The sequence below is a fragment of the Argiope bruennichi genome, chromosome X1 (assembly GCF_947563725.1).
Source record: "Argiope bruennichi chromosome X1, qqArgBrue1.1, whole genome shotgun sequence".
Taxonomy (NCBI): domain Eukaryota; kingdom Metazoa; phylum Arthropoda; class Arachnida; order Araneae; family Araneidae; genus Argiope; species Argiope bruennichi.
Window position 1 is genome coordinate 45,363,831 of NC_079162.1, and position 66,940 is coordinate 45,430,770.

The following is a 66,940-nucleotide window of genomic DNA, read 5'->3' on the forward strand; positions in this document are numbered from 1 at the left end:
CTATTATAAACGTTAGCTTCATGTCTGTTGATCTTAGTAGGTCTTAAAATATATTCGAGGTACGTCGCATTGCTAAACTGTTATCAAATTTACGACATTGCAGTCTTGTTCTAATGGTATTCCAATCCTCATTTTCTTTTTCTTCAGAAAAATAAACAAAGAAAAACAGCCTGGATAAACGTTGGTGGGAATAAGCCTTAATATGACATATGTGCAATACTTATTAACTATTCTGCTATTATAAACGTTAGCTTCATGTCTGTTGATCCTAGTAGGTCTTAAAATATATTCGAGGTACGTCGCATTGCTAAACTGTTATCAAATTTACGACATTGCAGTCTTGTTCTAATGGTATTCCAATCCTCATTTTCTTTTTCTTCAGAAAAATAAACAAAGAAAAACAGCCTGGATAAACGTTGGTGGGAATAAGCCTTAATATGACATATGTGCAATACTTATTAACTATTCTGCTGGTCGTACAGGGAATATATCTTCTACTCTGAACTAGATAAGCCAAGGCCATAATATTCCTTTGAAATCATAATATTATCTTCTTGAAACTAGTCTAAAGCGGCTAGGCCTTCAATTAAAAATTAAATATTAGTTGCTGAAAAATTTTCATGTAAGCCTCCTTACATCTTAAATATTTGTATACAAAATTTTAAGTACTTATACCATAATAAAGCCTACTGTTATAATATCAGCTCAGTTGTTGCTGGTTGGGTACTTATGTAGTACTTGGGTAATGTATTACACAAGAAAGTAAACATGTACTTAATTACAATACTTGACAGAATTCTAACACACACGCAAAAGAACTTACTTTTCAAAAATATATATAATATTTTTATATAAAAAAAATACCATTATAGAGAATAATAATAATAATTTTAAATAAAATTATATTTATGCTATATAAAATCATTTTATTGCATGCACTATTTTTAACTAAAATATCATTGTTATTTAGAGCAAATAATTTTTATATCTCATAGGATTTTTTTAAAAAATGACAGGCAGTACCAGATAATTTTTAAAACAGGATGAAGACTAATTTTTTTCATAGGTTATTGATAATATTTAAGAATTGATAGAAATTTAACTAAGCACTGGGAGTAAGATCGAGAAAACAAATAAATAAAATGATTTAAAATATCTACCGAACTGCCGGTTGAGAACTACTGTTCTATACAGGCGCAAAGACTGAAAGAAATTTCTATAACTTTATTCTTTTATATAATTTAAAAAATTTTTCATTGAAATAATAATATACGGCAGCAAAGATTTTATAATTTCTTATCTATTTGATAAATAAGTATTACATAATAAATGCATATTTTGTTATCTGTATTAATTTATTTTAAAAACTGATTCACTTTTCAAAAAATGGGAAATATATATAGATACATATATAAGATGAATATATATAGATACATATATAATGATATTAGAAAATAAGAATAGAAGTAAAACCAAAAAACAAATAAGTTTAATTTAAGCTAAAGTTTTAAAGTTTTAAAAATTCCTATTTATTATTTAATGAAGAAAAGATTTCTAGAACTTCCTGGAATTTTAATCAAATCTCATCCATTCTAATATGTTACGCGTAAAAATAATTTCGTTCCAAAGCTAGCAAATCGGATTTGTTTGTAGAATCGCTTATGCGCTTCTTGTCTGCTTTTTGTATTATTATTTTTAAAACGCAACATTGATTAACATTCTTAATGTCTAATTATTGTTTTAGTTTAATGATATTTTTCTCACAGTTTTCACATATGTTAAATCGTGATAACCTCTCGAAAAGAACGAAAATTGGCACTATTCGGCTCGCTTTAAAATTTCATAGCATAGTTTTGAAAGTACAGTAGACTCCCGAGTATCCGATTTCCGTACTATCTTGACTAGGTTTCTTTTACCGTAATTAAATATGGAAGAAAATAATCTATTCTATTAATCTATTAAATTAATCTATTAATGTGGAAGAAAATAATCTATTTTTAAAGCAGTAATTAAGCAGTAATCTATTAAGGACTTTTTTTAAAAACTAAAAACTAAGTTTTGACTCTTATCTTAGGGTTACATTTTCATATCTATGTAATCATTCATCAGTGAAAAATAATATCAGTTTGAATTAATTTTCTTAAGAACCAGGCCTATGATTTACTGTAATGTTTTGTTTCTGTTTCCTGCATTTAAGTTAGGCATTACAGAATTTATATTACAATGTGAACAATTTATATCTTTTAACATAATTTTTCTCTAATAAAATTCTTGAAACGTGCAGTGCTGTATATAAACATATAGAAGCTACCAAGACAGAGTTTTCTATTTTAACTCGTCACGTTACCGGCAACTGTTTCTATGATTCACCAGGCCGTGTTCACATTCTACATGGTCGGAGATAAATGGAGGGCTTAGTATCCATAAGAAGTGAGAAAATAACTTTGTCTTCTGGTATTGGTGAGCAAAGAAATGAGTTCATAGAACTCCGGCTTTTTGTTATCCGGTCTGCCCTTCCGCCACATTAGCCCGGATACTCGGGAGTGTACTATACTGATAGTATGCTATTTCTATATGGAAACTATCTCATGGATAAATATAAATTATATACACTTTTAGAAAACACTATTCTAAGTTAACAGAAAGCTTTGACCTTGAAAACTGATGATAATTAGAGTCATAATTTTAATGTGTGATAATTAGCTCCAGATTAACCAGCAGCTTTCAGATATTTTTTTTTTACCAACTATGCAAACTTAAAGGCGTAATTTTTATTTCATGTCGTCATAGCGAAATGAATGGGAGAAAAACGAAACGAGGAAAAAAATTTATAAAATCCATTTATGTCTCCTCCCGCATCGAGCTTAAAAAGTCGTAAAAAATGGCGAACATTAAAGGTTTTCCTTTAATTTTTAAAATTCATCGTTATTTGTTTCATATAATAACAGCTATTGAATTCTCAAATTCGTAATAAAATTTAATTTCTATCAAAATCGGCTCATAAATTGCAGTCGCACGTTCCTCTAAAGTAAATAAACAGATAAAACACATGAAATTACTTCGATATGTTATTTTTAGTTCATAAATATCATCATAATTTTCAATTCAATTTCAATAATTTTTTTCCAATTTCAAGTCATTTTTTAATGAATTACAATATTCCGATATACAAGCATAGCAAAAGATTATTTAGATCTAGAAAAAAAAGTGAACTTATATATTTGTCTAAGCTAACATAATACAAAACAAAGCTCTAAAATTAGAATATCATTTGTTACCGAAAAACGAATGCCAAGAATATCAAAAATAACAAAAAGTAAGAGCCTTTAAGAAAACATTCAATGGTTAAAAAAGATATTTATGTGTTAGAAACTTTTTACGTGGAATTTTACTCTTTCTTCTCACCAAATGATATTAAAAATTTGATTTACGGATGGATTCGTAAATCTGCGCATACCTAACTCACTATGCTGAGCAAAAAGTACTCAACAAGGAATTCTGTTTCTCTTCTGAATGTTTCAATTGTCATAAAGGTATACTGAATTGGCTATCCGCGACCCTGAAAAATTGTCACATTTTAGGCGATTAGTAATAGTAAACAAATGACACTAAAATGAAAAATTAAAAAAAAAGCTGTATTCAAATCGTCCCCCTCAAATGCCCGTGCCACAGTTGTTAAATATTAGAACTAGTATAGAGGCATAAATCACGTATTCGAAATCATTGATACGACTCATAATCTTTCTGCAAACTTGCTTAAAATTAATGAACCTGTAAATGAATATAATGCATTTTTCGACATGCTAAAAATATGTTGTTGATCACAGTTCTGTATACCTGAAAACAAATCAGATTTTTGCTAAATGGAAGACTGATACGCGATTTGATATTCCTACTTTTACTTCTTCATTGAGAAATTGCACTACAAAAAAGATAAAAATATTTTTGTTTCGGGAGGAGGAATCCGTTCTATATTTATACCCAGGGCCACAGAATCAAAGAGGCAGCATTCCTCAAAAGCATTGGTTAATAAGTGCACATAACTGAGCCCAGAATCGACACAATTGGTCCTAATGCCTGAGTTTTTCCACCATCAAACTTACAAGAAGCATCTGGTGTTAAGAAAGCGAGAAATGCCGAGCAAAAGATTTATACTAGGTTTAATTTAATAGCTAATAATTAAAACTAATACTTAATTCAATAGCTGAAATGTTTCCATAAAGGTATTAATTTTCGTTGTTGCTTGTATTTTTGCCATTCGTTCTTTGCTAAAGAATGATATGCTAGTTTTGGAGCTTAGTTTTGCGATGTATTACTATAAAAAAAGAAAATAAATTCAATTGATATTTTTCTCAATAACATAATAATCTTCTACTATTCAGGTATATTAAACTACTATAATTCATCTACAAGATAAAGTGTAAAAATTATAATGATAATTAAAAACTAAATGTCACATATTGTAGTCAGTTCAAGTATTTTTTTGTTCATTCATTTTGGAAAAATTGTAAATTGAATGAATCACGGATGTTTTTTTTTTCTACTTTGCAGAAATGTGCAACCGGAAGTTTTAGGCCGATTTCGATAAAATAAACTTAAAAAGCTGAGGTTTAACAGGTAATGCTATAGTAAAAAAATGGAGAGAAAAATTACATTTTTAGAATTTAATGAAAAAAGTCTATTTTCAAAACATTTTACAACTTTTGAGCGTCATGCGGGAGCTGAAGATATCAATAAGTTTTATTAATTTTTTTCCTCTTTGTATTCCACACTATCTTGCACCTTTTTCCCGATATAACAATATGAAAAAAAAATATTTTTTTCATTATATTTCGACTCATCTTAATGCAACAATCACTACAAGCGCTGGAAGGCTTTCTCAGATGGGATAGTTCATTCAAGTGACTGGCACGGCACTCGATTTCTCATACAAGGAATTTTTTCCTGTGGGTCATATAAAAAGCTTTATCTAAGATGCCTTTGATCCCGTCGATTCTGATGAGAATTTTTTCAGGATTTCATAGCACCAATTGCCATACGAAAAATGCACTTATCTTATTCATTGCGCACTGATGAGTATATTGACGGCACGAAGCTCATATGAATGCTGGCGGCCACACTTTTGGGTTGTTTCTGTGGCCGATTATTGACGCCATGAAGCTTATAATAATGTTAAAGGCTACACTACAAACTATGCCTTTTAAAGTTAGCAGTTTTTATTTCATTCCTTCTTTGCAGTAATTTTTGGATTTCATTATTTGAAATTATTGTACTATTGCCCTTAGTGCTTCACCATTTGAGCTACAACTTAATATGCAGTGATTCATTCTAGAATAGATAGTTCTAACACATTTTCAAGTTGTACCAAGAATTTTGAAGTAAACAATAAATAAGAGTACCAATTTACATAAGAACAAAGTTTTTGATTTTGATTTTAACTCGCTATGGTTTTTTTTCCCCCAACAATAACACTCAGTCTCCTGTTTAAACTTTTATAATAATTATTATATGTTTTCATATCCAAAATTCGTAAATTAAAGCAGAGAAAAAAATTCCAAGACTTATTGTCCACCTATAAGAGCAATGAAGATTCCCCCTCGGGAAGCCGAACGGTGAAGTTGTCGGTGAAGATCTCTCTTACGCCCTCGTCCTTTCGAGAAACTGACCGGAAAGGTTGCCGGCGAAAAGCTAGCTAGCTCCCTTACGTCCCCGTTCTTTTAGGTTTACATTTAAGGTTTACATCCAGAAATAACAACCTCTCTACTAGAGGCAGCCAACAGCATTCTGGATGTATTGGATATTAGAAAATCGAATAAAAAACCAGAAGCGGAAGCATCTGCTCAAATTGATAATGTTGAAACAGTTCACAGAAAACAGTTCCAATCGTACCAGTCAGTAAACAAACACCAAAAAGGTCCATCCTATGCAGAAATTGCAAGGAAAAGACCTAAAAGCACGGCGACAATTCTTATATGTCAAAAGAAGAAAAGCCGAATACAAACGTAGAGGACCTCCTTAAAAAGGAACTCCAACAGTCAGAAACTACTGTCAAAATCAAATCAATTCGAAGAATCCAGAAAGGAGGGCTGGCTATCACATGCAAGAGGGAAGAAGACCTGCAGAAGCTTACGGAAACCCTAAAAGAAAAAGAAGCTATTACTGAAAATATAGCAACGAAAAGACTTGGAATAAGGCATCCTAGCATTATAATATATAATGTACCCAACAACGTACCAATGGAAGATGTTCAAAGGGCAATTCGTGCACATACGGAAAATTGAGGCGATCTAACACTTCGCTTTAAAATGAGAGGCAGAAGACACCTCCCACCTCATCCTCGAAGCTCCTAGTGAGGCATTTCATCGTCTTAAAAACTTGAGAATGATTGCTATTAATTGCGAAATGTTTCATTTGAGGGAATTTCATCATGTCAAGCGTTGCTCAACCTGCCAGGCCTTCACCCATACAGTCAACTCGGAACAGTGCAAAAATGATATTCCATTTTGCGGTCGCTGCAGCGGACGACACCACACCTGGAAGTGCATATCTAATGAGCACTTCTGTATAAACTGCTCAGAGTCGAACAGACTCAATGGAACTAACCTGCACATCTACCATGTGGCCATAGACCCTCGATGCCCCTACTACCAAAAAGCACTAGCAGCATTTAAACGGACCAGGGATTATTAATGACAACTAATATCACTCTGAATTCGTCCTTCTCCAGCAACAAAAATTTAAATATTCTCCAAATTAACCTCGGCAGAACTAAAGCAGAAACCACTCACCTCCACCCTGCCGTGGTAAAATTGAAAACGAACATTCTCAGGGTACAAGAACGATATGTGTACAACAACAAAATACAAGGTTTGCAGATGTCTTGGAATATCTTCAAATCCACATCAAATAAAGATGCATTTTTTATTCCCTAAACCATCCATAAAGCAATTAAAGTAGCTAAATTGGAAAATACTATAGCAGTCAAACTCCACACTGACAACAAACTAATAGAACTCGAAGAACTAATTAACGTAATCAAGAACTTCAACACCCAACAAGAACTAAAGGAATTTACCTCCCTTATTCAAGCAACAATAATTCAAGTCTGCAACAAAGCATTTAAAAAAAGAAACAGCCATTGACTAAAAACCCAACTTGGTGGACACAGATAAATTAGAAATAGAAAAGAAAAGAAAAGAATTAAGGCATTGAGGCGAAGGGCCCAAAGATCAAGTTCGGAGGAAAGATGAGAAAAATATTTGCAGTGGAAGACAGAAGCCAAATAATATATGAAGAAAGTCAAGAGAGACAAAAACGTTGGTTGGAAAGATCTTTGCACTGAAGCTTCAAATCCATATGGGAAACATTTTAAAGCTATCTTTAGGAAAACAATTCATCCATCTCAACTAACAGTCTTGCACAATATCCATCCAGAAGAAGGACACCAGAAAATAGCTCAGGATATATTAGAACAAATTTTTCCATTCCCAAATTCAACTCCATCTTTAACACATGAAATCACCACCACTCCTAATAATTGCCCTTTCACTGAAAAAGAAATAGCACAGGTCATTGATAATCTCCCTCATGAAAAAGCACCAGGATATGACGGTATTGATAATCTAATCTAAAAACAATAAACAAACATTTCCCGACCCTCTTCAAAGAATATTTTAATAAATGTCTTTCACTAGAAAAATTCCCGGATCCATTTAAAATAAGCAACATCATTCTATTTCAAAAAACTGGAAGATACCCTTAACTAGCCACATCGTACAGACCAATAGCTCTCTTGCCTACTATAGGAAAAGTACTAGAAAAATTACTCACACAGCGTCTTATTTATTTTCTAGAATCAAATAAACTCCTCAACAATAACCAGTTTGGATTCCGTGAAGGAAAATCCATAGATGCTGTTCTTAAAAAGCTTGTAGAAAAAATTTATGATGGAAAAAGGGAGAGACAATATTCTGGTTCTTTCAGTGGACATCAAAAGGGCATTTGATAATGTCCAACACCATTCAATAGTTAAATATCTAGATAAACTCCAATGACCCCAAAATTTAAGAACCATCTTTGAAAACTTGCTACATGCCAGAAAAATAATCCTCAACACACAAGAAGGCTGGGCCATAAGAGAACAGATACAAAGCTGCCCCTAAGGATCGTGCAGTGGTCCAGCTCTGTGGAACTTGGTGGCGAACGATCTGCTTAATAAAATCTTGCCTGCCCATACAACTATCCAAGCATTCAGCGATGATTTTGTTCTGGTTATTAAAGCCAAGACAAAAGAAAATCTAAGACAAAATACCCAAGAATCAATAGCACAATTCATATCCTGGGTTGACATAAACAATCTAGAAGTGTCCACGAGGAAATCCAACTTTATTCTGTTTGGTAAATGGGTAGCATGACCCAGAATCTATTGGCAGGGAGAAAGAATAAAGCAGACACACGCCATTAAATACCTAGGTGTCCATATTGATGCTAAATTGAATTGGAATACCCACATTAAGTAAAAAAAAAAAAAAAGTCAATTTTTGTATGTATTATTTGTATAATGTTTCATGTTCCCAGTACCCAGTATTGAGAAAGAGATTTTGTAATTTGTTACCGTTAAAACGTTCTAAAAACTCACTTCTAAGAAGGATTCCAGGAATTCAGGAAATAGCATTTGCAATCATTTACATGTAGGTCAGCTTTGTAATTACATACCGCATAAATTGTCAGCATTTTCAAATGTTCCATGTTACTCAAATACATCATTCTTTTAAAAAGCGCACAAGTGCAAGCAACAAATGTTATTTCCTTCCGACATTCTGGTACTTCTCTGGGATATTTTATGAGGTATTCTCAAATTTCACGTCTCTATGATGATAGGATAATTTACTTCTAGACAAATATTTGAATATGACTGTTTTTCTGTACTGAAAAAATTCCCTTTTTTGAAACAAACGTCCTTCCAATCTCGTGATAAATCGCTCTAAATTTAAAAATAACCATATCTTTACAAATTTAGAAGATAGAAACGTGAAACTTTTGAGTGTTCGTAGATGAATATAATGATAATTTTACTATTTGACACTTTTACGCTGAGAAAGGAATGTATAAAAATTTGATTTTTCTCCCTCTTTTTACTAGCAACTTGCACAATAACCAATGTTATCTTACTATTTTCCACCTAATTTAACTTATAATTGAAAGTATATGCCCAAGTCCAATATTTAAGGAAATGAAACTTGTTCCACTTTTTTGGGACACTCAGTATATTAATAATGCAATTGAAAATTCAACTAAATGAAATAATATTTCACTTAGTATATTAGTAGGTGAAATGATATTTCACTTAGTATATTAGTAGGTGAAATAATATTTCATTTAGTATTTCAATATAGATTATTATGCCCTTTTAGGTACCGATTCTATTTCGTTTTTTGAATTAAGGTCAGAATTTTAAGAGGCCAAATTTACCTAATTCAACATAATCAAAATAGCAACCTGAATCTTATTTTAAACTCTGCATCACTGCATTCTTTTACATTTACTTGGCTTGTCAAAGATTTACTTAAATACATGGCACTGCCAAAATGAGGACATATCACAAGATCGTGTAAACAAAAGCTACCTGTAATGGTTATTTTTCTATGCCATTTATAATTAACATGCATTTCAAATTTTTAATTTTACAGGTTAATTATTTCTAGTATTTAACAGTTGGTTCTACGAATTCTTTAATGAACATTGCTTGAGAAATTCGTAATCAAAATGACGAGTAGTTAAGGAGAGATTGGTGGCATCCACATTATGTAGATTTAACTTAATTGTATGTTTCCGTGTAATAAATTAACTGGGTCAATCAAAGTTTTGAATCAATTTAAAGCTAATACAGCATTTATTGTCATCTCCTTACTGCTATCCATTTCATAACTCCCCAGATGTTCGCCACTAGGTCTACACAGACACACAATACGTGTGACAAAGAGTCATAAATCAAAATTCATTGGAATATATACAATTACGAGACAGTACAGACATTTTATTTCTATCTTTCTATATTTTTCCCGTAATTCTATTATGCCCCTTTTATGTTATATGGACGGTTTATACTCAATAGCCAACATTATTTAGGCATAAAATGCAATACATTATAATCACTATTGGTCATATTATTGGCCCCTTTTGCCTGACCATCGACATCAAAGACGCTAATTCGCTTTGAAATCTTGCGGTTCGAATTGTTTCCATTGTGTTCTTTCAAATGTTTATTCAACTATTGTAAGGTATTGCCATTATAATAAAAGCGGTTAACATTAAAGATGTAACTTAGTTGCTCTGAAATCAAATAGTAGAGCTTACAAGCACAATTTTTTGTGTGCTAAAAAAAAAAGTTTGCAAAGAAATGTTCTTTTTGTTAAAAATTAATATGATGGTCTAGCGTCTTGTCTTGCTTTCAACAAAAATTATGACAAACATTTATAATAAATTATTATATAACAATATTTCTGCTTGATATAAAACAGCATCAACAAAAAAGTTACAAGCGTAATTATTTGGCAATGGAGTGACCATAAAATAAAAACAGATAATAAGCTTAATGTAAAACCGAAAGAAAAAAAAATTACCCCGTTCATTTTGTTATTAAGGCTTTCCTTTTTGTTTGACATTTGATAACTCTAAATAATAATATAATTCTAACATGTTTTGCTGTAAATTAAAAGCTTGAATCCATTTCAGTTTTATAATGTTTTTTTTTTTAAAAAGAGGAAGAGGAAAATAACTAAAAATAAGAAAAAAGAGCACAAATAATGTCTAAACTATGCTATACATGGTTGTTTCATGAGGAATATATAAGTAAAACATGCCTGCATTAAGGAGATGCAACACTTTCTTCATATTTTATTTTCCGCACTCAAAACAGAAAACCCAAATTTCTTCATACACAACACAGAAAAAAATGTATATATTTATCAACTTATTGTTTTCTCAAAATATGCATTCTGAATTTCTACCAGAAGCAAATCTGTAATTTCTCCCCTTCCAAAATGTCGGAAAAAAAAATGAATTTTTTCTAATACAGTATATAATTAAAACTTCACTGTCCTATTAATAATTAAATGTCAGATAGTTCATTTCGTTTAATAATTAGTTTTAACTATTAATCCCGCTAATATTAAAAACAACAAAATTTCTTCCATCCAAAAAAAAAAATAATAATTTGAAAAAAATATTAACAATTAATTTCTTGTTTGCACTAACTAGCAGTTCAAATGCAATGTTGAGAATTCTTTCTCAACAGAGGAAGGCATATTTTATTTATATGGAAGTCTTAAATACTTAGCTCACACTGCAAGGGTTGGTTGAATGTTGACAACTTTTCCATAATTTACTCTTTAATATCTAGTTAATATAATTACAAATTAATACCCTAAAACAATTTTTGACAGATAGCACATACCTTAATTGTACCAAATGTTTTAATCACTAACTCTAGAATCGGGTCTGAAATTTCGTATACTATATTTGAATGTAAGAAACAACATGAAATTAAACATTTCTTTTTACTTCATCAGGGCACTGTAAAGTGAGATGCTAAAAAGTTAGAAATCAATTTAGTATTTACTGAAATTCTTTATTTACAAAGTTTAACATAGTTATAACTCACACAATCAAAAAATTTAAACACAGTATATATAGGAGAATGTGAAAGAAATATTCAGAAATTCAAAATAAATTAAATTTTAACAAATTTGTATTTCAAGATTGTAATTAAAAAAAATAAAGCACAATAAAAGAAGCTATGACAAATGCTAAAACATTTTATTATCCTTCCACAAATGTTTGGCAACACTATTTTTCCCTCAAAATTAGTCTAACTGCAAACAGTAAAGGCATCCTTGATTTGGAAGCAATTAATATCATATATGGTTAAAAATATAGAAAAACAATATAGAACAGTACTGTTGAAAAAATAAAAGTGCATTTCAAGCTAGGATTATTTTGGAAAAGAGCTCCAGCCGTAGCAACAATTCAGATTTTGAATTAAATTTCCAAGTCAAACATCAATGATAATTTATTTAGCGTGTTATTAATTATAGATTTTTGAGATTAACTTTTTGACAAACTTAACATCTTAGCTATGAAAATCAGAAAATTTTCATAATTTATACGCTAAACAAATCTTCAAATATGAAACAGTCTCTGGTCAAAACATATATGAAGTTAAGTGTCTAGCAATGTCATATAAAAAGACAATGTACCATTTAAAACAAGCTGCATATTACAAATATGCTTACAAAAATGGATAACATTTACAAAATTTTAAAAGAATATGGACTTTCAAATATTTAAATAACTCAGGTACTGACTAGGAAATCTGAACTACCCGAGTAAAACAAATACAACAGCGAACAGGAAAATGTGATATAATGTTTTCACCATCCAATTACTGTTGCCTAGATTTTTATGCTGCAAAGAATTGTAAAAATACTTATGGCAACTTCAAAAATTAGATAATATTCATTTCATTTCATTTTACACTTAAAAGCAATAAAAAAATTTTATAATTATACGATTAATTTAAGAAATGTCATTACAGGTTTAAGTTTAAAATATAAGAACAATTTTAAAACGATTAAACAATATATTTATGATCCTTAATAATGAATAAAAAAGGATGCTCATCAATTAAGATAAAACAGATTATACAGAGTACACATTAAAAAATTTGATAGCATTATTTAAAATAAACTACATTAAAATCAGAAAAATATTCTAATAAATAAAAAATTTCCTTACATAAGGCTTTAAAATTGTTTTGAAGATTATTAAAACTGTTGCTCAGGGAAGACTTTATTTACACAACTTGTGTTTAATTACAGTGATAACGTGAAAAATCATGAAAAAGAAAAGGATTAAAGTAAGACACTTAGGTTTAAAGGATTGTGTTTTATTCAACTTACAACAGATAGTAAATACATATACAAGGAGTTGCTGACAGATGGAATATGATTTCAATAATGCACTTAAAAATACTTCGGGCTAAAAACAAGTTAATTGTTGATATATATAGTTAAACCAAGTGCAGTAAATAAAGTTACTTTACCTAAATAAAAAAAAATAAAAGCCTAAGGGCATTATAGTGACCTTAATATAAACTAGTATGCTTCCACTTAAAAAGAAAAATCATCAGATGAGGGTCAATATATATACATATATATTATATTATATATATATATATATACACACCAGAGCTACCTCCCTGAAATTTCAAATATTGGACAAGATGAAATGATGCAATGATTTCATTTTTGCAGATAAATAATGTCTCGATTTAATGTCACTGTGATCAAACCCTGACTTCCCATGATAGAATAAAAATAGTTTTGAATCATCAGGGAGGTATCATGAAAGAGTAGAGGTTCAAGCGGAAGTGAATGATTGCTGACTGCGAATATGCATACATATAAATAATGTGTATGTATGTATTATGTATATATATTTATTTTCATTTATTTATATTTATATACACAAATGCACCAGAATGATACAAGAGTAATATCTCACTCATTTGTATCTAAATTAGACTGAGGAAAATTATTGTCGAACACATACTATGTCTCTACATCATGATAGGTCTATAACATACATTATTATGGAAATATGAAATTGCATAGATGTTCCCACTGATGAAGCAATAAATACTTATATTGCGATACATTATATACAAAATGACCCATGACTTCTACTCTACAGCCAATCATTTTTCTTTCAAATTTCAGAAAAACTATTTGTCAACTGCCATTTTCAGGATTATTTCTTAAAGGCAAATCTAAAATTCAAATAGCCCTTTTTATACAAGACTTTAATAAATAGACAATTTTTAAGATGCACATAATTATGCATCCAAAAAAATTTCAGAAAATGGCAGAAGAGTAGAAATTTTCACATAATATATTATGTTATAACATATTTTCGTCAATGGCTAGCAACAGGACTCTGTTCAACACACACACCAACCATTGGCGATTCATCTCTGTCTGATGATTGCTTTTGTGATACTATATCAGGCAATATTACAGTGGAAGGCTGAGAGGTGGGTGTTGCTGACGGATGTAATCCCATTTGAGAAAGATTTGTGCCAAGATATGAAGGAACTGTTGTTTGCCCACTATATACTGTTCCTGTATAAAGTACTGGCTGGTAACTCCCAAGTTGCATACTAAGGGAAGTCTGTGTACAATCTATTGCTCTGAAAAGGTTATTGCTTGAATTCATGTCCATTGGCATTAGTTGGGAAGACACAGCTGATGAGGAAGAACATGCTTGGCTTCGATTACTGGATACAACACTAAAAGTTGATGGTGGCTGGAAAGACTGGAGGGGATCAAAACCAACTGCTCCAACAACATGTGATGAGGGAACATTTGCATGATTAGGAGCATTTGACTGTGTTGGTGGAGGATGAAGGTGCCTTCGATAGGAATGGTTGTGGCTATGAAGATGAGAATATCCTGCGCGACTAGTAGGAGCACTAGAATGGGTGTGTTGCCCTACAGTAACTGTTCCTGTAGCATTAGCAACATTAGGAGTAACTGTCACTGGAGCACTTGCAACTCCCAAAGAACTCCATGCATGAATTTTTTGTGAGGAACGAAATATACCAGCACCGCTAATGCTTGTTATTGGGCTCTCGCACTCCATTGCAGACAGAGCTGCTGTCGTAACTGATATATGAGCACCAAATTGCATACTATAAGAACCAGTTTGTGTATAACTATGTTGCAGCTGACCATAAGAATGTTGATGGGTTGGATCAGATCTTGCACGCCCTGTTTGAGGAGGTGCTGATGATGCTGTGAAAAAAATATATATACATATTATAATACAGCCTAAACAAATGAATTTTACACAAATAGCTGTGAAATTGCAAAATATTTTTCTTTTAAAAGCAATGCATATGGCAAAAGATATATTAAAACAATTAGCAAGTAATTCTAAATTAGAGAACTGAATCAGAATCTAAGACGACACAAGCATTTCATATCATAATTAGAAAATTATGCATGTCTAAGCAAGAATTTATCATCTGGACATAAAATTTTTGCAATCAGATTTTGCTTTATAAGTTTTACTTTTTTAAAATTTAAGAAATAAACATGTTTCAAAAGAATTTTGGAAAGATATTCATTATGTAGCTAATTAATCTCCAAAATCACAATTAGCTGTTAAATTAAAATTGTCGAGAATTATCTTGTGGCATTTACTCAACTGAATTAAGGGAAGCAGCGCTTCAGCAACAAATGTTTCAGAAATAGCATTGCAATCCTTTTTTTTTTTTTTTTTTTTTTTTTTGGCACAACAGATTAATTGTGTAAAGAGACAAAAGGGGGTAGGAAAAAACAAATACACCAGAACATGCCTCATACAGAATCCTTGATATTCCTATCAGTATTTCTGGCTTTCTAGCCAAAAGTGAGTTCATTTTTATTTCACTATATTTTTTTATTCACTATTTCACGTTCTCAGCATGTCGCCTTTCAAACGGCTATGTCAAGTGTATGCTCATAAATATTCTTCCTCACACCAACTATGTGATATTTCAAAACTCATGTAAATTTACACACAGCAAAGAAGAAGAGAAATACCTTTTTTTATATTGAACTAGAAATTTATAGACACAAAAGTGTAATTTTCCCATTTGTAATTAAACCTTGCATTAATAAATTATATGATTATTATACATATTAAACATTTGTGACTGCATCAATTTGCTACAGAACTCCCACAAGGCCACTGATTATCAGGATCTATTATTGTATTTATTGAAATCACTTCAAATTTTTAAATTAAAAATAAAACAATAATAAGCGATAAATAAACTTTAAAAAAAATCAGCAAATTAATTTTTTTCCTGCATCAGCAGTTAATATAGCATTAAATTAGAAGCAGGTAAATTTATAATCAAATTCTTTAGTAGAACTGAACATAGCAAACACTGCAATGGAAGAAACTTTATTTAAAATAATTATTAACATATAAATATTGCTTTCCTGCTCTCGTTCAACCTTTCAAAATAAAATTAATCACTATTACATAAAACTGTGAAACACATTAAGGCTAAAAGTTGGCTTATCTTACAAATATTACAGTGGCAATAAGTAACAAAATCCATTTCCTTACTTTAAGCTACAGAAGTTCGGAAGGGGGGGGGACAATTCTAAAGATCTCAAATATACTTACTCTAAGTACATATTCATTCGAATGAAAAAATAATGCATAATTATTTCAAGTTTTTCACTTCATACATACATTTCATCAAACAATCAACAAGAGATTTTAAGCCTTTGACATTAAAAATGGGAATTTCTCGTATATATAAAATGAAATTATAATTTTATTGCCCATTCCAACTTTCATTACTTCCTTTTATCTAGGATAAAAAGAAAACTTACACTTCTCCCAAAATTATCTAACAATTAAGAATATTAATATCCTTCTAAAAGTTTTAATCAGTCAATTAAAAAAATTACCGTAGGCATAAAATTATATTTTAAAAATGTATTTGTCAGATCTCAGTATAGAAGTCGCACCCAATAACACTAGTTTCTAAAACAACAGCCTTCTTTTGAATTTCGCAGAATTTGGAGGCAAGAGAAAATTTATCCATTTCTACATTTCCAATTTTACAGAAGGAGGTTTAATGGAGGTTAGAATAACCACTGAATCAAAAGCTTTACTGCAAATTTTTCTTAGTATGTTTAGATGATATTAATAGCCCCAGAAAATTCTGATAACTTTGCCAAATCAAAAAAATTAAAAATTTCTACAACCACTAACATTCAACCACATTTTATAATGCACTTACTTAAATAAATCCCTTTCAAATTTAAAATTATTGAAAGTTTTGAAAATAACAAGGAGAGGAATTTATAAAATTCCTTTGCAAAAAAATTGTAAGAAATCGCATAAATTTATAAGCTGCCATTCTGAACATTTTGCTTTATTAAGTGAAATAACCCTAAGAATTTAAAAATAAAATCGATTATTCTAAAACATCATTCAGCAAAGAAAATAAGCAGATTCCTGTGAAGAGCAGAAATATGCAAAATTACTTACAAGAGCTGCCAGAACTTGACCCAGTACCTGCTGCACATTGTCCTGTATTAGAAATAGTGCCCTGTTCCATTGCTGGACTTGTGCTTGCACTATGGGTAGTATTAGTGCTTTCATCACTTGTCCGTTTAAAAAAGCTGTGCTGTAAGGCATGATAAGGAGTGATTCTGGTTTTAGGGTCATAATCAAGCATTCGGAGAAGTAAGTCTTTGAATTTGAGGTAGTCAGACACAGAATGTCCAGTTTCACCTAATCTTCTTCCTCCTGGACCTCCAGTTTCAACACCAAGTATGTCATGGAGTTTCCTCGTTCCTGGCGATTTATACTAAAAGAGAAGCAAAACAAATATAATAAGTGAAGAGAAACATTCGGCATAAAACAATCAATCACTAAAATCTAACTGCAATTTACGATCTAGGACAAATGAATTCAATATCTTTAGACAGTAAAGAGCATGCATGTGCAAGAAAAACATTGAATAAAAACATAAAACCATTAAGGGATAGTGCAAACATTCTTTTTCAAAACATAATTTTCAATGAATGCTTAATTTTGAATTTCCAATTCATAAAAACATTTTTCTTTGTCTATAAAGCAAAATTCCAAGAGAATTCATATTATGAAGTCTATGTCTAGGCACTTCATTACACCCTAGATTTTTAACAAATTGTCAGCTGAACTCAAACCCACCCCAAGGAATATTTTTCATGTCCTCATTACCTTCCCAAATGAATAGAACAAAAGGAAGGGGGGAATACTGTTTTGAAAGTATTATTAAACTACAAAAATACAGATTGTTAGTTTAAAGTATAGGTGTAATACACAGAGGACAAAAATTTTACATGACATATATCACTGATTCTTGCAAATTTCATAAAAAAGGGTGTTTAATTTTTAACCCTTTTCTTTGCACAATTATGCATATTTGCACCATTGAAATTTTTGTCAATTCTTTATGCAATATTGAATAGTTCTACAATTAATACAACAATACATGTTTAATATCTTTGACTTCATATATTTGGATAATTAAAACAATTTTAACAAAAATATAAATGTAACAAGATATTTTTATCGACTTCCGCTTTGTTCCTATTTAATATATAAAACATTACACAAATGAAATGAAATTATAAAAAGATTTTACTCTATAAATTTAAACATCTATATATATAAACAATAGAAAATAATTTTCTTTGTCAATTAATAGAAGCGTTTTATGGCAAAACTCAAAAAATATTCACATATTTTTATTTGTTTGTTTTTAGTATTATTAAAAATAAAATCCATTATTCCGGATTTCGTTTTTTTTTCCAGTTTTATATTGTCATAACCTGCTGATGATTTACATATCCTATTATATAATAAATTCATTATTAACAAAATATTTATTTCATTCTAGCATTTACATAGCAATATGTGGTTATATTAATAACCATTCTTATATAGTCAAAACAAAAAATTTCAAAATTCAGGTCCATAACTGTAAAAATTCAAATGATTCATTAAATAATATTTGAAAATTTCATTTCCATGAATTTATTTCGTAATAGGTGGCATGATAACTAACAATGGTATTATCTTGTGTAATTGAGTCAACAACTGGATACATCTAAATGGAATTTAATCTGAAATTTTGGATAAATGAATTAAGGAAAATAAGTAAATATTCCATCCCTTCAAATATCAATTAAATACAGTACAGAAAAAGACATGCAGATTTAAAAAATGAGGCCGACAGCACACAGGACAATATGTATTATGTATAACATTCACATATATGCGCACGCACATGTATTTCTATAAAAGGTGGCAAAGAATTATGGATGTAAGGGGCAATTATTAAAAGCAGACAGGTATTTGATGAAAAAAAAATCTGCAATTACCAAGAGATTATATATCCTATGATACTCATTTTAAATTTTATGCAGCTAGAAATTAAGGTATGATACACTTTAATTTTTTTAAATTTTATATAATTTAATTAACAATTACTTTTAGATTGATTACCATGAACAATTTTTCCAAATGTGTATTTAAATATACAATAAAAATCATGTGTACATAATTAATAATCTCAATGATGTTTATTAAGAGGGATTTTACAAATATTTTACTTGAAATTTCAACAAAACCCTACACCATAAAAAGAATAGCAGAATTTTTTTTTATATTTAAATAAATACACTGAATGAAAATAATAATGGAAACAGCACAAACTGTAAAGTAAATTTCATTTCTCCCTACCTTCTTTCTATCTTTAGTTTTCTTAAGGACATATGTACCATCTGGTAGACGATCAAAATACTTTCGAGTCTTGTGGGCAATATCTAAAATGTATTTTGGTGGCATTCCTATTACTTCCACTATTTTATTCATTTGATCCACCTAAAATTGATAAAATGTACTGTAATAATTGTTAACAGTACTATACATATCTGCTAAATGTACTATAATTGCATTTTTACAATTTTATGATAAAAATATTCAAAAGGTATGCCTATTAATAGCACAATTATTAATGACAAAATATAAAGATGATTAAAATAAAAATTACTACTCATGAATAATGATTTTATTTTACATACATTAAATATCTATAGGTATTCTTATTTTATTAATTAGTAGTAAGAGAGAATTTTCGAAAACTCTACTATGATACAAAAAACAGCTTTCTATGTTTTAAATAACAAGTCGCCTTTGACAATCAGCTTATTCACCCAGTATGACGTTACAGAATGTTAAATGATTCACACAGAATGCATAAATATATTTTTAAATTTCATATTGTTATTTGATATAACTGAAAAGCATTAATCCAATTGAATCATTTTCTTGCAAATTAACAAGTGTATATACAAATAAATAAAAACGGGAGTGAAAATTCTACTGTGAAGATAATAATAATATACTCAAAGCACATGATCAAATGGTTTAATGGATGAGTTTTAATTCATCATAATATTTACAAACATTGTATCAAACTGAATTAAAGGGTAAATTGTTAGGAAATGAAATTGATTTCATTAAAATCATAATTTTTTGAGTTCAGAAATAATATTAAGACAATTTTTGTAAAATTATTTTGGAAGAAACGAACATCGATTTCCATAGGCATGTTATAACTATTACCCATCTGGCGACGGTTAAGTCTATTTTTGCGCTCGATTAAGTTTTCTGTTTGAAGCATATTTCTTGATTTCTTTTTTCCTCTAATTAAATAAATTTTTTGTGACATGGTGAGCACTCTCCATAACACTTCTAATAATATCTTGCACCACTATTAATTACCTAAGCGAAGGGTTGAATTCAATTCAGCTGTAAAAACATTCAATGAAGCAGCCCGAAATTCGTACAATGGTTCATTTACATTTGACTATTGCTATTCGATAACAAGTAATAAGAAAGATTTCTATGCTATGTACGTATTAATAGAATTTTTTCTGGGGTGTTAACTTTTCTTCTGAGAATTTTACCTTCATTAGAGCAATAATTTCAAGGCAAATCTAACGATTTAACCTTCAAAAATTTGTCAAAGGATTGTCATATTAACTCTAAAAATACCCCGAATTCGATAAGGAGAGTCATAACTGCAAAGCAGCATTTTTAAATATACTAGATCCAGGAATGCTTCAGAAATTTTTTTAAAAATTGACATTTAGTACAAAAATTAAAAACTATCGGTAAGATGAATTAGTATAAAACAAATTTCTTTAAATCTTGCTTTTTCTAAAATTTTAATACAAGCATACAATATGACTGTAATTATTTCAACATCTGATACTAACCATGCACATATTCATCAATCGGAATATATATTAAATAGACGTTCAAATCTAACACATAACAATTTGCCAATATCAAACTTGATTGTAATTATCTATTCAATACTTTTTTACCTAAAAGAATGTTTATTTATAGCTATTATACAAAATAAAACAATGCAAGTTGAAAAATTTATTAAAAATTTCCATTCAATACATATATCCATTTAATAACATCATACAAGCTATAACATTAGATGTGTGGTGATTGTATTTCAGGCAATCACGAAGCAAACAAGGAAGATGTTGCATTCTCAATTAATACCTTATTTCAACCTTGAATGCAGCCTCCCATAATACTGCCACAATATAAATATAACCATCATGAACAATTCTTACATGCAAATTGAAGCATTGAGAAGTTCTATCACACCCATGGCAAAATATCAAAAATACAATTCAGACACTGATAAAAATAGTTCATAGAGTAAATAATTAATAATGAGCCTTGTGAATATAATGATTAAGAACTAGGTGAAAATAATAAAATATAAAAAAAGTAATAATAAAAGTGTGTATATATATATTCCTAAATATAATTATTTAGTAACATATGCATTTTTTAATCATTAATTTTTTTTAATCAATATTTTTTTAATATATAATTATAATTGATTATTAATAGCATAGTTAATAAATTTGGCTAATTATATTAAGCGCTAAACATGGATCAGAATATTATTGATCAAAAGAAAAACCATAATTTTACCATAAACATAGTATATTTTTCTTGCATCTTTAAAGTTTCCCAAGCATTTGTACAAATATCTCAACAAATAAAAGCGTTTATTATAAAAATTTCCACATAGTTAATAAATTTTCTAAAAATACATAATTTCAAAATTTTCCATAATATTTTCATTACTTATTTAAAAGACAGTTATTCTATCAGTTTTTCAAAACCAAAAATAAAGGACCGTAAAATTGAATAGCAATTTAATCTTCTATTAGAAATTAATAAATTAAAACATCCTAAATACAATAAAAATCACTTAAAAATCAAGATGATTACTTCATTTCCACCACTGAATAAAGGTTCCCCAGTATGCATTTCCACAAGTATACATCCTAAACTCCACATGTCTATTGACATGTCATAGGCAATACCTAAAAGGACCTCTGGAGATCGATAAAACCTGCTTTGGATATATTGGTATATCTGAAAAAATTATGAAAATTCAGACTTTAGACATATAATAATAGTTCAGATAAACATGTATCTCTGAAAAGATCAATACAAATATACTGAAAATACATCAAGAATCCTTTACTCTTATTTTCAGTCATGTGTTGGAATTGAAATGGCTGTAATTTAAAAAAAATCAAAAATAATATTGTCATTAGAAAAATTATTAAGGTGTTACCTTGAATTTCTGTAGTTATGATATTATTAAGGAAGCGTCAAGGATTATATTACCTTTTTTTTTTTTAAACTCAAGCAAATACTACAAACTATAGTGCATTTTCCTTCAAAGTCAGAAAAATCAAAAAATGATTATAACTCTTACAGCAAATTGAAATCCTGATATCCAAGATTCAAAAATTTCGGCTGTTATAAACACTAGTTTTTTAGCCAAAATAATTTGTTGGTTTCATTTTCATATACCTCCGGGATTGTCAAAATAAAAAGAAAAAATTTATATGAAGTAGAAACATAAGTTTAAAAAAAAAAAAAAGAAAGAAAGAAAAGAAATACCTGGCATACAAATACAAAGATTTCAAGTAAACAGTGGTAAATGTACTTTTTAAATAAATGAATTTAAATATACTGAATGTAACAAATTAAAAAATAAAACAGTTTTCAACTTTTTACATAAATATAAATTACAATAACAAGTGTTTTCATAAATCTAACTTGACTTTTGATAAACTCTCCAAGTTTATCAAACATCAATAATTCTCAAGTAATATAAATAATGCTGCCTTAATGACTAATTAGCATTAATAATACATGTTTGCCTAGTAGATACCTCACGTATATAAAAGATGAAGAGTTGTCATTCTTCATAATCACAAGTTTTAGTCTCAACAATAATAAGAGACAGAGGTCTTTTAATATTCACTAATGAAAGCAAATAGTCACTACCCACTGCAAATATTCATAAACTGCCCTCTAATAACTTTTTTTTTCAGATATGTATTTCAATACTCGATGTTCTAAGTTCATGAGCATCTAGAATAACACTCATATCACTATGATTAAAAATTAAGTCATTTCTTATTCATATCTTAATTAACAATAATCAAGTAAGTATTAGATGATTTATTTTCTCTAATTTCTAATTAGATGGCACGATCTATTATGGGAATTTTTTGTTGTTTTGATTCAAATAAGAATTTATTGTATTCTACATAATTTTTGTGCTGAATTATAACATTTGTGAATGGCTTAACTGATGCTTAATTGTGTTCGATGTACATACACATAAAACCAAATCTTCAGTTTGGTGCAGTCGATGTGTAAGAATGAAATCTTCTACACTTTACCACGTATGCAAAATTTAATATACAAGCATCTGCACTGCATTCAACACGTATGGACATTATCGCTTGATTTTTCATCCCTTGATGCGCCATGCGAAGGGTTTTAAAAAATAAATCATTCGTTTAACTGAATAAAAGTGCAAAATTATGACGAACTGACAGTTCTGGATTTAGTGAAAAATTATTAATATGCACAAAAGAGTCTAATTTAAAAGGACGTTTGTTTAATAATAAATCAGACAAAAGATCTACGATGAAACAACTATGCTGTCAAATAAAAGCAGCTGTCAAAATGATAAATATTTTTTGATATTTTCTTATAAAAGTATACATTTTGAATAAATAGCTATTCATTTCTGCTAACAAAAACTATCAGTTTTAAAATAAGCAAAATATTTCTTCCTGCTCAGTTGAAAAAGTGTTTTTTTGAATATATGCTGCAAAAAATTCTCCTTCATAATTGACAAAAGTGGTCGATATCTTAGCAATAATCCGGACAAGTTAAACAGATACAGTCTGTATCAGAGATGGAACATGCAGATGAGAGTTGTCGGACTATAAAGAGCCATTATTATTTAATTTTTAACAGTTGATATTTGATATTTTTTAAATAAAATTTTCCATTTAAACACAAAATTTCTCCTAATGAAAATTAAACAGGAACGTGGCTTTTTTCCCCCCTCCCCAGAAAGAGTAACTTTTTACATTGGTCTTAAAAAGCAGATATCACTACTTATTATTAGGTTGACCTGCCATCAAATATGGAACCTGTGATTTACTCACAAAACTACATACATTATTTCATGTCTTTGTCATTTGCAATACTGAAAACTATTTTTTAAAGTATAATTCAATTTGATTGTTTCTCTATCTATCTCTTTCATTTTAATAATGTTTTTGTATGCAAGTGACATTTCAATTGACTTAAAATATTAATTTGTAGAATGAAACTATTAAGAACAATAAAATGCAAATTTCAGGTTAATTTTGACTGAATTAATTTAGTGCAGTTATCACTGAAATAGTCAAAACTTTTCATTTTTTATTTGCCCATTTTTTACTGATTTCCTAAAGCAAAAACTTCAAATGATTTAACTTTTATTTCAAAAGGATTGAAAAATTCACTCAGTAAATGGGGTAATAAAGTAAAATCCGTCAATTTAACAAGTCTATCGGTCAAATATCATTTTAAACCGTCTAGGTACTTGTTAATTGTATCCAAGTATATTTTTCAGAAATCACAAATGGTAGACTCTGGATATAAAGTTGGAAAATAGAAAACCTTAAAAAGCAATCGGGGGTTTTTTTTGTCAAACTATTTTTTTAAACTTAACTTGAAACTTAAAACACTCCTTGAAAAACTTGATTTATGAGCATCTACGAAACAATACATTGTCTAATTAACATCTACAAAGATCACGATGAATGCTATAGTATTTTCATTTCATTTTACATAAATGATATTGAACTATATTCTATTTTATATGAAATGAATTCATACAGCATTTTATTAGCTTCAAAATTCCCAATTAGTGTACTCTACATACTTTATCCGAAAAGTGTTAGTCCCTTTTGCAAATTAAATACTCTGAAACTCTGTTCACAAAAAATATTTATAATTTCCACTATTTTAAGTATAGTAACCCTATAAACACCACAGTCATTAAATTTTATTCTAAATATATTCTAAATATTATTAAAATTTTTTATTCTAAATATTTTAAATTTTATTCTAAATTATGCAACAAAGAGAACCACTGTATACACTCCAAAGCAATGTATAGATAAGGACTTATCACATATACATGCAAAGAAATATACATGCAGATTTCAGGTACCTACCTCTCAAAAAGCTACATTTTTTAACTAGCTTATTTATTTAACAATCGGAATGTGTTTTTTATATGAATGCAATACTGAGAATTCAAGAGAAATTATAGCAATTTATTTTTAAAATATTCATACTAAACATAATCAAATGTAATGTTGTATGTAATAGTAATGTCTTCATATGAAAAAACAAAAGGAAATAGAATATGAAATATCTTCCACTATTAAATGATAATAGGTATACTTACTCTTTGACCAAGTTGGCAGGAGCTACCAAAATCCACAATTTTAATTGCACTTCTTTTAGGATTACAAAGAAGTATATTTTCAGGTTTTAAGTCACAGTGAATAATGTTCAGATCAGAACTAGACAAAAACATGAGAGCTGTACACATCTGCTGAGCAAATTTTCGAGTCAAGTTTAAGGACACTCCACGGAAGTTAGTGTTTCTGAGAAGATCATACAAATTGTAAGACAGCAATTCAAACACCAGGCACAAATGATTTCTCCACATGAAATGTCCTTTCAATTTCACTAAGAGAAAATTTAAATAATTAATAGATTGTTATAAAAAAAAAGTAGTAGTGTATGAAAACTTACTGCATGAAATAAAAAAAAAACATAATAAAGGCAAAAAAATATGTATCAAGAAATCAGTTGTCAAACTGCATAGAAAGAGTGGCAAATTAAATCCCTCAAAATAAACTTGGGAAAAATTACTACTATTCTTACTCAACAAGTCTGGTATATAACAGAGTCCGAATAAGCAGATCATACTCCTCACCCATAAATAAGCATATGAAGGAAAAATTCAACTTCTATTAGGAAATTCTTTAAATAAAATAAATATCTTATGATTTCTACATCTCAACTTGCCAAGATATTCATCTAAAAAAAATAGGTAGTTTTCTACAATGTATGTTGCTATAAATAAAATTCCAATAATACATAAGGATTATAGATATTCCATGCACACATATGTGATGAATTTGTTCAAATAAAAAAAATGATTACAGGAATTGCATTAAATCTTGATTGTGGTTATTAGTTCATTTTGTGTCTTTCTGATGAAGGAAATAAAGCATGTGTTAATTAAACATTTTATATCTAATCTTATATAAAACCACTATTTTCAAGTGTCAGGCTCCTCTTATTCACGAAATGCTCATAGGGGAGTTGTTTATAACATATTTAAATCTACAATCAAGAGGATTGCCACATGGCTTTTTACATGACTAATTTTGTAGTATCATACAAAGGATATGTTCAGGGGCTGAAATGAAACAAATTTAAAGGTACCAGCATTAAAGTTGTGCTAATTCTTTAAAAAGAATATAAGAGAATAACAATCAAATACTTCAAAAGATACTATATTTACATCACTGAAAATTAAAATTTTATTTTACAAGTTTTATGGTTATATACCTATTTTATCTTGACCCAGCAATTCAAAACTGTTATCACTTTCATGATTATTCATCATTTCAAGTAATTTCACTTCAATCTGAGCTTGATTAAGAAAAGGCTTTTTATTTTTGATTATTTTAATGGCAACATGGCACTGCTCTTCATGGTCATAGGCTTTCACAACCTGTAAAAACACAATATAAAAAATATATCAATACATATAAAAAAATTAAATAAATATGCAGTACACATACTATATCATTTGGCAAAGACAAGCTTTATAAAGGTACAAACAAATAGATGTAAGAAATAATAGTGAGAGAAAATTTGGTAATGATACATTAGTAATGCTTCTAAAGTAACTTATTCTTTTAATTTATGAACTAAATATTGCATATATCCAGGAAAAATATATTTTACAAATGGCACAAATAATAGGAATTTCTTTGTTTTAATGCCATGAAATTTTGCTATGAATAATATTAATTGTTGAACAATTACTGAATAAAATTTTAATTGCAAAAAACTGTCGATATTCTGCTTCAATAAATTACACAAAAAATAAATAATACTATTAATTTTTCAATTACTTCAGAAATATAATACTATTAATTTTTCAATTACTTCACAAATATAAGTTTATTTCAAAATGAAATAATTGTTTCAACATGACAAAAGAAAGAAAAAAATTAATAAAAAGTTACTTGTCCAAAAGATCCTTTTCCAATAAGAGAATCAATTTCATATCGATCAAGAAACTTTTCACCAGTTCGTATTATATAATCATGATTATCATCATCATAACCATCATTATACAATTTCTTCTCTTTCTTGTGACTTGTATCTTCACCTTGAGTCTGTTGTGCTCTTCGTTTCTTTTTTGCATAGTAAACCTTTTATGGAAAAAATGCCCAATTAATTTACTAAGAAATTTAAGCAAAATACATACAGCAGATATACAAACACAGCTTTCATTAAGTAAAATATATGAATTTATACATCAATTTTACAATGTCAGAAAACACTCCACATAGACTATTAAAAGTATTATTAAATATTCCAAGTAAGATAATCTTTAATGCAATGCTTTTCCCTTCCCTCTTTATATCTGCCCTAAGAACCAGATATGGCTATACTGATTCAAGCATAATAATATGTGAAATGAGTTAAAATTGCCAAAACATCTAAATACACATTGTGATACATAAAATATTTAATTAAAAAAAAGTTCTCAAAATAAATTGCTAAAAATGGCTATCAAGAAATCACATCAAGTTTAATATAGTAGATGATAATGAAATTAAAAATGTCAAATATGATATTCAAAAAAATTATTCACAAAAACAGCACTTTTAAAGTTTATACATAAGAAATAGATGTTATATCTATGACAACTGAATGTGGCATGACAAGAAAACAAGTCAAATTTAAAAAGACATCAAATTAAATAAGGTGGTAGTACAACTTAACAGTAAAAAAGAGAATTTATTTTTCATTTTATTGTTGTACATAAAAAAATTTATTTTCTGTTTTTGAAAAGGTGTTTCCTCTTGACAAGAAACGCAGTATTTCCATATATTTGATGGAAATAGCAACATGATATTTTAGTGCATCCTCATGATCTGAATCCGGTCATCACTTTTCTCTAACATAAGAATCAAAGTGTATCTGATGCACCTGAATCAGACAGTACCGATTTCATATCTTCTCATATCTAATTCAGATAAACATGCAGATCTTTTTTTTTTTAATTGTAGAATTAATTTTTCAAGCAATAAGTCAACCTTTAGATTTCTTTTTATGAACAAACTATTTTGATTATAGCTACTTGGCTTAAGAGAAGAAAGACAATGGTTGGTTATCATGATTAGTGGCTGCTTTATATTTTACATGCAATGAAACAGATTTTTTTTTTATTTTATTTATTTATTTTTTTTTTTTTTACATGAATTAAATTGGAGCTTGTAACTTTAAGGGGTGAAGATTTTCCAAAATTTGGAATCTTTTCCATAATCTCTTATTTTTATTCCTTGTAACTTACTTGGATTAAAAAAAAATTTTTTTAGTTTTTTGCTCTCTCACAGTAGCAGTTAAGAAATGTAAAATCATATAATTAATTGGCTGATGTTTTGCAGGCTTGAATGTCAAGTGCAAAAAAATCCTAATTACAAATTACTGGTAAGAAGGCTCTTAGTATTATTGAAAATTTCAAAGAACACCAAAATAACATAAGATGTTAATGTTTCTGTGTATAGATTCCTCTTTTGCTGGTAGATGCATAATTTGTGCAAGCTACTGACGTACAATAATCTCAAAGAGCTTAAGAAATCTGTTAAATTATCAGTTAGTTTTAGAAAACAATTCATTGCCTTTTATAGGATAAATAAAATAGAAACGAAATTAAATGTACACACTTACTTCATTTATGTGCTTATAAGTTTTTATAAGGTCTACACTGAGCTTTCTTAATGGAGCAAGGCTAGGATCACGACATTTATAAGGTGTCAGTGAATGGAGTGTAGCTAAGTCATTTTGGGAACTTTGAGCTCTAGAAGTTATTTCAGCAAGTTGATCAGGTGTCACGAGCTGACCATACATAGATGTTGACTGCTTTGTCTGATCACCTAAAACTGAAAAAGAAATAAATAAAACAGATTCCAATTCTTAGACAAATATTGTAATGAATAAGGAAGTAAATTCTCAGATAATTTAAAATGCAGTTCCCAAATGCTGCAAGATAAGATGAATATAAATAAAATGCAAAAATTTAACATTTACTAATAAATAATAATAATTTTATGAAAAAAAGAAATACAAAAATTTTTTAGGTTAACTTTTGTTTTGCAGTATAAATTACTTTTAACATGTTATTCAACAAACTTGCATACAAAAAGTAGTATCCTGCTATTTATAAAAATAACTGATCAAAACTACATTTTAACAATAAACATAAAAAACAAATAAACTAAACTAAATTTAATTAAACACATAAACAGGTGAAATATTTTTTTAAATCATTATTAAAAATTTTTAATAATAATTTTTAAAGGCATATATAAAATTTTAGTCACTTCAAAGAATGCTAGCTTATTCCAGTAATCAAATTCATTAATCGGCAATATCAAAATAATAGTATTTTTGAAAGTATAAATTTAAATCTAAAATTTGACGGAAAAAAAAAAGAGAAAAAAAAAGCAATTGAATAAAAACCTTGGAATACTGCCACAGACAAGAAACTGATGAAAATTTGTGTACTTCATAAGATTTGCTGAGAAATGTTAACCATGACACAGCAAATAATAATGTTATGAAGCATCATGATATCATTGATATGCATATTGAATTTAGAGATAGTGAAACACATAATAATAGAAGGTATTCCAAACTATTTGCCAATGCACTTAAATTTTTAACTTTCATGTGATTATGTGTGAAAGAAAATTTTAAAGTATTGTTTAATTTTTTGTTTCTAAAACATCAAATTTTTGCACTGTTATAGTTTAAAATAATTTACATGATACTAATTTAATATATTAACTACAGTATGGCATTCTGATCATAGCACACATTTGACTGAAAGTACTATGCAATACTTGGAAGTTGTAATGTAATTCCAACTAATAAATATACAGGTGGAGTTATGTGTTAAGAAGCTTAGAATTCCAGTACACAGAAGAGAGATCCTAAAACCTTGGTATGGCATGCCCCTGGACATATATGGAGGAATATTTTGGAATATACAAAAGTAACATTGGTAATAAAGGAAAACAAATTTTTTATATTATATTATATATATATATATATATGCGTGTGTGTGATTAAAATGGAAAAAATTAAATAAATAAATAAATAAAAGTTACAGAATTTTTTTCCCCGTGTTTGTGTTAACAGCAAAAGTTATGCAAGTCCGAAAGTCCATATGGCAACAGTGAAAGAAGAGTATCAAGAGCTCAGAATTAAAGCAATAATATTTTAAAAACTTTTCCAAACATAAAATTTATAAAAAGAAGTCTCATTTTGTATGCATATTATAAACATATATTTAGAAAGCATGATATAGACACAAGATTATACGTGCTTTCACTTGATTCTAATCTTACAAAATTCAGTTCGATGAAATCAAATAATATCAAACTAAACAATAAAGTAATCATCCACTTGAACAGTTAATTATCACGATGAATAGTTACCAATTTTTGCCATCAATTGATGGAAATTATTACAATGCTATTTTCATCTGTCTTGGCATTGAACTGTCCAAAAGATTTTTTTTTTAATGAATCTTATAAATATTATTATGTGGGTATGATTTTGAAGTTAATTTACACCCTTCACATTATTAATATGAATGTTGTGTGAAAGTTTAGTCAGGGAAGGAGTATGGCATGGGAAGTATGAGGTATTCAAAAATAATAAGACTAATCAAGGAATGCAAAAGGAAAATGCTGATATAGTACATACATTCACTTCTTATACACCAGGATTTTTCAGAAATCACAAGTAATTCAATTAATTTCAAAATAATTAAATTTAGAAAAATTTTATAGTCAGCAGCAACTTTAATCAATACTAACATATTTTCTGCATTCGAAACACTTGGTTAATTTTTCATACTGATACAATATTTACAACCAAAAAAATAAAACGTGGGAGCAAAAAACAACCAAACACAATTCTGTCAAGGGAAAAAAAAAATATATTATTCTGGTTAACCATTGGTTATAGTATTTTATCTTAAATCAAACTACCAACTATTTATACATCCCTTAAAGAAAGTTGAAGTTCTGTTTCATTTAAAAACAAAATTCAGACTAAACATATTTAATGAATACAATTATTATTGTCAAAAATTTAGCTAATTGGTTCTAAAATAATCAATAACCATATGTAACAATTTAAATAGGTAGGCAAAAATCTTCATATTTCCTTATACATATACTCACAATGAAAAACTCTTTTTCTCTTAACCAGTTTAGCGCATATTTCGTCCAAAGCTAAACGTTTTATTCGTTTACTCATTTTTATTTAGTAGATTGATTATATACGATCCCTTTAAATACTATTTATCATACAGAGTAAATGCTACGGCGGCAACAGAAGCGATATCAATTTGTCAAAAACAGCTATCAGTTACACAAATCGTCACTTTCCCGGCAGTACACAACTCAGGCCATTGATAAAATATCTCAAGGCACCCCCGCCCGCTCCTTCGAAGAAAACAAATGTTGGCCAGATTTTCCGCTCTTCAAACGTTACTATGAAGATTGTGAATGAGGTTGAACAGTGAATGAAAAAACAGTTTCTTATCCAGCCTCAATGAATCTTCAGCTGAGGAGCTTCTGATGGCGGCTGCAAGGATGAAATTGAATGCTTAAGCGACGTATCAGAAGTTCATTTGCGGCTTGTTTGGGTTCTGTTTTCATTGCCCCCCCCATTCAGTTTTTTAATTTTTTTTTCTTTCCTGTATCATATTTATACACTTTTATCAACAACTTACACCATGAACAAATAGCTAAGCATTAAATCGATATTTTTATATAAGGGGAGTGAGAAAAGCCAAGGTGAGGGTGAAAAATACCCAAAACAATTTGATTAATTCGTTTTCCGAACTTTGAACCGTGACTAACGAACGTCAACTGACTGCATAGATTTCGTTTTTCTTGCCAATCAAGCGATTATTAATGATGTCATTTATCATAAATTTTCAGTATTTCAACCTTGCTTTATCAGGAGATCCCGAATTTGACGTAAGGTTACGCTTACTGAGCTCATTAAATTATTCGACAGATTTAATTGATGTCGCACAACAACAAATTTTGCTAGAAATGAATTTTATGCTCTTAAATCTGAAATAACAATCTGGTCTGAGGCTAAGGAAGAAGATGGTTTAGATCAGCTGATCATATTTTCTTTTCACCTAGAAATATTTCGATTGAAACTAGTGGTCAAAAAATACTTTAATTTTGAAAACAAGGAAAAAAAAATCAACCTGCAGATGTAACACATTAATCAGAATTATATATATACATTGCCTATATCGGATTAATAACGTCACTTCAAAAAAATTTTTTTTAAAATATATTTCATTATGTTGTCATTTTTCATATTTTTTAACTTTTACAAATACTTTTACTACAATTTTCGATATTTTTATGCGATTAAAAAATAGTAGGTGTCGAGTACGCTCACAAAACTATAATTTTAATAAAACTGCAATGTGATCAAAAATACTGAAAAAGATGGTCTCGTAAAGTCTCGTCTTATAATAACAGCACACATCAAAGAGACATTTATCAAAAAATTTTCATTCGTTTAAAAAGTATAAAGTTACTTTAATTATTGAGAAATGATGAACTACGATTAGAAAAAAAAATGATGAAGGGCGAGACTAACAATAAAGAATGGGGCTCATCATGACCTGTTGCTCTACTGCCTCTAAGTTTCTCGTTAAGGCGAAGAACCGCCTTGATTTAAGAAATTTTATTAAGATTTGGTAAAAAAATTATTTTAACACTGAATTTTTTGACAGCAATTGTCAATGTCATCTTTTTTTCATTAATTTACTTTAAGATAAAGAGTTTTTCCATCCAAAAATGGTTTAGTTTAGTTATACTAACGTCCCGTTTTTTAAAGCTATACTTGGGCTATTTTAGGACGGGCCTCTTACTTTTGAACCGCGGTCAGATGACGAGGACGACACCTGAGCTGGCATTCCCCCCCCCCCTCCCCCCAGTGGGAGGACGTTTGGCCCGGACGGATTTAACGTGCACCAGACCCTTTTAAACGACGGTTCTTCGGTGGAACCGGGTCACGAACATGAAACCTTCCAGTTCCGCAGCCGGCACCTTACAGTCTTACTTTTCTATTAATAATAAAATTAATTATCATTTATTGCAAGATATATTAATAACATAAATGTATGTATAAGATCTCATAAATGAAAGATCAAATAAAAGTTTTACAAAAATTATCGCCATTCCATTATCACCAATTAGCCCGACCGGAAATGCAGCTATGGAAAACTAAAAACCGTTACCCGTTCCAAGTTTTCTTGCCAAAGGTCCAAATTCTAGTAAACCTACGATGCAACAGGGGTAGGGAATAATTTATCGAGCGCAAATGCTCCATTCCCACCACCAGGCCACCATCCAAAAATAACTGGCAAGTTTAAAAAGCAGTGGTCTATGACAACTATATAAACAGAATCAAGGAAGGAAAAAATTTTACAAATGTCCAAACAAAAAGTTTCCTCAGAAAAAACTTGTTAAACCATATCCTAACTTATTTTCTACAGAACGAAATTCTAACCCTAGCCAACATTTGTTCTCTCTATGTATCATTAATTTCTAACTTCGAGAAAATATTAAAGTAAAGTTTCAATCAAACTGAGTAAAAATTAATTATTTTAAGAACCTGAATAAAGTGAAATAATTATACACACAATAGCTTTAAAGGTTGTTAATATAAACTTTTATTGGACTAAGTATTAACTTCACAGGAAGGCCAGGCTCGCAGAAACAATTCATTTTTAAAATAGAACATGGGATCCTTAACACAATGGGCAATTGCTAAAGAGCATTAAGCAAATGCAAATGATATACAACATGCATATAACACAGGTTTATAGGAAATTAAAATAATACAGCAACATAGATGCACGAACAACAACACCATGTAAAATGTATGCAGAGCAAGCCCTTTGATCATTTATTTTAAATTAAGAGTTCAAAAGGTTTATTCTGATACTGGATCTTACCGGCTACTATATCATGCTGCATAAGACTTGAAATGTTGTTTTTCAGAAAAATGTGTAATTGTGCCATTGTAAATTTGTATCCCATTAATCTTAAGATACACATATTGTTTGGCTTACCAATCTCTTTTACTTAATACCTTGGCAAAGAACCTTCTGAGTCGTTCTGACATCCAAACTGTAGTTCTGTGTTAGATTTTGGTCACAATCAATCAAAAAAGCGATGACCAAATGGCATACTTGGTTGGCTTCACTTCATGGAGAAGCGGAAGACACGGAGAAAACGTTCCCGTGATTATAAATGCTTGATGAAACATCTGATACTTTTAAGATAAATTTTTTATAGTATATATAACTTTATCCACGCACTTTTGTTAACTGTAACTAACTGTTTTTTATTAGTCCGAATTCTGATTTCATTACTGAATAACGCGGGCTCTCATTTTCCCATGCTGAAATTAAAATGTTGTCCCAGCTAAATTTACTTCTGACGCTATATAAGTTTTGGCTATATTCTTCTGCTCCCCCCCCCCCCTTCTTTATTTGCTTTTTATTTCCCGGTTCGGAATATCTCGCTGATAATGGATTTAACATAGAAATTTTTAAAAAGAATATAAAAATGGAGTAATTTCTACAATATTATGATGCCAATAAATCATTTAGGAATTTTGAGCTAGCTTCCTTTATTAAAGAAATGCATTTTTCCTATATTATAGCGTCAATTTACCCACGTTCTAAAAATAAATTATTTTCTGATCAATTAAGCTTAACCTTAAAAAGCATTTTCCCAAGCTTCTCGAAATGCAATAGTTGTGACTTTCTTTTCTGCTCAACCAATTCTTTAGTTTCGGTTTTAATTTCAATCCCGAAACAAGGAATACGAATGTTGAAAGGCTGCCATTTCCTCTTTCTGATTTGATAATTCTACCAGCGAAGTTTCATCGCGTCTCTTATCGACGGTTATATCTCAGAATCGAAAAATATCTGACAAATGTATTTAAAATTCATTTTTCTTCAAGTTTACAACAAACTCAGACACTAAGTCGTCGATATGTAATGATTTTATATCAAACAAAGACTGCTTCTTTTAAATACTCGGCAACTCAACATTCATTTACCTAACATTATATTATGTCACATAATATTACCTATATGTAGCTTAATTTTGGTAGATGCGCGTTCGAAAGATGGTAACTCTGGAAGAGACTGCAATTTATTTCACCACGGAAGCCATAGTCTGTCTGTACAAGGGGACGAAAGGCGGAACACGTCTATTCACACCATAACACAAGAGGAATATGACAAATATTTTCTCTTTAGAGGCTTTTACTAAGAGATTCCGACAGGGATTTCTTTGATATGAGTCCACTTAGAAAACTGAATCTTAAATATCTTTAAAATTATGTCGTAAGCGTAAGGGATTTTTATCTCTTTGCTCTGAGCATGAGATTTCCCGACTCAGCAATATTTTATAGCGCGTGGTAGAAATAATATAAAAAGGCGGGATTTGGATCAGGAAATAAGAGAAAATTTTAGACTGAAGTAACAACGGCTAATTTAAGATAAACATTAGGAAATCAATTAAGATTTAAATTAAATTAAGAGATATTATAATGTTAAGAGAATGGATTTAGTGCTGCTGAATCTTACAAGAATTTATAATCGTTGATAAAAGGCAGACTCCATTAATTGGTAACTTGAGTGATTAAAAGAAAACTTAAATGCCTTTTTTTGATAATTTTGTCGGTGACTTCTAGCCATGACTATAGGAGAAAATTGCAGCGCAATTTAGCCACTTAGAATGTAAAGCAAAAAGAGGACAAAAACCTTTCATGGCGTTTTAACAGTTCAGTAACCCTGGAACCGAAATTAAAGAATTGCTTGGACAGCAATTTAAGACAAACTTATTGTTATTACATACAGATAGGCGTGGGACACACACACATATATTATATATATATATATACCGGGTACAGCATAAATTCGTGCAAACTTCAAAAAATCATAATAAAAAAAGTAATGCTCGAAAAAATGCGGTTCAGAGAGCTTTGGGATTTTGTTATTTCCATTTAAAAAATGTATTCAAAAAATGACCGATAGATGGCGCTCACACGTCATACCGAGACTGTTTACGCAAATCAGTATAGCTATAAAACACAAGCCTGGAAATGGATGTCATTCGACGCCAGTAGCATGCTATCGCTACCGAATCGAGCATTAGTGGTTAAACTGTTCTATAAGAATGGTGAATCCGCGACTAAGCATTGCGACAGTTACGGACGGTGAAAGGAATTAAGGCAAAGAAAAACCCAATTTCATTAAATGGGATATTGAATTTAGTTGTCCAAAGGGTCATGAGAAATTAGGCAGCCGACACTTCAACGGGGAGTTCCAGTGCACGTGAAGCAGGTAAAATAGCAGGAATTGCGAAAAGGTAGATCCGACATATTCTGCACGAAATCTTGAAACTGCATCAGTACAAGATAGAGGCATTTCACCAGTTGTTGCCAGCAGATTGCAAGAAAATCTGGCTGATGAACATGGGTTGCCTTTGCAACATGGGTGCTTGCACAAATGGAACGTGACCCCCACTGGTTACTAAACATCATGTGGACAGATGAAGCCCACTTTTCATTGCATGGTGACGTCAATACGCAAAACAGTCGTAACTGGGCAGCATCAAACCCTCGTGCGTACACGACCAAACAATTATATTCTCCACATGTGACTGTTTGGTGCGGTTTCACTGCGTCCTTCATTCCAGGCCCTTTCTTTTTTGAACAGCGTTGTCCCGTATCCGGTTGGCAAACTTGTTCCGTCACTGCAGAACGCTATCTTAGGCCTTTGCGAGACCACGTTATGCCTGCTTTGCAGCAAAGACGTGCGTTATCTTCCATCACCTTCATGCAGGATGGTGCCCCGCCCCACGTTGCCAGTTCTGTTAAGACGTTCCTCCTAGACACATTCACTGAGGACAGAGTGATAAGCAGAGGATGTAAGAATGAGTGGCCCTCATGATCGCCAGATCTTTCTCCAGCGGACTTTTGGTTGTGCGGATACCTGAAGTCTCGTGTCTACCGGGGCTCTCCTGCCACTTTGATGGAACTGAAAGATGTCATTCAATTGGCCGTTAGTGGCATCGATGCCGACATGTTACACGAAACTGTAATAGGTGTAGTTACGCGCCTCACTTGCTTAATACATTGTGGTGGCGGTCATGTTGCGCATCTTTTGTTTTAAAATAAAATGTACTATAATGTTACTGTGCTCTGTTTTCCTGATTTGCATAAACCGTCTCGGTATGACCGTATAAGCGCCATCTATCGGTTATTTTAAAATACATTTTTTAATAGAAATAACGAAATAAAAAGGCTCTCTGAACATATTCCTGCAAACCCAATTTTTTTCGAGCATTACTTTTTTTATTATGATTTTTTGAAGTTTCACGAATTCATGCCGCTCCCGGTATATACAAAAGCTATAATAAAGCAGCGTATACTTTATAATTTCAAGATAAATGCTACAAAGAATGTAAAATTACCTTCCAACAAAATCAAACGAATTTATGAACGATTATCATTAAATTGTTGAAAAATAAGCAGTAGATATTAAATTCTGTAATTTAGTTATATTTAATTATATTTTCCAAATAATCAGAGAATAGCAAATTTCTTTAAAATTATATTTTATTTGATTGCAAATGATAACATAAGTCAATATACATCCTGATGTCAAAAAAATTTTTTAACTGATTTTATAAGTATTTTATGTGCTTAAAACAAGAAAAAGAAGTATTTGGCTTTTGTCCATTGGCTCGTTTTTAAGATACAATGGTAGCTTTACTTAAAATTATGTAAAGCTATTTAACCGATTGAGAAAAAAGAAAGAAAAAAAAAGAGAAAGAAAAGAGAAAAAGAGAGAGAGAGAGAGAAGAAAAAGAGTAAAATTTTTATAAATTTACAAGCTGGAAATGAGAACAAAGAAACAGAAAAAAATTAGATAGTACCTCTCCAAAAAAAAATTTTTATTATTTCTCAGGACAATATTTTCATGCCTTTTTGTAATTAAGATTAGATAATTAATTGCTGAGGAGGGGATAGAAAATCATTACAGTCATTTTGCAATCAGAAGAAAGATTTGAAATTAAAATTCGCATTTAAAATATGTTTAAAGAGGATTAACAAAACTTAGGCTTTTAATAACATACAATCAGTATTACATTCTTTGATACACAAAGTCAAATTATATAATCAGAGAATTTTCATGGAGCTGTAAAAAAGATATTGAGAAAATTAAAAACGGAAATTCTTACATAAGATACATAATTAATTAATGAAGTGCCCCAAATAGGGTCCTTTATTTAATAAATAGAAAAAAATAGTATATCTTATGAAGTATATCTTAATGAAGAATCTATCATGGGCTTTTTTAATATTTCATTTAATACAATGTTAATGGGTTAAAATTTGGGTAGAATTATGAATTTATCGCCTGTTTAATAGACTTGTATTGAAGTTTTAATGTTGCCTTTTGTTTACACTATATTGTTATCTTTGTACAATAATATAATATTACGAAAATAAGAGATTTATTGCGTAATTTGAATGACAATAATGAGTAATCCGCAATTCTTCAGTAAGGCTTTCCACGGTGTTTTTTTTTAAATATTACAATACAACAATTGTTGTTTCTACCTTGAAATTTACGACAGCAAAAATCAGCATTCTTTAAGAATCGTCTTAGATTTTTTGAGAATTATAAGAAACTGAAAATACAATGATAAAATTAAATAAAAATTTAAATCGCACTCCATTTAAAGAGTAATCTACAGGAATGTACTTTCTAATTAATGGAACAAGACAAAGCATTGAATAGATAGCTAAATTTTGTATCACGATATTGTTCTAAGTTCAACAAATTTGAAAGATTTTTTTTAATTCTGTTTTAAATAACGTACTTCTATACAAAGGTACTCTTGCACTTAAACTATTGCGATTACAGTAGAAAACTTTTTATTCATGAAAAAGTATTTTGTTTTGGAAAATAAGCACTGTTAAAATATCTAAATCTCATGTTTTTTAAATATTCAATTTCTTGTTACTGTTGTTGATCATGCTTTGCCAACATTCGCACAGTAATTTTTAAGAAAAATACAGTAACAGGATTGAATAACCTAACCGATTAATAATGAATATCTTTTCTTTTTTTTTTTTTTTTTAGAAAATCCTAATAATTTTATCGATTTAAAATGCCATTACTGGTGATCGCTTCTCAACAATGAGCTACCTTCAAAGAGACGGAATCAACGCATTCCATTTACAATAAAAATTAACAATTAATTTTAATAGTGGAATTAACAAAGGTTAGACTATAAAATATAATGATAAGTAATGAAAACGCAATAATTTTTAAATAAAAATCATTAAATACTTAGAATTTGAAACAGAACACTTATATTAAAGCTAAATCATATTTACTAATTTTCGTTAGTTTCGGCGGAAAAAAAAAGAAACAAAAATTTTTTTTCCTAATTAACAGGTTGAAATATACTTAATACTCGGTCCTTAGAATGATCTATTCGGATGAAGTTTACCACAAACAAAATTAATGTTACCTCCAAAATATTGCGAACTTTTGGAAACTACATTTCAAGCACAAAGAATAAAAGGCGTGCTTCTGGAATGGAAAATTTTTAAGATAGTAAGTACTAAATGAACTATGTTAACTAACTCAGTTAATCAATTAGCTGATTCAGAATAAACTGTTACTTGAAGTTATTTATCAATATCTGTTTTGAAAAGATGCGCTAATAAATACTCGAATTACAGATGTGTTCCATTTATTTAGTTCCAATAATACTAGAGCTTCAGATGTCCTCGATTTCCAGGAAAAAGGCCAGCTAGTAATTTTTAATATTTTGAGAGTACTTTAAACTGCTTAGTAAAAAAAAAAAAAAAAAATTATTTATATGGAATTATTTACAAAACGAATTGCGGCTGAACCGAATTCTGAGTCTTGCGCAGAATACCGAAAACCAGACTGGAGCTATAGACTCGACCAAAACTGAAAACACATGTAGTTCCCGGGGCGTAGTTATTTTAAAATGAGTTAAAATTATTATAAAATTTAAAATTATAGAACCGTAACTTTTTTTACGGATAAATATCTCGGAAAGATTACACTCGCACATAAATCGGAGTATTTAATTCAGTTACGTTTAAAGATGTGTATTAAATAACATAAGATCAATCTAAACATTTTAAGATGCCCAGAACCGGTTTCCTTTTAATCTTACAAACTCCTTCGTGAAATAAAGATATTTTCTGCAAAATTTAGAAATTTGTGAGCGCAATAAAATGTTAATTAAACTATGCACTTATTTATATATACTTGCATTCCAGAATTACACACATTTATAAACTAAAAAAATGATTTTAATAAAATTTTCTTCTAGAGATAAATCAAGTAAAATTAATAGGAACTGAACTTATATCATCTACCTCAAAAATTTAGAATCCTTGCGATTTGTTAGTAAATAGTGAAAGAATAGAAACCGGCTATCTTATTATGTCGAAAATAAGTCATTATAGAAAGTGTCCGGATTTTCTCATTGCATCTGCTTTGATTCCTGAAATTTTTCCAATGATATTTTTCAGTTATCCAAAATTGATTCTCAATTACTCTACAATGCGAAATTTTTTTTAAAGTTTTAGTGCTTTAAAAATATAAGGAATGAAAGAATCAATTTCAGTATCTTTCAAACGCTATTGTCGATTTCTAAGAACGGAATCCAGAGTCCGGTTATCAAATACAGTGCATTTAAGTATCGATCGAGAGGATCAATAATTAACTCAGAATGTTTAGCGGAAATTATGATAAGAATGAATTTTAAAAAAAGCGCAGCTTCTCATTTTTTGCAGTAAATCATGCATTCTATCCACAAATTTAGAACAAATTCCGACTAACTCATGCACTCTATCCACAAATTTAGAATCAAATTTCGACACTCTATCCGATACAAGAAATTAGATGAACCTAGTAAAGATTTAACACGGGATAACATATAAATAATAAATTTCATATGGACACTAGAATGAAATATTGAAATGAGCAAGTTTTTTTGCGCCAGCATAATAACTGTACACCCGAAATTTTTGTTGAATAGCAACACTGGGAAATATTCCATTACACAATGCAATTCAGCTGTTATCGGTCACAAAGATCCCCAAACAGATCTTTTCAAATGAAAAAAAATATATGGTAGATTCCATAGCACTAAAACAATACTCTAACCACCAAATACTAACACCATGCCTGATTTTTTTAAAGCAATAATGCATACTGCAATGAAACCCGTACTCGGTTTATGTGGCCTAAAATAGTTTCGCTAACTTAAAATTGAGCAAAACGGCAAGAACTAATTTGATAATGCATATAAGCTACTTTTCTTTTAATGTTTATATTTCAGTCCAAGGCAATTTCCATTTATACTTGTTTGAATCAGACTCAGTTTCTTCGTAAAACTCCGAATTATTCAGGGTCTTCTCCAACATTCCTTTTAACTTGTACGGAACATATGAATTGTTAATTCATGCAAAATTCTATGGTGGCCTAAATCTAATATGAAACATGTTACTTCGCTTCCTCTCAACGATATCTTAAAACACACAAAAAATATAAAGATTCATCTTAGGGGCTAACCATCCCTACGGATTATAACAACGTAATTTGTAGTAAATAAACTTTTGCTCAAATTAACACGTTTTATATATTTTAAAGCCTTTACTTGTTACAAACACACTTCAATAAAGGTCAGTTAGCTTAATCTAAAACCTTACCTCACGTCCCTAATACATTTTAAAGTTGATTAGCACGCTATTTCTCGTAACTGACTAAGATTATTGGAAGAAATGCAAAAATATATGTAATCCAAGAGCTCGACTTAACCTGAAGTCGAGTTCTTGAATAAACTATATTTCTAAGGAATTCTTCAAATAATTCAAAATTAAATAAAAGCTCTTAAAATTCTTAATTCTGCTGCATATTTCCACAGAAATACTATATCATCCAGCAAGAAATATATGGATGAGAATGCGCTGCAACTGATGTGAATGAGAAAAAATATTTTTCTGAATCCAGATGGTCCAACATTTGAAGTGTGGGGACACTACAGAAAATTTACATTCGCACGACAAGAAAGAGAAAAAGCCGAGTCTGCAATTCTTATTTGATGAGTTATTATTTAGACTACCAGCCAATTCTAAACAAAAATGAGGGGAATATCGAACATGAAATTGTACAAAAATGATATAACAAATATCAATTCTATGCATGCATAATTAATGAATGTTAAACTGTTTATAAAAAAGAACCTCCCAAAAAGAAGCAGATGTCCTCGCATTACTCATACTAATATACTAAAATCAGCATTTAAAAAACTGTATGCAATAATGCAAATGAAATAGAATAAAATCTTATAGTTTTGCCAATGGTGCAAACTCCAATTTTGCTTTGTACGCTTTTTATCGAAATTTTAGCAGGTGGTTAAGATTTGCAGCTGCACCTCTTGACAATACCCCACCCCATGCACACACTATGCATGCAATTTCTCTGATACTAGGTTTTATGTATCATTTATAACATCATTTTAGTTCATCCGTTTTTTTGTTTAAATTTTTTCATTTGCCTTTAACCAAATGTTTCGCATAAATTAGCGCTGAACTGTTTAATATCCCCGATTTTGCAGAATTTTAATTGCAAAAAGCATCAAATTCTTCACTGAAATTAGCAGGTTTAAAAGGTTTCAATCTAACGGGCAAAATCCTTAATATATAAAAATAACATGAAATTTTTAATTTTGAACGAAGACAAAATAACTGCTCATTTGCTATCAGGTGAACTTCTGGAGGCAGAAGCACCGAGATGATTCGGAAAATTATTGATCGGTATCAAGGCCAAGCAGACAGAATTCCTTTACAAAGAGTATCAAGGAATTTGTCCCAGTTTTCTAACAACACTCAGATGAAAGTTTGCCGAAAATGGAATACAGGTATACATAGTTATGAATTTTCAGTAAAAATTTTCATTTGGTTTCAGAATAAAATCCTTAGCGGTAAATTTAAAAATGCTTCCAGAAAAAATGAGTAAAACATCAGCCTAAATCGATGCACATTTGAAAATTCTTACATTAAAAGCACAAAAACGTGGATTATGACTATGATCGTCAAATGGGAGTGAAATTTATATCATTCATTACAAAATCTTATATTTTTTAGAACAGTAATTCAAATTTCAAGGTATGACGAGCATTTCTTTATTACCTAATTTTAAATTTTGGAAAAAATAGAACGAAACTTAATATTTTGAAAACCAAAAATTTTCCTGGCAGAATCTTATACAATTGTTCGACTGTTTTCACAAATGTATTAAGAGTTTTACTCTTATTAATTCAAATTCTTAATATCAAATGATTTGAACTAGTATCTTCAACTAAAGCTTTCTCTCCCCACAAAAAAAGAAATCTTAATTCGTTCATCTTTGATCATCTGTAATTACCATTGCTTAATATCAATATCACACATAAGAATAGACTCCCAAAAAGATCTGGTAATTCACACACTATAAACAAATGTTACACTGTCATTAAGACAAGATGAAATTCAAAAATTTAAATAATCCTTTATTGAATTTAAATATAAAATACAAAAACTTCATTTATCCCTCATTTAATTCCTGGTGTTTTCCAAAATTCTTAATTTCGATCAGTATCATAAAAACTTAAGAAAATTAAGTTAGTAAATTGAGACAAAACTGTATTTATTCATTAAAAGAAATATACGAAAATTTTTGGGATAGAATTTAGCAGTTGGTTAAATAATGAATAAAATATTCGTATATACCACTACTAGGATTAACTACATAGGTGGAAAAGTTCTTTAGTCAACAGCTTTGTTATTCTATGTCAAAAACATTTCAAGTTATTGTACTTTTTTTTAACCGCAAGTCGTTTTCGGCATTTTATTCTCAACTACATTTTCGTAAGCAATTGCTGTCTTTATTGCTGCTCCAATACATCTCAATCATCTGCAAAATAATTCTTTTGCTATTTTTGCGAATGTCATGAAAGCTTTATTCTCGATTTTGAGGTACTCTTAATCTGTCTCGCAAAGTCTGAAAATTAAACTTTACGAATATGGTGATCATATGCTGTCAAAAATAAAACTAATTTCTAAAATTCCCACTAAAAAATTCAATTTTGCCAATAAAAGAAATATTTCATATAAACATAGAGATAGGTCTTAATATCTAAAAAAAAACTACAGTAGTAGCCAAGAAAAATATATTATTTACATTTTTATAGATATAATATTATAAATTTATATAGAAATAATACTGTTGAAAAGAAGGTAATTCTGATCAGTTTGCAACAGGAATGTATAAATGAATTATGTGTAAATGAAAACTTTTTTTTCTTTTTGTGTATCCTTTGAACGATTACGAAAAAATCGTATATAAGATATGACAACATTTAGAGCGACGACCATTAGCTATAACTTCAATTTTATTTAAAACTGAAATATACGCGATGATAAAAAAAAAAAAAAAAAAAGAATGATCTAGAGACGGAAGAAGGTTTTTTTCCCCCCATTTTTATTTAATTATTTTACATTTAAGAATTCTCCCATCTCTGAAAAATTTCTTTTGCTGAAATCTGGAGTAATGTTTTTTCTGCCAACCTTTATTATTAAAAAATATAAATATTGGTTTGATAAATTGAGCTCTGAAAACAGGTTAAGAGAGGCGGGTAAAATGAAATACAAGTATCAAAACGTGATATTATTGCTAAAAAATTATTTACGTCACAAACCATGTTAACTTTAATTATTCACTTTTTTATAGTAATAAGATTATTCCTACACTGAAATGCAAAAAAATTCGATCCCTATGCAAAATTCTTTTGTTTTCCATCCTTATTAATTAATGAAAAATAGAATTTCCCTTAATATTTTGTTTAAAAATAGGAAAAAAATTTCATTGCATGTCATATTAAAAAAATTAAGCCAAGTACTTCACTCGGACTGCATTAATCATCTTGATTTTTCCAATTTCTTGCTTAAAAAATCAATCCCTTGAAACTTCAAATACAAAACAGTACAGCCAATAATCTCGTTTTATCGCATATTTTATATAACTAGGACAATTTAAATCTTCTATTTTCTCAAATAAGTTTTAGTAGAATGTCTATTTGTTTCTATTTAGAGATTTTGAAAAATTCTCATTTCAAAAACTACACAGCCAATCTCAGCAAATTTTTCACGTATAGTTCGATTAGTTTTTCATTGAAATTATAGTTTATTTCCGAGTTTCCTCTTTAATGATGCCCATCTCATCCAGGTGGGCATGAAGTGGTGAATGGAAAAAATTTAAGAACTACTATTATAGTGTTTTCCACGCAACTTTTTTTAATAATGCAAATTATAAACTTGTATGTGAAGAGTTGTACTTTAAACCACGATCTATTATGCCTGTCCAACAATGAAGATTCTATCAGTTTGCCAATTAAAAAAAAAACTAATACCCCATCGTGATAATTTCTCATCATAATAAATCTAAATGAGAACTCGAATAATTTATTTTATTAAAAAAAAAAGGAATGAAACAACTAACTTTTTAGCATCCAACATAAATGGCAAAAAAGTAAAGAGGGCGAGCTTAAATTTTCCTCGACATTCCATTTACAGGGCGTTGACCTTTCCGCAGTTTTCCCAGACACTAACCCTCATAACAAAAGAAATCCCTTTTCCCCACTACCAGTATAGACAGTTTGGCGCTTGCCGTTGCCAGAAAGTAGGCAAAGCAAGAAAATATCCCATCCGATGGATTTATACAGCGTTTTTCCGCAGTCAATAAAAAAAAAGGGGGGGACTATCATTATTTCTCATGTCTGTAAGAGATAATTAAAGAAAGAACGTTAATAAAATTAAACAATATTTAAACTCATCAGTAAAAAATTAACTGAATTTTATAAGGAGAAAACTCAGCTGATTTCGAAAATTCCATTGGTAAACCTATCTCTTTGATTCCGACTTTGCAATAAAAAAATAATAATAATAAGTATTCCAAATCAAATTCCACACTATCTGTAAGTTGCTAACAAGTCGATTACATAAGTTATATTCAATTTTTATCCGCTAAACTTTGTTATATTCCTTTCTAAAGATTCATCGCCCAGTCTCCATCAATAAATTCTGTTACAAAAGAATTCAGAGTTCCAAATTATTTTGAATTCTCACTTTCAATACACATTAAGGATATACGTTATAAAATATTTTACTATTATTGATAAATAAAATATCATCCTAGTACTATTAAATTACTATGCAGCACACATACTATTGACAAAAAGTAAGATCTTAAGAACCATCCTAAATAAAAAGAAGCATCGCGTTCTTTTTATTTTATTTTATTGTTTGTGAAAGAATTTTAAATTGTCAATTAAATTTAATGACAATGAAATGCAGGGCAAATTTTTCATCCTTATGGTTGAAATCGATTTTATTACTTAATAACCTCTCTTCATGAATGAATTTTCCATGAGTAAAAAAAAAATATTTGAATGTTTTTTTTTTATTCCCTTCTTTATCAGCAACTGTTCAATGAATAGTTAAAAATTAAGCTAATTCTTTTGGATTTTTCTCCATCCTGTTTTAATACTCTTTTCATATAAAAAAAAATCTATGATGAGGTTAAGAATATCTTCATATCGAACTTTGTAACTGATGCTGTTTTGAACAACGCTTTTTTTCTTATCTATTCTTGCCAATTTCCATTAAAAAGATTATTTCAAGCCATTGGCACCCTCATCTCTTGAAAGAGGTTTTGTAGAGGCCATTATTATCGATACAATGACAAATATTGTTCATAAGAACATAATATTTTCTTGTTGACATTTATCAACATGAATTCATAACATGAAAGAAATTTAGAAACATCTGAAAAAATAAATAAGTAAAATCAGAATATTAAAAGTAGAAAAACTTTTATCATTATTTTAAATAACAAATGTATACTTGAGAAATAAATTGTAACTTCATTAAAACTTGGTACAGATTTTATTTATTTAAATTTATTTCAATTATTTTATTTTATTTCACTTTTAAATCGAGACATGGTCCAATGTGTCGTTTTTAATTCTTTAAAAACAGTTACGCATTAACAGGCGAACAGTTTTTATGCTCTAAACAAAATATTAAAATTTTGAGGTTTATATAGCTCTCACGCAATTGTTTTTATATTTTCAAACTAACTGTAGGAGTGTCATGTACTAACAAGACTGTAAAGAAAAAAATTGGCAGGTAAAGCGTAGAAAATCCGTTACACAATTAGCAGTGGGGCGCACCGAGTACATCAAAGTCCTAAATCGAACTATTTATAGCATTTCCCCCTTTATGCTACCAACACTTATCTTTCTCCTAAAGCCAGTCACAAGTGCTCAAGGCCGGGATTCGAAGATAAAAAGTATCAAGTTCGTAATATTTTTTCCAAGAGATAAGCGAACTTAACTGTCTCCAACGCACGTGATCTATAAAGAGTTAAAAACTGAATTATAATTCTTTCTGCTATATTATCAACCGAAAATTCTCAAACAAATTCTATATCAAAATCGCAATTTTATTTCCCAATGTAGTGATTCTTAAACTGTGAGGTTACGCTCCAAGAGATGGAGCGAAGTTCTTAATGAAAAAGAAATATTTATAGAGCTTAAATACTTCAATAAATCTAACCCACAGAAGAATTGCAAGCAAATATAACTGAGAAAATTTTCCTAATTTAAACCTTTTATTAAAATTTTTATAAATGAACTTTTCATTAAATTTTCTAACATTAATCATTAATTCATACATCAATATCTGTTCAGTTTTCTCTATTCATGTTTACAGTTGCGACAGGGAAGAAGAAAATTATCTTAATATACGGGTTCGCAGATATTTTTACAGCGAAAATGGCTTTGCAATGGTATAAATTTTAAGATTCGATTTAAACCGGAATAATAAAAAAAAAGATCAATAAATATTCAATCAAAAATAAAAATTAAATATTAAATGGCTATAAATAATGAAGAAAAATTACATTCTCATTACAAAATTCTAAATTTCAATTGAAGAGGATTTAAATTTAACAAAAATCATTGGAAAGGGGGCACTACTAAAACTGATAGGAAAGAACAAGTCCTAAATTTTACATTGTTGGAAAAACTTTTTCCAATGCTATCAGTGATCTTCGAAAAATTTCACACTTCACTCTACTTTCAAGTCCTTAAATATAAGAAAGTTTTTAAAAAATCATTGCTTTACCTCACAGGTTTCACTAAAAATTAAAATAATGCTTTATTTACACAAAGCTGTTCTTGGTTATCGTAAACTAATGCTTGGTTTCTCATTTCATTTCTAATTATGAAATCGAGGCATTTTTCCCATCCGAAATGTGAATCGCGACAGGGGAAAAAAAAAATTAAAACTAAAGAAATTATAACATATTTAACAAACAGCGTTTTTATTCTTTTTAGAAATTTCGATGCAAATAAATTTATCTAAGAGATATACCTTAAGACTAAGTAGGTGTCTATTTCATCCCTTCACAAATTAATTTTAAAGAAATTTGAAGTCCTTGTATAAAAGTTTTCCCACCCACGGCGATGATACGCGAATTCATTTCTCTATAATTCACACTTCCTCTCAACAGGACCTTAGATGTAGCGAAAGAGATAATTACTGTGGGTTAAGTTTGCTTACTTCCCATAACAACGCATGGAAAGCAGTCTAGATCCGAAGATGGGATTGAGACGGTATTTAAAGAATGTGGAATGGCAGGTCTCTGCAGTTCCGGGAAAGGATTGGAAACTAAGAGAAGAAAGGGGAAGGTAACAGACTGAAGTAAGTCAAGGAATGAAAATAAATATCCGATGAAAAAAATAATAATAAATCTAGTAAACTTGAGCATCCCAGAGACGCGACAGAGAATATCAAACTCGGCATAGTGCAAATGAGGTTTCCTTTAAGGCAAGGTCAGCACATAAAGAAAATAGTTCAAATTTCACAGCTTATTAAAAAACTTAAATATGCGGGGAAGTGATGAATAAATATTAATAATACCCTGCAGCTTATTTTATAAATTTTAAATGCATCAATATTTTTAAATAACAAATAAGAAAATTTGTCAATCAACAAAAATATCATTTCTAACTAAATATCATTCAGATTAAAAAAATTTGTCAAATTATGCAGCTTTAGGTTCTTAGTGAAAGAGAGGATTAGTGAATATATTATATATATATTGAAAAATATATGCAGTTCAATCTATTAAACAAAAATCTATTTTTCTTTACAATGAAAAAAGCATATTTTTCAAAAACGATTTTTATAAAAATTTGAAAATCATTTATTCTCCTCAGTAATAAAATGTTAGGATTTCTGTGACAATAGCTCTAGTTCTTATATACATCAAATTAACATTTAAAGTTCCTAATATATAATGGATCATTTCATTTCCTATTAATTCTATTTTTTTAATATTTCTTATTATAGTTCAATTTAGGTATATAGTTTAGTTTGGTTTTTTTCCCTGCAAAATTTCGGAATCATTTGAATTAGTAAAATAATTTGGAAAAATTACTTACTGGTTCAAATATAAATGTCAAAGTTATAAAAGAAAAATGATTTATGTCCTAGTTATCTAACTTGTAAATATTACAAAAATATTAGAAAAACATATGTGCAAATACTTGAAATAACAAGAATAAATGCACAGAAAATAAAAATAGAGAAAAAATATTTCTCCATTCTTTAAAAAAAAGTAATAATAATGAATTTTAAACCCAGTTTATTTTGATCCAAAAATGAGTATACATGCTTTACCGATAATTTGGATATTAATTCTTCAAAATGAAATTATTATTTAGGCAGATCAAAGGACCCTCATGTCAAGAAAAAACTTTTTTCTACTATAGAATGATATTTTTTAAGTATAAAACATTTCACCTGCTCTCACTTTATTTTTAAAAAAATATGCCAAAGGGAGAGAAATTCATGCATAGGTATAATTTATTTACTAATATAAGAGGTTCAATAAATACAGGACCATAATTTTATATGCATAAACAAACAAAGCTTGAAAGCTGTGCATATGTGGCTAAGCAAACCCAAAACACATGCTAATTTTTTCCCCCTCCACTGCAGGAGCTGCCAGTTATATGCAGACAGCTGATGAGTAAGGAAGTGAGTGGCAGCTGTAAGATTCTTGTGCAAGATTTTTGTTTTTGACAACACTGTAAAAACAACTCCAATGGAAATCATAAAGAAAATGCTGGAGATTATCAATGTGATCTGGACTTCCAAAATCCAGTGAACACTCATGACAACTGCCAGGTATATGGAAATGACTCAGAAAATAGTTGTCACCATAATGAAAGCATCCTCAAGGACCAAAAAGAAAAAAAAAAAGCAGTTTTGAAGCAATCATGCTAATCATCTTTAGAAGTGAGGTTCACCATAAATAAGTAAATTAATATAGCTATTACCAAGGAGAACTACCAAGAGATTATGCATTGTCTTAGTGGAACTATGAAAGAATTGGACCTGTGAGCAACAGCCAAATTCAGAGAAGTCTCCAAGTGTAATAAAATGGACTACAGGCACAATACCTCAAAAGAAACAGGGTCAATACTTGGAAGGAAATGGGAATAAGAGTTTTGTATTGGAATATTTGTTGTTTGAAAGGTCAGATATTATTTAAACAAGTCTCATATATGATGAAATCTAACAACATAAATCAAAATACAGATTTACATATATGGTTTCAAATACAAGCATGTGGTTTAATGAATAAATTTCCCTGTTAAAAGATGAGTTTACAAACTAAAAATTTACAAACTTTTCACTAGTATTTTTTTTTTTTTTTTTTTTTATTAAGATGTGCAGAAAACCAATTAAAAAATTTTTGAGCTCAAAATTCAGAGAAACTTTGTAGTGATATGGGGGGAAAAAACTAATGAATGAAATAGATATTGTGATATGGGAAATTTCAAGATTAATATCTTTCATGAACCACAGATACCAGGACATTCAGGATAAGCTACAAATAATTACATAACAAAAATCATTAAAAAAAATTATCTATGCCAGTAAGTAAAAATGATTCTGCTTTTATTAGAATGTTGACAATGCTTTACTTTTTCCAAAAGACTTTATTTTAGTTTTAATATTAGTATTTCCACATAGTAATTCAAATTTACACTAGCATGTATAACAAAGAAAAAATTATATGGGCTCTGAAAAAGATATATAAATTAATTATCCACTACTAATACCAAACAGTTATTTAAAAAAAATATTTTATTTCATTAACTGAAACATTTAAATAACCTGTATCTAGTTCAGAATATTTCATACACTAACTTGAATTATTAATATCATTATTACAATTATTTTACTTAAAAAAACATTATTCAAATTCAACTGGCTTTGTGATTTTATACTGTAATAAAATATCCTCCCTACCTTATTCTACCTTAATGAATGTTGACTTTAATGTATGCATTTTCTTAGGATTCTTTAAATCCCAATACTTTAGTTTGTATTCTTATTTTACAACTTGTAAAATCATTTTCAAGTAAAGACAAGTTTCACACAGAGTTTTTACCAATCTTTTTTTTTAATTTGTGTACTTTTATTTTCTTATAATATAAATTCTAAATAAAAAACTGCTGTTCAAAGTTTTTGCCTACATTTGCTACAGCAATAAGCAGAAATTTATAACTTAAAAAATAGAAATATGGTAAAGTATAAAGAATGAACTTTTACAAATAATAAATAAATGTTTTTTTTAAATACTTCCTTTCTGAAAAGTTTCAGTTTATTCATGACATAATAATTTGAAAGTTCCTTATGGAAAATTATATTTAGCATTCATGAAATATTAGATTAAAAATTAAGTATATGTATTAAATTAGTATATCTTATCTTAATACATTGACACTTTTCAAGAAACTAGACAATTAAATGATGTAAATCACAGAAAAATATATCCAAGAAAAAAAATCATAGATAATAATATTCTCCAGGATATGAAAAAGATTAACAAAATATTATAAGCAATAGGAAAATGATACAGACAGGAACTTAAATGGGGAGGCAATACAATATAAATGCTGCCAAGTTTAAAATCTTAAAGCAGCAAGCTGATTTGCTGTTACATTAACTTTTAATAAAAATTCAAAATATATGTAATAATTTCAAGAATCTTGCACATTAAAACAAGCAAAAAAAATTAAAGAACTAACATTATAATTAAAAGAAAAAAATAAAGCCACATGGCTAAAACATTCTAGTTGGAATGAATTCACTATAACAAAAAGCATATAGCTAAACAATTCCAAGTATCTAAAAACCTCACTTTCCTAATCTGACTGCAACAAAAATAAATTTTCTTTGTAAAAAACAATATGATCATATAAAATCTTGCAATTCAGGTTCACAATCTAATTAGCTCAATATATGAATCTTAAGCTAACAATGAAGAGGTTTTTTATTAAGTAATTTATTTCAAAAGACAGCAAAATAATTTTTATTATAAATATTTAGAAAACTTCAAACTGTCACATAAAAAAAAGACACAAATCTTATTTTATAAAATTAAACCCTAAATGTTTATTGTATTAGTCCTCTTAATTCCTAACTTAATGCAATTTAGATGGTCAAATTACTTTGTTAAAAAAAATCACCAAGTTTTTCATAATAGATTGCATGTTAACAATTTTTATAAGGATACTTCCATACAGCTACATGCAAAAGTTTTAAAATACTGACAAATAAAGGAGGAGGAGGGTGGGATTTTGATGGTAAATTCAAGACTTTTAAATAAAAACTTGATCTGAATAGTTTCCTTTATTTTAACATCAAAGTTAACCGTCTCAAAAATACATTATTTTCAGATTGCTAATAATCAATTATTATCTGAAAATCGAACAAATGATTATTTGTAAAGAATAAAAACCAAATAATTCCAGGCTACTTTTAAATAGGGACCCAATTCACTTTTTTTTTTAAAAATCTTATCCAAAATGGATGATAAACTTAATATATCATAACATTGGTAAAATTAATAACAAATTTCATATTATTGGGTTTCTAGATTCAAGTTCTATTTTGAAATTGTATATTAACTAATAAGAATAGCTATAACAATGTGGTCTGCAATTTATAGAAAACATCAATAAATGTGCTACTACAATTCATTCTTTAGACATCCATACAAGCATTAAGATCTTTCCATCTCTACATAACTAGAAATGAATAAATATCTTCAATAGAATCACAAAATCTGGATAATTTTCCCAATGAGTTTAAAAGCCAAAATGGCCTTCTTGACTATTACTTCCTACCAGTTTTTATATAAAAAGCATTAATTACTTTAAAAATGAATTAAAAGCATATAAAATCAAAGAAAATATCTATGTCAATGAGCTTCTTCCCTTTTTCTTTTTTTGTACTACAGAAGTTCTTTTTTAATAAAGAATAGCAACACAGAAAATTTGGAAGAAATCAAAAAGCAAACAGATACTGCTATAATATTAACTTAAATTTTGGCGATCTATCAATCTTAAACCTCCAATTTTCTTATACAAGTCACACTCCTACTGGCATACTACAAATATCTATTAAAGTCCTATGTAATAAATAAATTAATGATAAACTGATGATATATAACTTTTACATTTAGCTCTTTGTTTCATCTACTAGATTCCATTATTTTACAATATAATTTAAAAAACAAAATTTGAAGAATTTGCAAAACCAAATTTAGCATATAATTATTTCTTAGAAAATTAGAGAAAATTTTGAAAATAATTTTAGAATATACAGTATAGTTCTAGATAGATAGATATATATATCAAAATCTTAATTTACTTTTATGTATCTTTAGTTAGAACTGAATTACAATGAGAGTAATAAATACCTAAAAACACAGTAATTAATTTCATTTCATTTATTCAAATACTTTATGCACTTTAAATATCTATTTAATAAAATTTTAATCTAACAAAAAAATTAAGTCCTATTTTAGTTAAATCAACTAAAATAGGATAAATAAAAAATTTTACAGAATCAACATTTACAATAATATATTCATATGATTTACAAATGGAGTATTCCCTTCATTTAGTGATTAACTAACAAATCAGTTGAAGTAACATTTAAAAGAAAACAGTTTATCCTTAAAGGAAAAAATATTCAGAGTAAGTAAATAATAATGATCTGAAAAATTTTAAAACTGAATAATGATTTATGCATTCAAATATTTTAATACATATTTTTAAGATCAAAAAGAGTCAAATTCCATTATGATGTTGGTATAAATAAATGTTATATCAGTAGCTAAATATCAACTAAATCAATGTGTAATCTGCAAAATATAGCAAACCCAATTTTCTTTCTTTAACAAAAAAAAAAAAACTAGTAGGCACAAATACATCTCTAAAATTAAAAACTACAATTCTAATTTTTTTAAAAAAGTTATAGATAAATTCTGAATACTACTTATAACTGAATGGTAACCAAATAGCAACCTAGTATTAAATGGTCAAAGAAAAGAAACGATTTAAAATTCATAAAATCTAATAAGTATGTCTTTCATATTTAATGTAAGCTTTAAATATATAATAATATTATTAACAAATATATAAGAAGCATATAAACTTTATGATAAGTATACAATCTTTATCCATTTGAGTTCAAAAAACAATGAAGTAAAAAAGTTATTAATGTCATATTAAAATAAGTTTTAAAAATATTATGAAATAATGCTTTAAATAGAAATAGTTATAACTACATAACTTAAATTTAAATACTCAACATTCTACAAATAATCGAAACCTAAAATTGTGTACTAAACATTACTTTTTAATGGTGACAGTTTAATAAAGATTCCGATATAAATTCTGAAAAGGTTCAAGTCCACATTATTACTTAAAAAAATATATTAACATAATTTTTTTTTTATGTTATTCGGACATGAAACTGAGGGAACAAAAAACGCTGAACTTCATAATATAATGAATAGCACCAAACAAATGAAAGCATAAAGACACCCAAAAGCAAAATCAGTATGATTAACTGAACAATAAAATAAGTTACTACAAAAAGCGCTTGGGGAAATAAAAATATTGTAGAATTATTACATAAAAGAAAATTATTCGTTTCCAAGAATGATAAAATTCGATTCCGAAAACACTGAAATCTACGTTTCAGCGAAATGTACGATTCTTACTCGTAATTTGAAATAAAAAAGGTTATCGTGGATAAGCACAAATTTTTGAATACAATTTTTAAAAAAATGTAATTACAAATTATCACTTTCAATATCCTATAAGAAGAATTTCAGATTAAACTGAAAATAATATTCAATGTCATACAAAGATTATTAAATGCATATCTAAAACTACTACCATTTAATGATATAATCTAATATGGAAACAAAACAATTTAAGAACAAATTTAATAAAAAAAAAAACTAAATATAAAAGCAAACTACTGATTAAAACTAAGGTAATATTTAAAAAATTAAATTTGTTACGCTCAGAAAACACATAAATATAGGGTACAATCACCTTATTGTTCAAATTAACTTAGTAACCGGATATGAAAATAGTGATGGGGAGTTCGAAAATAATGAAATAAGTCTAGCCGAGATATAAAGTTATATGTACAGAATAACAAATGTATAAAATCTGATTAAGTACCCCATAAATGTTCTTAAAAAAATCTGATCTAGAAATGTATAATCAAGAGTCTGGGATAAATGCAAGAATTCTTAAGTTGGATTAAACACAAATGAACAACTCTTCACAACAAGTCCCTAACATATAATAATCGTACAATGTGAAAATTGTAAAATTTTATTTATGTTCTACATTATAGAATTTAATAAAATTTACAATCAAAGTCATTGAATATCTCATATTATAAGCAATGCCATCAACAACGATGAGGTTACGCAACAACTCAGTAATACCCAAATACCAGCTGTTGCCAAGGTAAACCATGTGATCGTTTTTTGTTTTGTTTTTTGCACGAATTGGGTACCCCTTTTTAACACGTCAACACATCGTTTATATAAAATAACGTGTGAAAATTCGATGTAGTATGATGACATTTCGTATAAAATAAATGAAAAAGTATCCACTTACTTTTGATTCTGATGTTGTCAAGAAAAACCATATGATCATCGCCTTTAGTCCAAGTCGTTTGTTTAGGTAACAGAACAGGGTTGTCCGGGGCTTCCATTGGGGGCCTCCGTTCAGAACCCTCAGCACTGACAAGCACCATGGAAAAGCAAGATCATGCAGAATATTACTGTAGTAGTGTGGGCAGCAGAAAAGAATTTCAATCGGAATCACCCACACACAAGAATTCTTATTGTTTACAGTTTGCTCTCTCTCAGACCCATCACACCATAGCACCACTGGACACATAAGATCAACACGGGTTCAAATAAATTCATGTCGCATATCCATTGCAGAAAGAAAATAACGAAAGCATTCGACGTCGGTATTTAATCCGGCTCACTCAAGATCGTATTCGGCCAGCTGGCGGCGGCAGAGCTTTCCGCCATTCCGCAACATGGACGCTCGGAGCCCACATGCACAGGAAACACTCAACACAAACACACATTCACGTCTATGTTCATGATTTTTGCCGGTATTTTCGAATGAAATTTTATTTCTCTGTTAACAGCTAGAAAACTAGATTCTGCCTAATTGTCGACAAAAACAGGAAAGAGAAGAAGAAAAAAGCGCAATAAGGTTTTTTACACGTAAAACTAAGAAACACAAAATCACAAATCGATGGGAAAATTTCTCGCACAGCGGAGCAGCCAACACAAGAGGGGAATATCAGCGAGGGTGGAGCTTGTGTGTTACGTCGTGGAAAGCACGCCACGATTTTCCAAAGTCCCAGCTCATTGGTGAGAGCACGCTGCGGCGACAATTCGACGAGTATATTCATCGGCCAATAAGATCGGGGCTTAGATACCTGAAAAGACAGGCACGCTTGACGCCGGAGTAGTCGGAACAAGGTCAGGTGATAAGATAGCAGAGGCGTTGTGACTAAGAGAAAGAAAGTCCACTTTTTCAAAATATACATAACGTTTACACATGAACGAGGCGAAGGTTAACGGCGACTATAATGGCATCTGTTCGCGCGATAGGCGACTTAGACGATGCTTTTCGCTGCGGAACATTTCGGTGTCTCTCCGAAATCTTTCGTCACGTAATCTAGATTAAAAGTTTTGAAAAGTTCGTTACTATTGACAACAGGGGCCCAACGGATTTTTCGCATTTCAAATTTTTATCTGAAAAGGCCGTTTTTACGGGTTATTAAAATTACATGCGGTTAAATAGCTTATAGTTAGAACTTAAACCAATAGGAAAATTAAAATTTTAGAAGAAGAATTTTGGAAACAATATATGTGAATAAAATTAAACAATTAATATGAATTAAATTTGTTTGAATGATTGAAAAATCAAACTTATATAGAAATGTAGATTGGTTATATCTAAATAAACTGGAAGAAAACTTGATTTTCGGTAAATACATGATAAATAAATACATATATTTTTTTAATTTGGTAAAAAAAAATTACAATTCAGTTAAAAAACATTATTTAAATTAAAAAGGCATTAAATAAAGAAAAATCTATCAATCGGAAGAAAGTAACATTACAAAATATGCTTAAAATCTCAAAATACTTTTGGGGATTTAAATTTTTCATTTGAGTCCTTTCCCTTTCTAATTTTCTCTAATTTTTTAATTAAAAAATCGCTCTAATAAAATATAAGAAACCTATTAAAATATACTTTATTTATTTATTTTTTTGCCATTCAGTTAAAAAAACATTATCCAAATTAAAAAAGCATTAAATAATGAAAAATCTATAAATCTGAAGAAAGTAACATTACAAAATATGAATAATCGCAAAATACTTTTGGGGAATTAAATTTTTCATTTGAGTCCTTTCCCTTTCTAATTTTCTCTAATTTTTTAATTAAAAAATCGCTCTAATAAAATATAAAAAACCTATTAAAATATACTTTATTTTTTATTTTTTTTTTGCCATTCAGTTAAAAAAACATTATCCAAATTAAAAAAGCATTAAATAAAGAAAAATCTATAAATCTGAAGAAAGTAACATTACAAAATATGAATAATCGCAAAATACTTTTGGGGAATTAAATTTTTCATTTGAGTCCTTTCCCTTTCTAATTTTCTCTAATTTTTTAAATTAAAAAATCGTTCTAATAAAATATAAGAAACCTATTAAAATATACTTTATTTTTTTTATAATCGAATTATATTTGGTGTTTTCTTAAAACATGAACCTTAAATGAATCGGTCGTAAAAAATTTTGCACCCGTAAAGGCATGAAGGACGGAAAAAGATCTTATGTAAACGATATAGTGTCTACCGGCGAATTTTAACCTCATGAATGAAGTGCGAAAGTTTTCATTTCTCAATGAAAATAACTGCGCTGTACTACAACCAATAATACGCTGCCGAACCCATCCCTTGGCCCTCCATTCACATTTTCCAGATCTCACCGTCGGTCAAAACAAAACAAGACATGCCACCCTCTTCCAAGGTCAACCCCATGCAACCCTCGTCAAACTTGAACCACTGTTCCTTTCCTCAAACCATAAATTTCGATCTCTCATCGGGGAGATATCGCCTGGCAAAACGAGGAAACACGTTAAGTGAAAACTGCCGACCTTTTTACACACAACATGGAAAACAGAAAATAAAAACATTTATTTTTCAGCTGCTGATTTTTTTTTTGCTTGTTTTTTTTTTTTTTTTTAGCTAGGAAACGTTAAAGATTATTGGTTGACTTGGGGGGAGGTGACATGAGGAGAATCAATCCGTCTCCGAAGTAATTGCAGGTCACGGGGTTGTCGGATTACACTTCAGACTGGTTTTATCTGTGAAACTGATTATAGTATGTGTGCGTTAATTTCAAAGGAAGATAGGGGCTCTAGGCTATTCTTTATCGCGTTTTTAAGATTACAGAGGGTGCTTCATTCTTTATCTGTGTTAGTGTGTCAATAAGTGAGTAAAAGTGCGTAGCCTTGAATTATGACTCCGATAGAAGGAGGCAGATAATAATACCACCAAATTCCGTGTAAATTTTATCATAATATTTTATGTAATAAGTAAACACAGACTTGAAATGAATTATTCAGCAATTTAACATTTTCTCCACCTATTCATTAAAGAATAAAATGAGCTTATAAAGGTATATTTTATATAATTATATATAATAATCTCCTTTCTCTTCAGTGGATCGTCGTGGTTTGGTGGCGGTAACTGGGTTTTTGGACCAGAAGGTTTAGGGTTCGAAATTTGATTTTGCCGAAGATACGCAGTTTTCCCCGGCCTGGCATATGCTGAAGTCATCCGAATCAAATTTTCTCTCGTTGATAAGGTATGGAAATTTGGACTGACGTATGTCAGCTCAAGTGTAGGCTTTGTTATTTGCCCGCGGCTAAAATTTAAGAGATTCGTTCGGAAATACACCTTGTATAGCGTTTGAACTCGAAGTTACAGCGACCGATAAAGAGTTCCATATAAAATATATGCATATATGCGATGCATAAATTAGGCATGATTAGATAATATTCAGAATTTATTCAAAATAAGATAAAATTTGGATGCTTCTATTTTTTATTTATTCGTAAGAATATCGGCAAATGAAAATTTTTGTAAATCATCCTATAAACTGTTCAGTCGGATCACTTTTGTTATGCTAGTAGAAATTTCAGATATTTATTTCGGGAAATAGAGAATTCATAGCTTGAGGCAAAATCTAATGAGCAACTAGAATGATATATTAGAAATTAAAATTAAATTGTGGTGAAGAGATTAATCCACATTCAGAAAGCCAGCTACTGATAATTTTGTCATCATTGAGAAATGAAAAATGATGTGAAGTTAGTAGTAAAATTTCTAGAAATAAGCATCGTAAGAAAATGTCACCCAAACAGGTTGAGATAGGAAATTATACCAAGAACATAGTTTCAAAAGCCAAAAGAAAATCGTTCTTTGAAAATGAAAAGCGAAATAGTTCAATGGAATAATATAATGGTATAGATTCTACGATTTTTGTGTAGGTAGAAATAGATTATAGCTTTCTTCTTGAAAAGAAAACTCGTTTCAGAATTTTCATAAACTGAGTTAAAGACGAGACAGTCGTTCAGAAAAATTCTAATTTCCTCAATTCAGTTATGAATATTCACTATTCAATTGTTTCTGCAATACTTCTCAGGTTTAGAAAGAAAAACTTCTACGGGTTTGACTTGTCAGACCTCGGCATATCAGACATTTCTACAGAGGTATCTTGATAATAAAATAATTTAGATCCCCCTGTTGCGTAAAATTTTATCTCCGGAAGCCTAACAACAGGGCTGATGGGGCAAAGAAGAACCAATCAACCTTAACGCTGAAAGGAATGCTAAATATGCTCATCGTATTATCTCTTTTCAAACATCTCTATAATCTTCAGTTACATAAAATTTCAAGAATGTGAACGAAGTACGGAGGTATCTATCAACAGTAAACTCATTTATCAATTATTTATACTATGAGATGAAATGAAAACTTAACAAACTTAAAACAAGGAAACAAACAAATTAAGTCAGAAGCAAATTAAGCAAAAGAAGCAAATTAAGTCTGCAAGGCAGCTTACCAAATTCGCTGCAGTATTAAATGAATAACAAAAATTATGAGCAAAAAGACAGCATTGTGAAGAATATTGTTCTGGAAGAAACTATAAGCAGGGCTCCATAAAAACTGGATTAATCTGTTTCTTCAAAGTTATGTTTTATATTTACCTATTTATTTACTCAAGTAAAATATTCGACATTCTTATATTCGGTGTGTTTTCTCAGAACTCATATTTTTGTAGCCTTTCGAGACGAGCATCTATTTTAAATGAATCTAAAAAATCTTAAATCAGTCGAATCTCTCGTAACCATCACCTAATTAACCGGTGATCTCAAACTAACGACATTTTTAAGGTATGAATATAAATCAAAAATTTAGGACATTGAAATTACAGAAAAGGTATTTATGAGTTATTAAAGAGGATGTGGACAGTTCTGAACTTTTCACTCGCGTGCTTCATGAAGGCGAAACAATGGAACCTATAATATTAATGTCCGAAATAAACAATTTGTGTCAAAAGAGTCATCAGTTGCAAAATGTCGGAGAAGCGATTGGCGATCAAAAGTACATTGACAGCACTTGAGTACTGAACACAGATTCTATGCAACGAAATATGTCGGACGTCATATACGATGTTTTCGTTCAAAATGTTCGCCAGAGGTTGGAATAGAACCAGAGATAATATAACATTTCAACACCACAGCATTCCCTTTCACCTAGAACCGTGAAGATTCTTATCAGTGGGGATGGGCAGACGTGGGAGAATGCAGTGCCAGACTGCCATCAATGGACTTCAAGTCGCTAATCGCTTCTCGGCAGTTTAATGGCTCTTCAGACACAAATTGGTTGTGTGTATCGAACCTAAAGAAGAAAGATGAAGATGGGGACGACACGAGGACCGAGAATTTAATATGGGAGGAAACATATGAAGCATTGCAGACTTTCATAAAATTTGGAAAACAATGTTAATGTATGTCAGTATATGATGTTATGAAGCTTCATCGGATAACAGTGAATTCTTAAAGCTCCTGAGGCAGTCTTGTAAACAGGCTAACATTCTAAGTTACATGTCATCATACTAAGAAACACGTTACATTTTTTTTTTTGGTAATATGTATGATAATTTTAAAATGATGTTTAATTTTTCTTTACTGAAATATAAAATAACATATATGTTGATTTTAAATAAACTGTGCGTTTTTTGATATCATTTATTTAACTGTGGCCGATAAATCGAAAATAACATAGCAAATAGACTTCACATGCTGCAATATCTTGTGATGGCATCAGAATACATGAAAGTTCTAGAAACCTGTTGTCAGTTTTCTGGGGGGGGGGGGGTCTCAGTTCGCATCAGTCCAATAAGATTTTTCACCAGCTGAATAAATATATTTCTGCAGATTTTTTCTTTTGCTTAGTTTAATTGTATTTACGTTCCATATTGAAACAACGCGATTATTTTGGAACAGTTGAATGGTTCTCAGTAAACAAGAACGTTACCCACACGATCATCCCCTCTTTCTCCAAACTTTTACCCCACACAACCGCAACATACACGACGGTTGTTTAATGAAAACGGGTTTCGAGCGTGGGATAACCGGCCCTGAAGATGAGATTTTATTACCAAATCATTGCTTCACCAGAGTTTTCTTGGCATATATATTTATAAATACTAATAATTAATGATTAAATATTGTAAAATAAACTTTCGATGCGTGCATCTTCTAAATTTACTTCTAATTCTGGAAAAGTAACGAAAGAAAATGTTCATTCGAAGAAAATCAATATAAATGAGCGGGACAAATGTTGACACTTGTCAAAAAATATCAGAATAGTGAGATTGCTTATTTCACTCTGAAAAATGCCGAACTAATTAATTTATCTAATCATAGCAATTTCTGCTTTTCTTTAATAAATCGTGACTTCAAAGACCTCGACTGCTTTGTTTCCTCATTGCGAGCAAAGTAAACAAATAGGGATTGGGGAAAACAAAGGGGATATTAATTCTCTCATTAGCAAGAACGTTAGTAAACATGGACTGAGTTTCCACGTTTTGTAATCAAATCTAGAAGACGTAATGAGCTATTTAGCTAAAAGCGGATAATTGGTCCTTCATTTCAACGGAAGCTTCGATAATTTCAATGGAAGAACGATAAATGGATTAAAATCAGGCGCCTGCAATGAGGGTCCTTTACAGAAATTCATAGAATTAAAAATACTTTTCAATTAGTGCTCGTATGAATTCGAAATGAGTAGACTGTATATAACCTATTCTTTATCCAATGAGATAAGTACATTGTACCAAACGAATGATACAATGTTGATGTAGTGGTTCATGTTTCATTCATTAGGTAGTCGTAATTAGGATACTGAAGCTAATTTAGAAGTCAGTTCTGTTTCTCTCTACCCCTCCTATATGTCAAAAGTTAAATTAAAATCCTTTTACGAAGGACTGCAGGTAGATTGAGTACTCTAGTCCAACAAGATATACGGAGTAAATGAAGCTTTAGTAACCTTAAAATAAACAGATTTTAAATTCGCTGAAAGATGTAAAATTGATGATGAAAGCAATTTAACGGACAATTTTTGTTGAATATTTATTTAAAAACTTTCAACAAGAAATACAATTTTAATTAACTGAAAATTGTTGATATTTAAAGTTGTCCTTTGTAACCTCATTTTTTGTTTTTCTGTAAAAGTGGTGAAGAGATTAACGATATGAACCAGATAAAGTTTGGAAAACGTGAGAATGTCAAACGATAAATAAATAGTTAAAAAGGAACTGTTTCTCACATGTTTATTGTATGGAAACTTTAAAGCATCATGCAAAAGAATTTTATGAAAACAAGCTTCTATAACCTCTAAAAATATTTTGAAATAAGTAAAAATCACAAATTTTCTTGCAATTAAATTATATCTCCAAAGTAGTTATCTTTTGGGGAAGTAGATATAATTTTCCACTGAAAAGAATCTAAAATACATGATTCCATACATAAATTCTCTGTATGGAAACAAAACCGTTAATAACGGTAAGTAGATTCTGGGCTCTTTTTCTTTGTCTAGTTGCTAAAACATTCATAACTATTGTAAAATTTTAATGTAGAAATTTATTCTAAATATACTGAGTTAATTTCTACCTTATGTTCTAAATTGATCATTCTGCCATTCTGCTTTTATTTATTTATTTATTTTGGAAAAATTGTAACAATTTATTCCTAAATTAGTCACTATGTGAGCTTTAGTGAACTGTTTTAAGTCCAGATTATTTTATTAATTATTTTTTATTTGAAATAATGAAAAATCTAAAACAAAAAAAAAAGGAACAGTAAATTTTTCTGTGGTCTCCAAGATTATTTTTTCACGCCTTTATTTGGGTTCGTGACCTGCTCTTTAAGAAAGCATGCTTTATTACATATTAAATGAATAGAAATCTGATTCAATAAAGAAATAAAAAACATCAGAAAATAATTATTTTGAATCTAAAACATAAATTAATAAATTTAAGAAAAAAAAAAGCTTTTTCCAAAGTAGAAATGTCTTTTCAGTCCAACTGAAAATAAAATAAAAACCGTTTCAATTACCAGGTTAAAAATTTTGAAATCACTCCCCAATCGACTCCATGAATAATCTTCATGGGAAAGGAAATAATTGATTTGGGAAATGAGTCAAAAAAGCAACTGAAAGACATAAACTGACTCCGACAAATGGAGTGGAATTGAATCAATGAACTCCTTTCAGAATGAAGAATCAAGATTAATTTCTTTTCGTAAAAACGACTGATTTCCATCAAGAATATGTCATCAGGATTAAAAATGAATTTCTTCCGATTGTTCTGTGAAGTCTTTAAAGGATAAAATCTTTGACAATACTTTGAAATAAGACATGAGAAAAATTTCTTTTAATTTGATTTCTATATCACCGTTTTTTTTGTTTTTTTTTTTGTAATAATGTTCTATTTTTTTTATTACAAGAATATTTGAAAAATTAAAATTTTAATGCACTTTAAAATATATATGCTTAAAAAATTTATCTTGACTTGTTTTGAAATTAGACATCAGGAAGACTTGAAAAGAATCTTTTTTATCCGATTTCGCTTATAAAATGTTCATTTATTTATTAATTTTATACTGTCGTTCTTTACTTCTAAATCAAAAATGTTGAAAACTAAATCTTCTTTTTATTAAAGAAAATAATAAATGCAGATTTTTACGGGCTCAAAATATTTTTTTTACGTCGATTACTAAAACAAACTGTTAAAATTGACTTAAAATTATATAAAATTTTAGAATTTTATTTCTTTATAAATTATAATTTTATTATTTAAACTTTGACATTTGCAGAGAAATATTTTGATTTCAAAATTATTATTCGTATAATATATATATTGAATACACCAAATTTTAAAATGTTCTCCACTTTTAACTGTTGTGTTTGTGAACATGATTATGTTGGCTGCAGTTGAAGATTAAATGTCCAAGTTGACTTGGGATGGAAGTTAGAAAAGATGCTTATAGATTCAAATAAATTTATCGTGCTTGCGGCCTATTGAGGAGGGAAGAGCGATGGCGATGGTCCGGGCGTCAGCTTAGGGGGAGCCGTGGAAATTTGAGATCAACGAGGAGCAATTTTCGATGTACATTTTGACTTCAAAATAATTATTCGAATGATGTGTATATTAAACAAACTTAATTTTAAAATTGTAAGCTTTTTTTTTTATTGTTGCGTTTGTGAATGTGATGCATGGAATCAGGTGATCGCCAATGCAACGGCGTAGATGGGGTGCAGGAAAATGACCCGAGCACTCATGTAGTGGGCGTCATGGAAGTCTGAGTTCAATTTCCCGTTAGAGAGCTTACGTTTGTACTCACTTCGGCTGCACGTATACTAAAAGTGGAATGATATGTCTTATTGGATAGATGGATGAAGAAGAGCGGAAAATAAATACTATACCGAAGTGCCATTACCCTCGCTACGCCACTTCTAATTTAGTTATATTAATGCAACATTTTGCAGCAATATTAAGGTTATTTTGGGACGTACCTGGTAATTTTGAATGGCAGTCAGATGACAACTGACACCCCTCTCCTAATTTCCGTACTACACCAACGGGAAGACATTTGACCTCGAAAAATTTAACGTGTAAGGATTCCCACGGGTTTTGAACCTGGAACCCTCTACCCCGAAGATGAGATTGTATTAATAGGCCAAAACAATATTACGCCACTGCACCAACGGCCTACAGACCAAAAGCTCGATTGAGAAACGTTAACTGAAAGAAAACTTTATAAATTTTATTTTCTTGTTGTGTTCGGGACAAGTGATATTCAAAAACTGGTAATGCCACGGTGTCTGTGGTAAAATTTGATTTCACATCTAGAGAATTCCAGCTTCGAAACCCAATTGCAGCAAAGAACCGTCATGCAAGCGGATCGGATGCACGTTAAATACATCCGAACTGAATGCCCTTCCACTTTTGTGATTTGAAAGTTTATAGAGGGTCTTGCAACCCAGATATCATCCCCGTCATCTGACCAAAATAATCATAGTGTTTGTTTGTTTGTTTTCAAAATGGGGCGTACATATAACACCAAAATTTAATCAAAAACTGGTAAACAGATTATGGTTTAAAAACAAATGGTTCTCTCCAATCTGAATGGTTGATGCAAGGTTTCCCTCAAACGGAACACAAATGTGGATCAGCTTCCCTTGAAAGTTCTAGAAAATAATCATATTCGCTTATAGCAAAATTAAGCCTTAT

The 66,940-nt window shown here is 29.5% G+C and overlaps 1 protein-coding gene across 1 annotated transcript; it reads right to left on the minus strand.

The window, feature by feature from the left end:
* Positions 1 to 11,796: 11,796 nt before the first annotated feature.
* On the minus strand, positions 11,797 to 57,409 carry LOC129958201 (dual specificity tyrosine-phosphorylation-regulated kinase 1B-like). Its single transcript, XM_056070475.1, has 9 exons — positions 56,655 to 57,409; positions 29,077 to 29,288; positions 27,363 to 27,551; positions 26,677 to 26,842; positions 25,499 to 25,785; positions 21,949 to 22,095; positions 19,360 to 19,500; positions 17,116 to 17,437; positions 11,797 to 14,852 (listed from the first exon to the last, which is right to left on the minus strand). The coding sequence occupies exons 1-9, from the start codon at positions 56,791 to 56,793 to the stop codon at positions 13,975 to 13,977; spliced, it is 2,481 nt and encodes an 826-aa protein (XP_055926450.1). The 5' UTR covers positions 56,794 to 57,409; the 3' UTR covers positions 11,797 to 13,974.
* Between the last annotated feature and the right edge of the window lie 9,531 nt (positions 57,410 to 66,940).

What these genes read in the sequence shown, in the direction of transcription:
- LOC129958201 (XM_056070475.1), bottom strand. Translation starts at nt 56,793, where the DNA reads ATGGTGCTTGTCAGTGCTGAGGGTTCTGAACGGAGGCCCCCAATGGAA. An exon ending in GAAAAGGATCTTTTGGACAA is followed by an intron (nt 26,843 to 27,362) that starts GTAACTTTTTAT and finishes GTGTTTTTACAG; the next exon opens with GTTGTGAAAGCCTATGACCA. An exon ending in GTCAAGTTCTGGCAGCTCTT is followed by an intron (nt 14,853 to 17,115) that starts GTAAGTAATTTT and finishes TTTTTTTCACAG; the next exon opens with CATCATCAGCACCTCCTCAA.